The 72,089-nt window shown below is 37.1% G+C and overlaps 2 protein-coding genes and 1 long non-coding RNA gene across 3 annotated transcripts; 2 read left to right on the top strand and 1 right to left on the bottom strand.

Annotated features, from left to right (window-relative positions):
• The first annotated feature begins 35,901 nt into the window (after positions 1 to 35,901).
• Positions 35,902 to 42,805, top strand: LOC149231745 (uncharacterized). Its single transcript, XM_089376366.1, has 4 exons — positions 35,902 to 36,081; positions 38,529 to 38,675; positions 38,800 to 38,925; positions 42,458 to 42,805. Exons 1-4 carry the CDS (start codon positions 36,070 to 36,072, stop codon positions 42,653 to 42,655), a joined length of 483 nt encoding a protein of 160 aa, XP_089232492.1. The 5' UTR covers positions 35,902 to 36,069; the 3' UTR covers positions 42,656 to 42,805.
• Positions 42,806 to 55,545: 12,740 nt separating this feature from the next.
• LOC149231746 (uncharacterized) lies at positions 55,546 to 59,688 on the top strand. Its single transcript, XM_089381733.1, has 3 exons — positions 55,546 to 57,150; positions 57,721 to 57,946; positions 58,184 to 59,688. Exons 1-3 carry the CDS (start codon positions 55,546 to 55,548, stop codon positions 59,686 to 59,688), a joined length of 3,336 nt encoding a protein of 1,111 aa, XP_089237859.1.
• A 1,399-nt stretch (positions 59,689 to 61,087) lies between these two features.
• Positions 61,088 to 61,689, bottom strand: LOC149231747 (uncharacterized). Its single transcript, XR_016247476.1, has 2 exons — positions 61,392 to 61,689; positions 61,088 to 61,272 (listed from the first exon to the last, which is right to left on the bottom strand). It is a non-coding gene; the product is annotated as an uncharacterized LOC149231747 (long non-coding RNA).
• Positions 61,690 to 72,089: the final 10,400 nt, after the last annotated feature.

Here is a 72,089-nt window from a genome sequence, read left to right on the forward strand (position 1 = left end):
TGTTAAACAAAAAAAGATCGAGGTATGCTACTAGTGGGCATAAGCTCAGGTATGAGTATAAAAATCTACATATTGATATATGCAGTAGACTACATTTTACATGAGATGCGTGATTCATGTTTATAACCACATTGAAGAGTAGTAAGTAATAAAGGATAAAATATAATAAAACCTTTGTTGCACCTATGAACAATCCTCAACACTCACTAGTGGAAGTGAGAATTGACTACCAACCTTTGCATATATGAAAATATTACGGATACATTTAATGAACATGACTAAAGTTACAATGCACTACTTATAATGAATGAATGCATGCCCAAGATAGGGAATGCCCTTGAAGAGGACAATAGAGTGTTTTAAAAAAAGACATTGGAAGAACCCCTTTAGATGTTAAAAATAAATAGTGATTCGAGTAGTGAAACTTGACTATAATAGCTAGTTCTTGATTGAGTTGTGTCATGGATGCATTAAGGTGGTTGATAACATTGACTAGTTAGTATTACATGACTAACTCTTAAAACTTATATGGATGATTTAGATTTGATTTAAACTTTTTGCAGGTTGTAAATAAGTGATTATGGTAGTTACTTCATGTACCAGTCTGTTAGTAATAATACACTGTGGGAATTGGAAATGGTCGGATTTTTACCCTAATTGTTATTTACATTTACATATTAACGAATATTTGTATATAATTTTATGCATGAAACTGAAATAATTGCGAAAGTGAATACTTGTTTAAACAATGCATATTTATGACTAATGTTGTTGATGGGATTAAGAAGGGGTAGCTTAATGGAAACATGATAACCTGTGAAGGTAAAATGTTGCAATGTGAATTGCAACCGTAAATGAGAAAGTATAATGTTATGATATGCATGATGGTGTTATTTTGAAAATCAGAATGTATACGACCTGTATATCAGTTATGTTTCCTGTCAATCTATATTATGGACCCATGCTGAGGGTAACGTATAAATCCATGGTGTACATAAATGTTTCTTTTGTTTTAATGATAATGTGCATGGTCCATTATGTAAATTATTGTGGAAAAAGGTGCTAAAATATAATTTTACACGCCATAAAATTGTGAATAGTTGTGAAAGCCCAGAAGGCTTTGGGTTGATGGCGGTTACCTACCTAGAGAGGTTGATGGAACATTTTTGCCCAAATTTCCTCTCCTTAGAGATAGATGATCTCAATAAGGGAAAAGAGTTGGCCAAGATGGTGAAGAGGGGAAAAATCCTGAGGTAACTCTATTGATTTTCAAGCACGTTGGAGGTAATGGCAGAAGTGTCCTCAGACACATAATTTTATTAATCAGAAAAAAATAATTACATAATTGATTTTGCAAGAGTTTACACCCGAACAACTCAAACACTCTTGCAATGAGCTATTTATAAGCTCCATGTCCTAACTACCTCTAATTATGGATCACTTATTAAATAACAAGTGTCCATTTACAATAAATGCTATAAAAACCAACTAGCTAACAAATCTCCTAAAATAGAGCCTAAGATACGACACATTTGGAGAGTCATATCTAGTTACAACAATATGCTAATTCTAAAAGTCTCCATTAAATAATTAAACATTCTAGAATAATAATTATTAATTTAATATCTTAAATTAATAATTATTTTACTCTAATTTTATAACCTATGATAAAATTGTATTTTTGGATCATCTAACATTCCCCCTATGATCCAAAGATACATTACAACAGATACCAAGTTCATCCCTGAACTTAGTAAATTTTATTCTGCCAAGCGGTTTCGTGAAAATGTCAGAGATCTGATCTTCGGAAGGACAATAAACTGGCTTGAGGACATCTTTGGCAATGAGAGATCTGATATGATGATACTTGGTGTCCACATGCTTTGTCTTTGAATGAAAAACTGGGTTCTTGGCAAGTTTGATGGCTGACTGGCTGTCAATGAATAATGATGTAGCTTCTGCCTGAGAAATGCCCAAGTCCTGCAAAATTCTGTGCAACCAAACAATTTCACATGCTGCTTCCCATGCTGAAATGTATTCTGCTTCTGCTGAAGAAGTGGCCACTGTAGCTTGTTTCTTACAACTCCAAGATACTGCTGCTGACCCCATATTCATTAAATAACCTGATGTTGATGCTCGATCATCAATACTCCCAGCAAAGTCGGCATCGGAATATCCACCAAGTACAAAATTTTTAGTCTTTGTGTAAAGAAGACCAAAATCTTTTGTGCCTTCGATATATCGAAGAACTCTTTTAGCTGCATTCCAGTGGCTGTCTCGTGGTTCCTGCATAAAACGTGAAAGAATACTGACTACATAAGATAAATCAGGACGACTATTTGTCAAATAAATCAAGCTGCCAATCAACTATCTGTAAGTTGTACCGTCCACCTTTTCCCCCCCTTCAAATTTTGAAAGTTTCAAGTTTTGCTCCATGGGGGTGAGAACAGGCTTGCAATCTTGCATGCCAAATCGCTGAAGAACCTCTGCTGCATACTTCTGAGAAAGGAAAATATGATGTGGATGTTGGAAGACTTCAACTCCAAGATAGTAGTGAAGTAATCCCAAATCTGTCATCTTAAAACCTGCATGTAAATCCTTTTTCACCTGTGCAATATGATCATCATGGTTGCTAGTAATGATCAAATCATCTACATACATAACAAGAATGACCAGATATTTTCCCTGTTGTCGCACATACAAAGTATCATCAGATTCACTTCATTGAAAACCAACTTTCTTAAGGTAGTCATCCATCTTTGCGTACCAAGTGCGGGGAGCTTGTTTTAATCCATATAAAGCCTTGATCAATTTGAAAACTTTATGTTCTTGTCCTTCAACTTCAAAACCTGGTGGTTGGGTCATATACACTTCCTCCTGTAAATCCCCGTTGAGAAAAGCACTTTTCACATCCATTTGATGAACTTTCCATCCTTTTGAGTGGCCAATGCAAGTGTTAATCGGATGGTGTTCCATTTAGCTGTAGGAGCAAAAGTTTCCTCATAATCAATGCCTTCCTGCTACACAAAACCTTTTGCGACAAGTCATGCTTTATACTTTTCAAGTTCTCCCTTTTGATTATACTTAATTCTGTAAACCCATTTGCATCCTATGGGTTTAACATTTGCTGGAAAATCAACAAGTTTCCAAGTGTTGTTATCAATTACTGCTTGATATTCTTCAACCATAGCCTGTTTCCATTCTTTATGTTTTACTGCTTCTTTGTATGTGGAAGGTTCAGTAAAATCATTTGCTATCAAGGCAAAATTGCCTTCACTTCTATGTGCCCTTCTGGTGCCTGTTTTATTCTGTTCATCAGGCTTTACATCTTTCAAAAGTTGAACTGCCCATTTCGGAAGTTGGTGCTCACTTGTTTGCGCTTCTGTAAAGTCCCCATCATTGTAAAGAGGATTAATATAAACTGATGTTCGTCGTTCAGGTGAAGAATGTGGAGAATCACTGTCAGAAGAACTGCTGCTGCTTGGAGATGCGGATGAACTGCTAGAAGACCCAGATGATGTTGTTGATGTAGATGGACTGGATGACTCATCTTCAGAGGAAGGAAAATCAAGTTCATACCAATTTGGTGAAGTTGGTTGACTTTGCATTTTTCCATTTCTTTTACTTCCCTTAGTTTCTAACTTGTGAAGAAGATTTTCAATTTCTTCAGCACTCTTACTTTCAGTTTCATCAAAAATGACATCCCTGCTTACAATAAATTTCCCATTGGTCAAAAGACGATACCCTTTCTTCTCATCAGAATAGCCAATCATTGTGCATTTTAAACTTCTTGAGTCAAGCTTAGTTCGTTTTTCTTTCGGAACTAAGGCATAACACACTGACCCAAAAACTCTAAGATGTTTAACTCGAGGTTTGAAACCAAACCAAGCTTCATAAGGTGTGATTCCGTCTAAAGAAGCAGTTGGAGATCTGTTTCTTAAGTAGACAGCTGTATGTATTGCTTCTGCCCAATATGTTGGACTTAACCTCTTGAAAGTTAACATGGATCTCGCCATTCCTAACAAGGTGCGATTCATTCTTTCGACTACTCCATTTTGCTGTGGAGTGTAAACATTTGTAAGATGTCGTCTTATGCCATTTTCACTGCAATAAGTTTTGAATTCATTTGAAGTGAATTCTCCCCCATTATCTGTCCTGAGAGAACCTGTCTTTTCTTTGACTTCATTTTCAACAAGTTGGCGAAAAATTTTAAATTTATCAAATGCTTCTAACTTGTTCTTCAAAAAGTAAACCCAAGTCATTCTGCTGAAATCATCAATGAATAGTAAGAAATATTTGCATCCACCAAAGGAAGTTTGTAGTGGTCCACAAACATCACTGTGAACTAGTTGTAGCCGCCTGTTTGCACGCCATGAACTTGTTGGAAAACTTTCTCGACTTTGTTTGCCATAAATGCAAGCTTCACATTTTGCATTTTCCTTTTGAATGTGGGAAGTCCTTTAACCATTCCTTGTTTCTGCAATTGAGAAAGACTCTCAAAATTCAAATGTCCATATCTTACATGCCATAGTCTTATAGGTCAAATACCTGTAGTCACTGCCCCTGCAAAATCAGAATGCCTTGGAATAACTGTCCCTTTCATCCGTAACAGTTTTCCATCTTCATAACCTGTCATGACTGTTTTCAAGTTCTGTTTGACTGAATTAATCTTGACTAAACCATCTTCCATAATCACCTGATGTCCTGCTTGTCGAATCGTGACTAAAGAGAGCAATTTTTTCTTAAAACTGGGTACATACCATACATTGGAAATCATTTTTTCTCCAATTCCAGGGAGAAAAACTTTTACTACTACTTTTCCATAAGGAGTATGTTTTGTATCATCAGCAAGAAAAATGGAATTAAGTTGGCAATCTTGAAAATTCCAGAAAAAATCACGTCGACAAGTCATGTGCTGAGTTGCCCCGAAATCCAAGATCCAGGCATCTTCATAGTCACTTCTAAGATGGGATGAAAGTTGTCATGCTGGTGAGGAAGTAAAAACATATTCTGAGTTATCATCATCTTGATCATTGCAAATTGCGTTGAATGCTGCTGAAACTTAGGAATTTTATTAAGTGAAGTTCGACAATCTTCAGCATAATGGCCAACTTTGTTACATCTTCGACACACAATTTGACTTAAGTCTCTTCCTCTTCCTAAAGATTGTCCTCTGCCTCTGCTTTGACTTCTACTTTGAGATTGTCCTCTACCTTGATTATTATATCCTTGTCCTTGAAAATTGCCTCTTCCTTGGTTGTTTCCTCTACCTTGAAAATTATTCCTTCCTCCTCTGTTAAAATTGTTTCCTCTGCTTTGACTTCGACCTCGATTATGTGCTGCTTGATTTTGATTCCCTCTGCCTCTGCCTCGAGAACTGTCTGCTGATGATTTACTAGTGCTGGCCTCTGTGAGAAAAACATCTTCACCAACTTTCTTCTTCTTCCCAAAAGTTTTATCATGTTGAGTTAACATTTCACAGAGTTCATCAAACTTTAGTTTCTCTAATTTCCCAGTTACTTGTAGAGTCTCCAAAAAATGCGTGTAGGAAGAAGGAAGTCCAGCAATTACAATTGTGACCATAAAGCTATCATCAATTGCGGGAAAACCAGCATTAATAATTTCTTGCCTAATATTCTTAAGTCTTGAGATATATTCAAGAACATCACCGCCTTCAGTTAATTTTTGTTGCAACAATTTTAATTGTAGATCGACTTTCTTTGATTCAGGCTGAGTATCAAAGAGGTCTTTAAAAGTTTTCAAAGCAGACCATGCATCTGTAGCATTTTCTATATGGACATACATTTCATCATTCACAGAAGATTTAATAAGAGCTAAGGCTTTAGCATTCTTGATTTCCCATTTTGCTAGTGCAGCTGCATCTGTGGGTTTATTTGGCTTAACATCTCCATCACATATTCCCTGCCATAATTCATTGTAAATGAGTGTGCTTTCGATGAGACGATGCCATGTTTTATAAGATTTGGTGCCTTCAAGTTTGTCGGAATCAGAAAACAAATTAATCAACTTAGACATTGTAGTGTTAAGACTTCACACCACGAATCAAGCTCCAAAAAACTCAAGATGCGCAACACAACAGCAACACACGACGCAAAAAATGAACTATCGGGGCTTGGCCTTGACCCTCGAATAGTCATCAAAACAGGAGAAAATTGACTGAGCTTTGCACTTGGCTCTAGTCAATTTCTCAAATTTTTACAAGGCAACTTTCAAAATTTGATTTTTACAATGGTGCTTTTGCACAATCTGGTAAAAAATTACCCCCCCTCAAAGTAAAATTACTTTGAGTTACAATGTGATGATCCCAATTAAAAAATAACTTCTTGAAAACAAATTACCCAACACACCTTATCTCTCCAATTTACAAATTACAAATAAAACTCCTTATTACTCCAAAAATTTCAAAACATCACCCTTATTACTCCATGACAAGGCTTTAAAAAATACTTTTAAAAAGCTCACTTATCACTCTATTACAAAGCTTTAAAAAAATACTTTTATAAAGCTCACCTTATTTCTCCCCAAAAAAAATCACTTATTACCCCCACTCACTTATCACTCCCAAAAATATACATATTACATACACTATCCTTTATTAACCTTATGATCACATTATAAACACCTTTACAAAACAATTTGATAAAACTTTCAAATCACTTTCCAAAAGTGATTTATAAAAAATGACGTGAAGATTTAATTTAAGTAATTTGGGAAAAGTAAGTAATATGAAATAATTATTTGATGACCTGTGAGTGGAACGACGGTTTTGTTGGCTCCTTCACGGCTTTACAAAGTGGACTCTTCCTCTTTGGCCAGTTCCTCGAGGATGTGGGCTCCCTTGGAAGGCAGCGTAGATTGCGCCCTCCCCATCGAAGATTAAGCAGTTTTCTGTTGGCTATTTAAAGGTCAAAAACCATCACGATTTTGAAGAGGCCGTGACTGTTACTAATTGCCAGAGTTTCGCTGCCTTTTTTTTATGCGCAAATTTCCACCGGTTCACTTGTGTTTCCAACATACGTTCGATTTAATTCTCTGCGTCTGGCATTCGACAGCTTCCAACATCAATCATTACACAGTTTTTAAACAGATTGACCACTATTTAACGCTGACACAAGCTTTTACCAGAAACACACATATATAATAGTTAAATGATATTTAGAACAGATTTATTCTCTTGAACCCGCAGCGAAAGGAAATCTCATCGAAAGCCTCAGATCAAATTTCAGTGTTCTCCTCCCGAACATCACATCGCTGTCGAGATCTACACCGATGACACCTTCTGTGACAAAGAGATCGGCCACGTCAACATCCTATTGAGTGAATTTCTCAAGTCGAGCGCAGGCAGCAAGGACACGCGCGGCTAGTCAATTACCAGGTCCGAAAAGCTTCTGGAAAAGCCAAAGGGGTTCTGAACCTGTCGGTGAAATTGGCCAAAAATCCCGAACAACGTTCAAAAATCACATCGATACTGGCTACTGCTGTCAAGACTGACTTAAAACAACTTTATGGCCAGTCTGATCCAGAAGAAAACTTTCTTGCTTTTGTTGCGAAAGGTGCATTTGCTATGCTTGAAAATCCAGCTCCGATACAAATTCAGGGTACAGTAATTTGATAATAATTAAAAAAAAAATGATTTTCAGATTTGAAAAAATCTAAAACCAGTAAAACAATAAAATTTCTTCCCTTTTGAACAAAATTTTGACAATTTCATACCAACCATTTGCTGAGCAATTCAATGGAGTTTTGTACAAACTTGTAGGACTGGAATCTCCTCTTCACATCCACTGCAGCATTACTGGAGCTCTGATACCACAATAATGGCAGAAGTGTCCTCAGACACATAATTTTATTAATAAAAAAAAAATAATTACATAATTGATTTTGCAAGAGTTTACACCCGAACAACTCAAACACTCTTGCAATGAGCTATTTATAAGCTCCATGTCCTAACTACCTCTAATTATGGATCACTTATTAAATAACAAGTGTCCATTTACAATAAATGCTATAAAAACCAACCAGCTAACAAATCTCCTAAAATAGAGCCTAAGATACGACACATTTGGAGAGTCATATCTAGTTACAACAATATGCTAATTCTAAAATTCTCCATTAAATAATTAAACATTCTAGAATAATACTTATTAATTTGATATCTTAAATTAATAATTATTTTATTCTAATTTTATAACCTATGATAAAATTGTATTTTTAGATCATCTAACAGGAGGAGGCCCAAAATTACTCATAGACGGGACGCTATCAGAGGAATAGGCATGACATTTCCAAGAGGAATCCTATATTGTATTCTATGTGGTCATTGGAATTCTTGCGCTGGTTGGCCAGTGGAATTCCAAACTGGATCTAGTATGCTCTTTGTCAGAGAACTGTCTGGATATGAAAATGACTCAATCTGGTTGTGTAAACCAGTTCTCATTGGTTGGGAGGAGTAATATTTTTCCACTGTGGTTCTCATAGCAGAACAAATCAACTAATAATTTATGTGTTGTGTTGAAAATGTTTTTTCTATATAATTGTGTAAAATATTTTATGAACATCTTGACAGGAAAGGAATGTAGTGCTCAGAAAGGAATGACTAAAAATGTAAGTTCCTTATTGTATTACGAATATTGTGAATGTCTTTAGTAGGGGCTAAGACATAACGCACTTGATGCAATTATTGCTTATTTCAATTATTAGAGAGCTAGGTGCTCTCTGAGTACCTTTAGAAGTATTGTGTGGATGTCTTTAGTGGGAGATAAGACAAGTATGCACATGGTGTAGTGATTTATCATTTTGATGATTAGAGGGTTGGTTATATTTGGGTACTTGTGGAAGTAATGTGGTTTAAATATCAATTGATATTGCATAATTGAATGAAATTTAAACATATTTTATTTGATTGAAAATTTTGTGACTAATGTGATTATGTTGAATTTGTTAGTCGTACATTACATGGTGCTTGCAATGGAGTGCTGATGGGTTGGAAAACCATTGGAGCGCTTGCATAAAAGTGATTATGAATTCCAAGAATAACTGGTAAGTAACGATAATTTGGTATAGATATTATGTTTTGCTTCTATGAATTTGAATAATGACCAAGTGATGGAAAGTAGAATTTGCATATTTTCACACCTATAAATGTTTATGACTATTGACTTTGCTTATGCAATAACATTATTAGTTTTTCTTATTAGTGTGAAATATTTCATTTTAAAAGGGGAAGGGTCCCCTTTTGGGTGGTTTAGATTGTTATATCACGAGTAAAAGTTAAAGTCCCAGTGAGAGATGAATATTGAGAATGATGTTCAATTTAAGGGGAGGAGTATGTAATATCCCTACAATAAAAACTCTCATAAATTCATATATTTATAAAATAAATATATTATTAATGTAATATGTGACTAACATTTTAATTAATATTTAGTTATGGACTTGGTTGTAACTACCCAAAGGAATTTCCTTGTCAGTTCCCTAACATTCTTGGTTTATAAAGTGGGATGATTTAAAAGACTCAATTCTGCTTGGGCAATATCAAGAATTAGTTACAATCTACTTTTAATGCTCGTAAAACCGAATGTAAGGGAGGTATGAGAAAAGGGGAATGAAAGTGGAGTTTGACGGAGGAAAACACCTTATATGGAGGAGAAGACTTGCAAATGAATTTGCAGATACGTTGCCAGCAAAGAATTGGATATGGAGGCGGAAGCTATGAAAACAAAGGAAATATTATTCAAACAAAAGATAAGTGTTATGTGCATTGAATTCTTAAAAGGTTGCATGGATAAATTAATCATGTGAAATTGCATGATTTATTTGTCTAAAAGTTAAGTCAACCTCGTTGTTGTCTTAAAAAAAATTCCAGTCTTTACTTGCATATAGGAATATAGAGAAATATGTGTTAGTCCATGAAAAGAAATCAAATGAGAATCATGTGCATAAAAGGTCAAGTAGCCACGCTTCTTCAAAAGAATGTGTGTTCTTTCTTTTAATAATTTTATTGAAAAATGAATGCATGCTTAATGCACAAAGTTAATAATTATTTTGCCAAGTTTTCTTGAGAAAAAAACACTTATCTACATGAAAAGAAAAGTTACTCTGTTAGATTTTCTCATAAAATAAATATGCACTTGCATGTAAAAAGGAACAACTTTGGCATTAGATTTCTTGGAAAGAAAACACATGTGAAACCTGCACACAAAAAAATAAAGAAATCATGATATTTTTCATGGAAAGAATGTATGTAATTTTTTTTATGAAAACAAAAAGAAAATAAGTTATTTCATTAAAGAAAAGATTGTCACGAAATTATGAGAGAAAATTAGATTATTAATTTCTTTGGAGATATTAACATGATTCTTATAACCTCTTTATAAGAATATGTGCACAATAATAATATCCATTATATTGGAATTCTTGAAATAAATTTCTATGTTAATTCCTTATATATATATATATATATATATATATATATATAGTGAAATGTCTTTGCATACATTATCAGATTCTTGGAAAAGAGAAAAGTTAATTAGATTAATTTTCTTGGAAGGGTTTTCATGAATTTTTATGCATATATTACCCATTTTGTTTATTTAAAGAATGCAAGGATTTGAGTGTAGAAAGACTTGCATAGGAATTTTGTGCATTAATTGATGAAAAATAAAGTCTATTGTTTTCTTAAAAGATGCAAATGAATAATGTTCATACAAGAACAAGAACGCATGCTTGTTTCTTGAAAAGATTATGTGCATTAATGTAAGGGTCATTGTGTTTAAAAAAACACGTGTTGCATGCACAAAAGGGTAGTCGTTGTGATATATAAAATATGTTTTTGTGTGTAGATAAATAAAGTTATTATGTTAATTTCTTGGAAATATTGTCTGGCTAGATGAATTGTGTTAATTTCTTGATTTAGGTGCATAAAAGTTTAAGTTAACCTTGTTAAATTATTGCTTGGTTTTTATATATAAAATATGTTTATCTATGGTAATTTCTTGAAAGGGAATCATGAGAAACTTGGATGTAGAAGGATAGAGAAACAAAGTTATATTAACTTCCTTTTGAGAAAGAAGTACGTATTTGTTTACATGAAAATAATAGCTAATGATGGTAGAATTATAGAGAAGGAAATATGTGTTGCACATATTAAAAAAGGGATATTATGATAAGCTATTGCATGCACGTGTTATAGATGTTCTTCGCATGGATAGAGGAACTATTGAGCTATATTTCTCTGAAAAAAATTATATGTGATTACTTTTATCATAACTATTATGTTGCTTTCTTTTGGAATAAGATCATGTACATGCATGCAATATTTGTATCAGCTTTCATTTGGAAAGAATAAACATTTGTATGTGGGAAACGATAACATGTTGTGTTAGCCTATATTGGAAAACATTCTTTGGGAAAGAAGATCATTTTACATGCACAAAAACCATAGTAATGTGTTGGTTTCCTTGGAATATATATATGGATAAGGTTGGTATGTTTTATTGCATTAGTTTTATGGAAAAACAAAGATGTTTTTGCATGCCATATTGTGCTAGATTTCCTCGAAAAAGAAACATGTGTTTGCATGCTCTATTGTATTAGGAATTATTTTGGGAAGATTATTTTGGAAAGTATATGCATTTGCATGCCTAGGAACAACATTCATTGTGTTAGCTTTCTTTACATATTTTCATGCACCAAAAGTAATAGTTGAAGGGCTAGTTCTTTTGATAAATTTTATGCAATTCACATTCACTAAGATCATAACTGATGTGTTAGTTTCCTTTGAAGGAATGTCTGGACAGTTGTAGTGATTTGTATTGCAAGAATGTGTGCTTATGTGAGGGGAATATTAGTTAATGTGGTATTTGTTTATAGAAATGCATTGATGGTTATACGCTTATAGCCAATGCATATGCAGTGTTGTTAAAGGAAGAATGTCACGATATTTTGTTTTCCTTTCGTGAATGTAGATGAATAGATGGTGAAACACCACTAGTATATATTTATGAATTGGTTTGATTAATACTTGATTTAATCATGATATCAAAGATTGCATACAATAGAAGTTGCAGGAAAAAGTTGCAACATATAAATATGGATTAAGTTACCATTATGGCAGATAATAAGTTAGTTGTATATGCAGATTGAAGGAATATTGACTGTAGGATAACTCCACTGATGGAAAGAACCAGGCCCTAAATACACAATGCTCAATGCTCTGTGGGCAAATGGTGTCACGATCATTGTAATAGCTTATATCAAGTTATGTTGTATTTAAATGATATTTCCTTGTAAGGTTTTATGAAAACTGTTAAAGGATGGACTCCCTTATAAGCCATTGAGTGAGGGGTGAACACCCTCATAGATTTTTAATAATAAAATTAAAAATTTATTTGTTTTCACCTTACAGGGTTTCTAGGGTATATTGTTGTCTAATGATGTGATTGCATGTTGTGCCATTTTTATGACGTTGATTCCTTACATGATGTGACATTTATATTTTCAAGAATATGATTAACTAATATAGTTAAAATAATAATGGAATTTATGCAAGGTAACATCAGAAAGTTTATGATAATATGCTACAACAGTGGTTGTTAATGGTTATGTAATTTATTATTCCCTTACTAATGTTACTCTATGTAATGATAAAGATTCTATCTAATGGTTAATGAGGAATCTGGAATAGTAAATTGATAGGTACCATGGGTAAATTGTGTAATTTTTTTCTAACTCCATACATTTTCATGCTAGGTTACCAAGGAATGCTACATAAACTATTAAAATTAAAAAAAAAAAAAACAAATAAATTATAAAATGTAAAAAGAGGTAATATATTAAATAAAAAATCATATATCTTTTAAAAAAATAAGAAAAAGTAATTAGAAATTTGAAATAGGAAAGAAAATTTTAAAAAATAAAAGAAAAAGCAAACTTTTGCTCATCAGATTCTCTGAATAAAGATTTTTATAAAAAAGTAGAAAAGAAAATTAAATATATTATATTAAGAAATGATTGAACAATTAAAATGGCGAGGGAAAGCAGAGTGGACATTCGTTGGAAGAAAGCATTCGGTTTGAGTTGCAAGATGTTGTGTTGCGTGGGGAGTGGTTGTTGCAAGAAAAGTGTTTGGTCGAAGTTGCTAAATGTGTTAGCGAATGGAGGGGAAGTGGAAACGAAAAACATGGAGGTGGAGACAAGGTCATTAAGGGAGGACGTGGATTCCGGATAACATCTTTCTGCATATTTGTATGGTGCAATTTGACAATTTGAGTGAGTAGCTGTAGTGCAATGGGTTTTTCGGGTTTGATAGTGAATTATGCCTAGATTTGATTTGCTCGGTGTAACGGGTTCGAAAAGAATTTAGTTTTCCTGTATTTCAAGGAATTGGTTTGTCCAATTACGTCTTTGTGTGCTGTGAAAGAAAATGTTAGGCAATATCCTTCTGGAAATCATTTTGATTTACAGTCTGGACTGACCAGTTTTATTTTTTATTTATTTTTCGATCTTAGTATTTAAGTGTTGAAATAAGCTATTTAAATTAACTACATAAATAGACTTTAAAAAAAGTATCTATAAAAATTATTCTACTGTTAAACAAGATATTTAAATAATTTATTGAACTATTTAAATAACAGTCATATAAGATGAAAATAACAATTGGTTTGAAAAGTAGTATGTGACCACTTTTGCATGCCAGTAAATGAAAAGAACGACTAGAAAGAAAAAAAGAAAATTAAGAGGTTGTAAATTTGAAAGAAACTAAAATAAAATAAAGAAATTGTGTATTTAAATGAAATAAATAAACATAGAGACTGTAAATTGAGAGGGAAAAAAAAAAGAATTATTGAGATAAATAGAAGAGGACTGAAAAAAGAAAAAGAAAAATAATTAAATAATTAAATAAATAAAATTAATTGTTTTCTTTGTAAATATTGGAAGAGAAGAAAAAATTAGTCAATGAGAGAAAAACTTTGTTACTATTTTTCGTAAATATTGAAATCAAGATAAAAATTAGCTGAGAAGAGAAAATTTGAAGTTATTATTAGATAAAAAAAATTAAAAAAGAGATTAAATTTAGCTTAAAAACTTAGTCGTATTAGTTTAAAAAATTAAATTAGTTAATAAATTAGTATACGAAATTCCTTAAAGTGAGAAAAGAGAAACAAAAAAAATTAATGGCAACAAAAAAAATATTTTAAAATGCAAAACATTTGTTTGGTAGAGAGAGAAAACCCCCTTTTTTTTGGAGAGAAAAAATTATGTCGTTCAAAAGACATTGAATTTATTTACAGGACAAACAAAAAGTTTCTTTGTAAAAATTCCTTAAAATAGACATGAAAACAAAAAACATAAATTGTATCAACCCAAACCAATCCAATCTGAGCTTGTTATGTAATCTTATGAAACAAAAGACTTTAATATACTCTACTCATCAGCGGAAACAATTAAACGATTGCGAAATCACAAAGCATCCAAGAGAAATAATTCAATCAACACATTACACAATGATTTCATGGGGAAATCCATAGCTAAAAACCCCCCGCTATCAATATATTGCATTAGTCAGAAAATACGAGAATATTATAATGCTTTTCTCAAGCCCGAGAAAGATTTGCACTATCTCTATCTATCTCGCTGCTTCCTAGACAAGCCTAGGCCAGTACTTAACCAATTTTCTACTTGCCCAAGTCCCTATTTCCTTGCGTTGTTCCCTTGGAAATTAGCCCCTATTAATTAGGGAAATTCCTTAATTGAAATTTCACAATCCATCATAGTCCTTCCTCTTACTGCATGCACCACTTGTACAATTTGGATGATTATACAACTGATAGTACACTGCCCTTGAACTCTAATATAAACTAGGTAACTCTCAGATCTGACATGCATGAGTTATTTACTACTGAATTATTAGTTAACTGGTTGAACACATGAAGCAACACCCCATTGTTAAACCTCCTACTAGTTCCTCAATCAGTTGGAACTAGTTTAATTGACTTTAATTTAGTTAAACAGAATTAATTAATTACAACTCAAAATAAACTCAACCAAGGCTCCTATACAATAGGAGACACTCTACATGACTCGAGTTAGACCCTCAAATTGAATTAGCCGACTCAAAAGTCAAATTAACTTAGTTAACTCTTACAAGTTTTCTTGTGATGTGGAATTACAATTTTATTCCTAATTTAATTCAAGGAAAAAATTAAATTAGGATTTTCTTGCTAAATTTCAACACTCCCTCTCAACAAAATAGGGATTATTAGATACCCCAATCCTACCTCTACGAAACTCGAATTTTCCTCTTGACAATTCCTTAGTCAATATCTCGGCATCATGTTCCTCTGTAGGAATGTACTCCAACAACATGATTCTCCTATGCACTCAATCTCGTATATGGTTATGCCGGATGTCGATATGCTTGGACTGATTATGAAAAACTGGATTCTTAGAGAGTTTGATACAACTCTGATTGTCACAGTAAATCATTGTAGGATCCATCTACTGACCAAATAACCCAACAAGAATCTTGCTTATCCAAATTACCTCACAATCTGCTTGACTACAATCCATGTACTCTGCTTCTATCGAACTGAGTGCAACTGACCTTTGCTTCCTGCTATACCAAGAAACTACTGCTAACCCAATACTCAAGATTCCCCTTGATGTCTTCTTCTTGTCGGAGGGACTCCCTACCCAATCTGCATCTGTGAAGCCTTGCAACTTCACTCACTCTATCCGTCTATACCAAAGACCAAACTGAGTGGTTTCTCTAAGGCATCTCAAAACATGTTGAGCTGCCTTCCAATAGAGTTTGGTTGGATTAACCATTTCTTGATTAAGCTTCTTAATTGAAAAACATATGTCCGGTCGCGTGTTCACCAAATACATAAGTGAACCCACAAGTTGCCTGTAAATAGTAGCCTCCACTACTTCGTGTGAAGTACCATCTTCCATCCTCCAATTCCTTGCTAGAGGAGTCTCCATGGGTTTACTTCTCTCCATGTGGAAATTCTTCAGTATCTCGTTGGCATACTTTCCCTAAGAGACAAACAATTCCTCATATTCTTTCCATACTTCCATACCAAGGAATGCATGAGCCCCAAGTCCTTCATCTCAAATTCTCTTGCAAGATTTTACCAACTTCTCATCACTTGTTAGAATTAAATCATCGACATATAATACTATAATCAATAATTTACCTTCAACCAAAATATGGTAAAGGTTGCATCTGCTTCAATTTTGGTGAAGCCCAACCTGGTGAAATAGCTTTCAATCATGGTGTGCTAAGCATGGAAAGCTTCTTTCAATCTATACAACACTCGCTTGAGTCTGCACACATGTGACTCTCTGTTAAAGGTCTCAAATCTTTCCGACTGCTCAATATACACCTCTTCCTCAATCACTCCATTGAGGAATGTTGTCTTCACATCCATCTGATGTATCTTCCATCCCATCTGTGCTGAAGTGTTAGAATAGATTTGATTGAAGAGTACATTTGCTACTGGAGAAAAGGTCACCTAGTAATCAATTCCCTCCACCCGAGAGAACCCTCTAGCCACAAATCTGGCCTTCTATTTCTCGACACTCCCATCTACTGCTTGCTTTACCTTGTAAAGAGATCTACAACTCACCACTAACTTCTTTTTTGGTCTTGGGACCACTTCCCAAACATTGTTTCTGATAATGGGGTCATACTCCTCTACCATGGAATCAACCCATACTGATTGCTACATTGCTTCCTCGAATGAGGATGACGCAATATCTACACTCTTGCTCATCAAAGTCATGTAACCAGTGTACCGATTTGGCGACCTCCTATGCCTGCGCTGTGATGTGTTTCTCCCACATTATCTCTAGCATCATGCATCAATTTGTGAGCTTCTTTGGTGTGCTTCCTTTCATCTCTGGAAGTATTTGCATGAGTGGGTGCTTCCACTCTCTACTCCTCTGCATGTGGTTGCTCCACATCATCCTGAGGTTCTTCCTTTGGAGCTAAAAGCTCCTCATCTACATGCAACTGAAGCTTCCTCTAAAGGGAAACTCTCATGGCCTTCTCTTCATCGAACTTCACATCTCTATGAGCCTCTGTCATCTTGTGAGATGACAGGTACACCCGATAATTGTAAGGTGTATCAGTGTACCCCACAAATATGTCCAATTCAACTATCGATTCTAGCTTTTTATTTTCATCCTTGGTAACATGACATTACTCTGATGAACCAAAGATCCTGAAATGTGCCACATCTGGCTTCTTACATGAAAAATCTTCTTCTGTTGTAATCATCTCGAGAATCGGATTAGAACTCATGTTCTGCACATATACAACTATGTTGCATGCTTCAGTCCACAAGTGTAATGGTATGCCTTGATCATGTAACATCATTTGTACAACTCCCATAATAATTCTTTTCTTCCTTTCAGTAACCCCATTCTGCTGTGGGTTATGGAGTGATATTAACTCCCGTCGAATGCCTTCTGATGCACAAAAGTTCTTGAACAAGTTCTTTAAATTCAAAAAATTTAGAGAACGTCTGATCTTTCTTTTGCATGAAGAAAATCCAACACTTACTTGAGAAATCATCTACAAATATTACATAATACCTGTGCTTGGACATGGAGATTGTTGAGAATGGTCCACACACATCTAAGTGAACTCTTTCAAGGATCGCTTGCGCTTTACTATCCTTATCATGAAAGGTAGCTTTGGTGTACTTCCCCAATGTACACCCTTTGCATGTATATCTTTGCTCTAGTGCACCCTTGGGAAGTATTGTAGAAATATGTTGCATGATCTTCAAAGCTTCATGTCGAAGATAGCCCAATATTCTATGCCATAATTCATCGATGTATCAGCTCTAAACCTTCTCTGCTTTTGTGCTCAATGCTACAAAATCTTCTAAATTCAATTTGTAGAGGTTCTTCACCTGAAGCCCAATCCACTTCACTTGCCCTGAGGCTATGTGACGAAGGAAATCCTTTCCTTTATTAAATATCACATCATAGCCATGGTCCTCCAACATAGCAATTGAAACTAAATTATTCTTCAAACTCGGAACATACATGACATCTTTTAATGTGAAAGGAGAACCAGACTCCCTTTGAAAAGTAACAATACCAATGCCAATCACGCTATACCTTCCATCATCTCCTATCTCGTTGTACATCTAGAGGTCCTTCTGTTGGCATTATGATGTATGTGTTGTACTTGATGGCAACCCACTTGTAGCAGAACAACTCACATGTATATGGTAACTAGATGAATCTACAGAAGAGATATCGGATGTGACAGAATGCATGACACTAGTGTTTACAAATGTGATGAAATGCAGGGCAGCTTCAAGGAATCAGTTTAGAAGCAACTCACTCAAATGAAAGATCACAATATAGTAGGTAAACATCAAAGAACTATAGATCAGTCTTCACGGAATGAAGAAAGAGAGGTATACGCAAGTTCACCATTGACCAAGCTGCACATACACGCAGGTTTACTGTATACAAGTCACATATACATACACACGCACTTTCACAGAAGGAAAAGTGCGTATACCTTGGTAAACTAAATTTTTGGTCCAAAGTATTTGGTCCATGGTATTTTGATCCATGGTATTGAGAAAGGCCTAAATTATAAAAGGAGGAGAAGATCATTAGGCCAAAGTGTGCAAATATTGAATATCTAATGAAGTGTGAGATCTAGCATGCAGGTTATTGGGTTATGGTGCATTGTTGGATCTGAACCAAGGATGAACCTTAGCTGATGATGAGAGATTAGATCTAATGATGTATCGATAACTTAAGGCATAAAATGAACTATAATTATGTGTTTTTGCTCATGTATATTCTAAATCTGAATACGATGCATATATTATTCTGTAAATGATATGATCTAGGTATAACTAAAATCTGGAATAACTGCAGAACTCTGAATTTATATTTGCAGATGTATATGCTGGTTGGCTTTGAGAAAAGTGAGTGTACATGCAGGTTCGACACATGGAAGTAGCGTATACCTTATAAAATATATTTCAGTTGTTTCTCTTGACTGTTGCAGAGTTTTGGGTTTTGGTTACTGTATTTTGGTGACAGTATCCTGAATGATCAGATTGATGGGTGGTCTAAGTGAATGATTGATTCAGCTATGGTTGGTTCAAAAGGCGATTGGTTGATGCAGATATATTTTATGATTGAATGATGTTGTTGATGGATCCAGTCTGAAAATTTATGAAATGTGGTCCCTGGAAGAAAAGAAGGTCGTAGCCTTCTGTAGGTCGGCACCTACGTACTAAGAAAACATATCATCTAGTACAAGAGCTAGGGGGTTGTAGCTCCCTTCTAGGAGAAGCTGGAGAACGAGAGAAGGTTGTAGCCTTCTGCAAGTAGAAGCCTACATACTAGTATAAGTCTGCACTAGTACAAAAATTGTAAAAAGATTTTCTTATTATTAAAAGAAGACAGAGATGACAACAGCAGGTGGTTTTCACCTGCATTGGGTTTCCACCTTATATCTTGGTGTTCATGTGTGTTTCTTATGTGTGATGCTTTATTCTGATTTTATTGCACTATCTAATGAATTCCTAATATACTGGTTAAAGTTCAATGCATGATAAATTGGGTAAATTAAAAGATCTCTCCATATATGTTGGTTGCCTTGAGTACAGTCACGTATACACGCTAGTTCACTTAACTGAAGTAGCGTATACAAATTTGTTTTGAAAATTAAATTATGATCTGATAATACTGATTCACCCCCCCTTTCAGTATTAGTTCCAACAATTGGTATCATAGCAAGTCCTTCAAAAGAAGCTTGATCGCTTGAGGGAAGATCCATCATCATGAATAATCAAGAAAGCGGGGGATCCATAAGACTGCCAATCTTTAATGGGAGTAACTTTATTTATTGGAAGATAAGAACCACAACCTATCCTCAATCACTTGGAACAGATGTCTGGGAAATCATGGAAAGCAGGATATACATTTCCATCAGCAATTCCTACAAATATGGCAGGTAAAAAGCAATATGAAACCAATGCCAAGACTGTCAATACGTTGTTGGGAAGTCTATCACAATCAGAGTTTGTCGAAGTTATGCAGCTCAAATCAGCCAAAGAAATATGGGACAAAATCGTTCTAAGCTACGAAGGAGACTCTCAGGGAAAACGTGCTAAACTGCAAACTCTCAGAATTCAATATGAAACTCTTAAGATGCACAATGATGAAAGTATAGATAGTTACATATTACGAAGAGATGAGGTTGTTAATTGTATGAAGAATCTGGGTGAAGAGATTAAGGAAGTTACCTTAGTTGAGAAAGTTTTGGGATCCTTATCTGCTAAATTTGAATCAAAAGTATCTGCCATGGAAGAAAAACAGGATCTACAAACTATTACTATGACACAACTTCACAGAATCTTAACTACCTTTTAGATGAGAAAATGAGGCCCATCAAATATGAGAGAAGCTGCATTTAAAGCTTCAACAAAAGGAAAAGAAGAACCCAATGAATCAGGACATATTTCAGAAGAAGAAGATGAAGTAAACTTTGTCAAGAAGCTTCAACGAGGTTCCGGAAGATTCAAAGGTAAACTACCTTTCAAATGCTTTGCCTGTGGTAGATTCGGTCATTATGCTGCCAAATGTCCTCATAAAGATAAATATGATAAAGGGAAGGAATCTGCAAAATGGAGTAGAAAGAAAAGTGTAAGTAAAAAGAGCTATTATACTCATGAAGATAGCGATGGTTTATCAAATAGTGAGGAAGATGAAAATAGTAATGACTATAGACTTCTAATGGCTTATGAAGATGACAATTTTTTGGATGCTTTAGATGAAGATGATCTATATGAAGAAATATCTAAACTCAAAGTCTATTTACAAGAAAAGAATATGATTATAGATACCTTGACATACCAACTTGCTAAAAGAGAAAAATACAATGAAAAACTAGAATGTGAAATTGTGGGTCTAAGAAAGGATCTTGAGAAAACAAAAGCTCTCAATATTAAATTTGCTAAAGGATCATAAACCTTAAATTAAATTATCAAAGTGCAGCGTTCTTCTCTAATAAAGACAGGTCTTGGATATACTGAAGAAGCATCTCAATCACAGAAGCCGTCAACCTCCACTAAAAGCTATCTTGATGCAGCAAAGAACAGTGAACAGTATGACAATCGTCAGCAAAGGCATAAAGCAGATCACCAGGTAAATCAGGCTCCATTTACTTCAAGGATGAACAGAAGCCACAACCAACCTTAGGTAAATCATACTCAATTTTCTTCAAAGTTGAATAGAAACTACAATCACCAGGTCAATAGATTCGATAATCGCAGGAACTTTTTTAATGGTCAATGTTTTTCATGTCATAACTTTGGACAGAAAGCTGCTCAATGTATTGCTTACAAGACCATCATGACTAGAGAAGCATGAAATCAAAGGAATGTGACAGGGATCAAGAAAAGTTTGTACAATAACTTTTCTCTTCTTGAAAATGAAATAGAATGTTCAATCTGTAATAACTTCGGTCATGAAAAATTTGAATGCAGGAGTAAATTTCAGCTAATATCTCAAAAGGAGCAAACTCCATTAAATCCCAAAATATGGAGAAAGAAAGAACCGCAAACAAAAAAAAGTGGTATAGCCTTGTATGCAGAAGGACAAGAAAATCAGTGGTACATCGATAGTGGATGCTCAAAACACATGACAGGTGACAAAGAAAAACTTCACTCTTATAATGCCTTAGAAAAGGAAAAGAATGTCTCATTTGGAAATGACACTCCTGCTGTCATAGAAGGTAAAGGCTATGTTTTCTTGAAAGAAAAGGTTAAAACTGGGAATGTTATGTATGTTGATGGTCTAAAACATAACCTGTTGAGTGTCAGTCAAATGTGTGATCAAAGAAATGAAGTGGTATTTCGATCAAATGGATGTGTTGTTCGTGATCTTGATACAGGAGAAACTATGATCAAAGGTACAATAACTCCAAACAACTTATACATACTCAAGGGAGGACAACAACAATGTTATCTAAGCAAAAATGATGAAAACTGGCTATGGCACAGAAGATTGGGGCATCTAAGCTTTTCTCAAATAAGAAAAGCATGCAGATTCCAGGTTGTTCGTGATCTTCCTGATATCAGCATTCCTGAAAATACAATATGCAAATCATGTCAATTCGGTAAGAAAACCAGATCTCACTTCATTGAAAAAGAAGGGTCAGCTAGTAAGCCTCTTGAACTTGTTCATACTGATTTATGTGGACCATCAAGGAAAAATTCACCTCATGGAGAAGAATACTTTATATTTTTCATTGATGATTTTTCCAGAATGTGTTGGATAGGTCTTCTAAAGAATAAAGATGAATCATTTGAAAAATTCAAAGCCTTCAAAGCTTTGGTTGAAAATGAATCATATCGCAAAATCAAATGCCTCAGATCCGATCGAGGAGGGGAATTTACCTCGGATGAGTTATTTGACTTTTGTGAACAACATGGAATAAAAAGGTAGTTCTCCACCGCAAGGACTCCTCAGCAAAATGGAGTGGTAGAAAGAATGAACAAAATTGTTCAACAAATGGCTCGAGCTATGCTAGATGAATCTGGAACTCCTGCAACCTTCTGGGGTGAAGTTGCATTCGCCGCCATCACTATTCTCAACCAAGCAAATGTTCGGGTAAACAACACTCAAACTCCACATGAACTTTGGTATGGTAAGACTCCTACTGTAAAATACTTCAAATTTTTTGGAAGCAAATGTTACATCAAAAGGACTGATGAAAAACTTGGTAAGTTTGAACCCAGAGCAGATGAAGGCTTTCTTCTTGGCTACTCTTCCCGAAGTAAAGGATATAAATGTTATAATAAAATACTTGGGAAAATTATTTAAAGTATTGATGTTGTGGTTTATGAAACATGCAAAAATCCAAAACAGATAAAAATTGAATATTGTGACAATGAAGAAGATAAGGATCAATTTCCCTCATCAAATCACACTGATTCTAAAGAATAAACCAATGAAGCACCAAAAGAAGAGATAACAGTAGAAAAAACATCCAGAGACTCAAATTTTAGGGGAAAAAGGGGCAGGTGTGCAGACAAGAAGAACTATTACAGAAGCCTCAAGCTATCTAGCATTACTATCTTCCACCGAACCTCAAAATGTAAATGAAACATGCAAAGATGAATGTTGGGTCAAGGCCATGAATGAAGAACTTGAGAAAATTGAAAAGAATAATATTTCGGAATTAGTTCCTAGACCTCATGATAAGAATATCATAGGAACTAAATGGATATTCAAAAACAATCTTAACAAAAATGGAGAAGTTATTAGAAACAAGGCCAAACTTGTTTGTAAAGGATATGCTCAACAAGAAGGTATAGATTTTGAAAAAACTTTTACGCTTGTTGCTAGAATTGAAGCCATAAGAATGTTTCTTTCTCTTTCTAGTTTTCAGAAATTCAAAGTATACCAAATAGATGTAAAATTTGTCTTTCTTAATGGAGACTTAGAAGAAGAAGTCTATATTGAACAACCAAAAGGATTCATTCTTGGAAATTATGTAAAACTTGTATGAAAACTCAGAAAATCTCTCTATGGTCTAAAACATGCTCCAAGGGCATAGTATTACCGTCTTGACAAATATCTCCACCAACAGGGTTTTTCAAAGGGGTCAGCAGATAGAAATCTATATACAAAGATGGACATTGATAAATTGTTAATAATTGTTGTGTATGTTGATGATATCATTTTTGGTAGCAATGAAGAATCCATGAGTCAGAATTTTTCTTCAGTAATGCAGCAAGAATTTGAAATTTCCTTGCTTGGTGAGCTTACCTATTTTCTTGGTCTACAAGTTCCACAAAATAAAGATGGTATTTTCCTCTCACAAACCAAATATCTCAAAAAGATTCTGAAAAAGCACGGCATGTAAGATTCTAAACTAGTATGTACCCCAATGGTAATAGGATACAGTCTTAGCTCAAATGATGAATCAGCAGCAGTACATCAACCATCTTACAAATCCATGATTGGAAATTTGCTTTATCTAACAGGTACCTGACCGGACATCATGCATGCAATGGGAATAGTTGGAATATTCCAAGAAAATCCAAAGGAATCACACCTTCAAGCAGTCAAAAGGATTTTCAAATATCTTCAAGAAACACAGAATTTTGATTTATGGTATCCTAGAGATACAGATCTTACACTTCATGCATATACATATGTAGATTGGGTAGGAAGTGTTGATGACAGAAAAAACACTAGTGGTGGTGCATTCTATATGGGTTCCAGGTTAGTGTCTTGGTTCGGCAAGAAACAAAGTTCAATTGCATTATCTACAACTGAAGCAGAATACGTGGTTGTTGCATCTTGCTGCACATAACTACTTTGGATGATGCAAACCTTGCAAGACATTCAGATCACATGTACTCCACCCATCTCCATTCTATGTGATAATACAAGTGCCATCAGTATTTCAAAGAATTCAGTCATGCACTCCAAGACCAAGCACATACCCATCAAATATCATTTTCTACGTGAACAAGTGCTTGAACAAAAGGTCAAATTGGAGTATGTTCCCTCCAAAGAACAGGTTGCTGATATATTCACTAAACCACTGCCCAGAGAGACATTTGAATATCTCAAGCAAAAGTTGGGAGTAGTTGTTGCATCATCCTGCTATTAAATCCTATTTTCTTCAGAGAAAGGTGGTTATACGCGAGTTTCATAAAGCGTAGTCGCATACATATGCGGGTTTCTGTGGGCACAGTCATGTATATGTTGGTTTGAAGAAAAGCAGTGGGCCAGACTCAGGAAAAAGGGGTCTGCTATGGTTCTTTCAATTATTTGCTTTGTTTGATGATGGTTTCAACCTGCTGATAACATGTGGAAATATATTGGTCCTCATAAAGTTTTTGATAACTTGATGTATATCTGATTGATGATGATGCCTTGATATCTCTTACTGACATATGCAATGATCAGATCTAACAGTGAACAGGTGGAACAGGTTCAGGGGGAGAACATGGTTGATGATATTTTGGGAACTAATGATGGACATATATAGGTTGCTGGTTTGGATGATGTTACTGATGGTGTAGATCATATGATAATTGTTGATGATTATCATGGTCTTGTTTAAGATATTTGGTCTCTGTTATATATGTCATGTATATATTTTAATGTAAAGGTCATGAAAAGACCTAATTTGTAATCCCCACTATGCATGAGATGGATGATGTAATGTTTCTTGTTTTTGACATGTATAAACAATTGGTATATCCCAACTTGGTTGGGTGGATGAGTCAAATTTGGTATATCCCCACTTGGTTGGGAGATGGATGTATGTATGAGTCATTGGTGATAGGAAGGTCATTTATGATGTATGTATAGAGTAATTTTCTTCTTTCAATACATCTTTTTTTGCAGACTTTGCTTATGCTCAAGGGGAGCATGGACTCGATCATGAGAGCTCAGTCAGCACACTTTAACATATTAGAGAATTTAGCATGCACTTAGGGGGAGCATGACCCTTTGCCCTTGATGTTAAAGGGGGACAGTGACTTGGTGTAGTTGTTGCCTTCAAGTCCAAAGGGGGAGATTGTTGGCATTATGATGTATGTGTTGTACTTGATGGAAACCCACTTGTAGTAGAACAACTCACTTGTATATGGTAACTAGATGAATCTACAGAAGAGATATCAGATGTGATAGAATGCATGACACTAGTGTTTACATATGTGATGAAATGCAGGGTAGCTTCAAGCACTACAACAAAACCAGCGATTAGCGTCCCTTTTTACTTCTTTTTTTGCATCTAGAGCCCATTTTTGGTGCTATTTGCATCCATTTATCAAATATGGTGCAAAACTTGACACAAAATTTGCATCAAGTTTTGCACCAAATCTTACACCAAGTTTAGCACCAGGTATTGCAATAGGTTTTGCACCACGTTTTGCACCAAATTTTATGCCAAGTTTTGTGTCATCCTTTACACCAGGTTTTGCATCAAGTTTGGCACCTAATTTTGTTTGACATACTTTTGCATCCTCATTTGCATCCACTTTTTGCACCTACACTTGCATCAACTTTTGAATCGACTTTTGCATCCTTTTTTGCATCCTTTTTTAAATCATTTTTTGCATCCATTTTTTCATCCATTTGTGCATCCCTTTTGTGCCAAGTTTTACATCGTGTTTTGTGTCTAGTTTTGCATAAAATTTTGCATATACTTTTGTTGCATCCACTTTTCCCTCTTGTTTGGCATCCATATTTACATCCTCTTTTGAATCTATTATTGTACCCACTAATGCATCTAATATTTTTGTGCCACAATTAGCGCCTAGTTTGGCACCTCCTTTTGCACCCACTTTTGATTATAATTTTGCATCCACGTTTGCATCCTCATTTGCGTCTAGGTTTTCATCAACTACTACATCTATTTTTGCATCCCTTTTTGTATCCAATTTTGGACCGGGATTTGCATCGGGTTTTGTGTCTCGTTTTGCATCTACTTTTGCATCGACTTCTATTGCATCCACTTTTGCACACAATTTTGCATCCACTGTTTCACCCATTTTAAATTTCACTTTTTGCATCCCTTTTTACATCTTCATTTGCATCATACTTTGATTCTTTTTTTGCATCTATCATTACATCCACTTTTGTTATTCCACAATTTGCACCATGTTTTGCACTCACTGTTGTATCCACGTTTGCTTCCAATTTTTCATCCATGTTCACATCCTCTTTTGCATCAAATATTGCATCTATTTTTGCATCCACTTTTATGTCAGGTTTATGCATTGGGTTTTGCATCTCGTTTTGTATCTACTTTTGCATCTACTTACATTATATCCATTTTTTGCATCCAATTTTGTTTTGCCTGTTGCATCAATGTTTGCTTCCACTTTTACATCCATTTTTGCATCTTATTTTGCATATTTTTTGTCTATTGTTACATCCACTTTTGTTGCACCATATCTTGCGCCTACCATTGCAACCACATTTGCTTCCACATTTGCATCCCCTATTGCATCCACTTTTGTTTCATCCATTTTTGCATATACTTTTGTTTCCGTTGTTGCATCCACATTTGTTTCACCACAATTTGTGCCAAGTTTTACACCTACCATTGGACCCATGTTTGCTTCCACTTTTGCCTTCATGTTTGCATCCAAGTTTGCATTGACAACTGCATCTACTTTTGCATCCACTTTTGTGTTAGGTTTTTCATGTTGTTGTGCATCTACTTATGTTGTATCCACTTTTCATCCAATTTTACTTCTATTGTTGCCCCCATTTCTATGTTCGCTTTTGCATCCCTTTTCCAACACTCATCATATTTTCTGCATTGATGATATTCCTTATGGCATTGACAATTATGAACAATTGATGACAATGTCAATAATATTGACAATGATGAAAATGAAGATGATGGCGATGACATGAATTGTGATTATGATGATAAAGACGATAGTGGTTACAATGACAATGATGATGATGGCAATGATTATGATGATGACGATGCTAATGACGTTGGCGAATCTTCCCAATTTTAGATGTTGTCATTGTCATAATCATAAGCATTATCTTTGGTGTCATGATCATCATTTTCATCTAGGTCATCATCAAAAACAATAATGGCATGAATGATGATGATGCATGATTACAACAATGTCGATAGAAATTACATTAATGATGATGATGGGGATGATAAAAATGACAATGACGATGATAATGGTGGTGATGATGATGATCATCGATCATCTGTCAAAAATAGAGTTGTTATTTCTCTTACGTATATCAATGTGTCCTAAACAACCCTTTTCTAGCACTGATCACATTTTTTGGGTTGATGATATTTCTTACAACATCTACAATTATGAACAATTGCAAACAATGTCCATAATGATGATGATGATGGCATGAATGGTGATTATGATGATAATGTAATGATGGCAATAAAAATGACAAGGATGATGGTGATGATGATGACAATTTTTATGATAATGAGAATGACCTTACAATCTTATGGATTCGTGAACAATTACTAGTTTCAATACCATCTTCTGGATAAGTATTACTATCATACTTTTTAAATTTTCTGTCTCTCTTGAGGTATCTTACTATGGTGTTGTCAACACTAGAAAGATATCTTGTTGTAATGGTGGTTCTAATGTTAGCACTAGCAAAGTTTAGTAGGGAGGATGCTACTACAAGAGGAATTCCTTCTAAGTGACTATGGCATTCAAAATGAGGCTTTATGGGCTGCTTGTTAACACATGTTCTCATGCTCATATAAAATTAATGTGAAAAGTTGCTTTAATTGGTTCCCATGCATAATTGATATTGATAATGGGGTGGTATAAAATTGTAATGGGCATATCCATTAGTTAGTTATGATGGGTCAACAACATTGAAACCATCCAAGTGACATTTCACCTTGGAACAATCGTCGCTCGTGCGAAAACACGAAGTTTATGTAAATGAAAGTTGTGATTGTAGTGGAATTAAAACCATCGAGAAATATCAAAGAAGACGCTGCCTACCAGTTTTGAAAGACACCCAAGGCATTGAACAACTATTTGCGTTAGGATGTAGTGAGGGAATCGAAGGAAATTTGGCAGCCCTAAGTTGCCATTACTATTGCCAATCACACATTCAATAGTAACCATAAAAGGTAGCCACATATAAATAGAACCTCGAGGTGTTGACAGTCAGAATCTATTGTAATAGCTTTGACGTATATATAGTTTTGTGTTTAGATGAGAATGAAGTGGGCTTCATCCAGGGTTTGGCTCAATCCTCGTCCATTCCATGCAGTGGTGTTTAATTCACCAAGCAAGAGAATATTACGTGAGTGTTCAGAGTTAAATCAACAGAAATCAAGGACGTGTGATTGTCAAATTATTGCTCCTCCCTTATGATTGAGCGCTTGATGCGATGGTCATTATCCTTGGGTGATACTTTTATTCCCCATTTTCTATTGAAAAAGTAGCGTTTTTCTGTTCGATTATGATAGGATTGGATGAACGCCGGTTTGGGTGGATGTAGACCCATGTTTTTTTGTGGTGATCTTCAAATGTCTTGAGGATAAGAAAAAAATCCTTGACCAAGGTCCATGGTTTTGGGGATGAGTTGGTCTTCTAGTGAAGCCATGGTTTCCCAACTTCAATCCTCTCACTATGTTGCCGATGACTACTCTAGTATGGGTAAGATTCCCAGTTTTCCCATTCACTTTACCCATCTAGATCTCTTAGAAAAAGTGGGCAATTTCTTAACACAGGGTTCAAAATTATTACAACAATATACTCATTAATCACTAAATATGTCATTTGTAGGAATTGCAGTTAGGTGGGGAGGATAACACTCCTATCCATTTTTAAAGCTACACCCAATTAATAAGTTCTCCATGTGCCACAATAAATGCAATTTTTATGACTATAGTGACACATCCCTCGAGATTTCCTTCCACACCAACACTTTTATCCATGAACTAAAGAGTGACTATTTCATTATTATATTATACATACATGTTAATATAAGCATTAAAATTTGTATTCCTTTGTAAAAAATGCTAGTCCAAGAGATACATTTGATCACCTTGTCTTGTATCCAATATCCAATGTTGACCCCTATATCCTTAGATCTAGAGTGAAGGTTTCATTTCTAATGTTGTGTTTGAGCTTAAATTCTAATTAAATATTTGGGTTAGCCAAGGTCATTACTTAACTTAATGGCTTTGCAATATACAATGTATCATATTTTTTTTAAGTTCAATTGGTGAGATATGTCTGGGGGATTGAACTTTCGATCACTTGGATACACAAGGGCTTGCCAACATGCTTTTTTCCAATTGTGCTACTACCCTAAGAAAATATACAATGTATCATATTAACATCCACTTAAACCAAATTGACTTTTGGGACACATGTCTCTTTGATGATGAAGGGAATCCAATTATGTGATGTCAAACACATTCCCTCACAAACACTCACAAAGAACCTACACTTTTTAGGGTTCGAACCTAGGTTGTCTGTTATGAAACCAACTCACAAAAAGATAGAAAAGATAGATCAACAACTTAGAAATCAGCCTCTTCGAGGGGGCAACCTCCTTTACATTACACAAAAGAACAATTATTGGATGATACAAATGACAAAGCCTCATTTCTATATATAGGAGTCTAAGGGGTCACAATATAATCAAAGTCAACATAACAATAATAATATAAGGGCACAAAAATAACAATAGTGGGCTTCTATGGGGCACAATAATAACAATATGGGGACAATAAGGGCACAACAATAACAGTAAGGGCCACAATGACACTAGTAATTAGGGAATCACTAGTGTTATAGGGACCTAACATTGTCTATATGGAAACACTGTATAGTTTTGAATTTATTTATTGTAGATTTGTACATAGATGGATATTCCTTTCTTTGCATTTATCTTTTAGACTTCTTGCTTTCACCAATTGATTTAGAGCTTATGGAGTCTCAAGTAGCACCAATCCACTTGCTTCTATTGGATTGAATAACATGATTTCTCTTTTGAAATCCATAATATCTCATTCACATGCTTCCTATTTCTCCCATAAGACTTTAGCACATACTCCATGATCATGTTTGTGTCCCTCTTAATAACGCACTCCTTGGAAGGGGCCATAAAATCTTTTATTAGGACTAAACTTGGATGTCTCTTCTTTCTTGCCCTTTGATTCTTCATTCAATCATACCACCCATCAACTTGTTATTTTTACATTTTTCTTATAATGACCTTTGTTGTTGGGAAGGTGCCTTTCAAGTATTTTGTCTTTGCATATAGATACACAGAAAGTATCATTATTTTAATATAATGGACGTGGTTGTTAAAATCACCAATAATTAATTAAATATGCATTGTTATACCTTTGCTCAAGTCAACTTCAATTCAAATTCTAACACATGTGTGTATACCCTTCCTTGCTTAGTTTGTATATTGTTGTAAGTCCCCAATATATTTATGTTGGCTTTTGAAAGATCATCTCATCCCAAAATAAGTAGGGGGGATTCAATATTCAAATCCGGCAGAGTGGGGTTGAAGAAATGGATATTGAAGATGGATTCAATTATAGAAACTATCTTTTGAAAAAAAGTTAGTTTTGCCCCAAAAAGAAAGTCCCTCCTTTGAGACCTTGCCACAACTTCCATAGTTGTGAAATTTTACAATAATAGAACCTCTAGAGTAGAGGTTTACCATATGGTCGTCGATGACATCAGTACAACAGGTCAAAATATGTTGTTAAGGAACAAGTTGTACATAATGAGGAAATCAAAGGATTAGGATGTGGCATCCTTCCTCATGACAATCTCTCAACTAAGAGGCCATCTGTAAGGACTTGGGGAACCAATCATTGATTCTGAAGTAGCCATCTGTATACTAAATGCATTGCCACCATAATGGAGCAACTTTGCAACAAGTCTAGATCTCCTCTATTTTTTAGAGGGGGTTATTCTCAAGATTAAAGGAGAATAGGGATGTTGTCTTTGGTTGAGAGGGAGTGATGTGGGACATCACTTGTACATTATCCTCTTCAAGTGATGAAGAGAGAATGGCAGAGAATTGGATAAGAATTTGCGGTTTCCTTGATGATATTACATTCAAGAAAGGAAAGGGACCAACACTGTTTGAGGATGTGATAAGTATCCAAGTGAAGAGTGGTCGAAGAGGACTGATATTCTTTGAGGACTCAAGATTCGAGATCCAAGATAAGAATAGTCCTAATAGGACATATCTTATAGACATCCAGATGGGGTATGTGCCTTGTAGAGGTAGTGCGGTATCACACATAAAGCCTCCCAACATAATGCTCTTGATTAAAGAAGAGATTGTCTAGTTAGGCCTAAGAGACAATGCTGGTCATGATGATGATGCTTACAATATGGCTTATCAATCCGACTCTTTTTGTGATAACTCTTCAATTTGAGATATGATGTTGTACTGAGTGTACAATTATGAATACCTCCCTAGTTAAGAGGGATTATTGAAAATGTAACTAGTTTCGGTCTTCATAATTGTTGTACTCATTTCAATATGTATCCTATGTAACAAACAAGAAAAGAAAAGAAAATATATTATTATTAAAGCATGGGTTTCATGCTCATTATTGATTGTGTTTTAGGTAAAGCATGTTCTTCATGCTTATAGGGTTTTTTAGGTCTTAGGATTTACTGTCTCGAGTCAAAGGAGTCAACATCATGTTTATAAGACCCTTATGGGCAAAAATATATTTGTAAAAATAATTATTTTTGAGTTTAGAAAATCCTGGAAGCTCCTAAAGTACAAGTCGACCCTGGGAAAATCAAGTCGGCCTAAAGGAGAGAATTCGACCCCTTGAGAAGGATATAAAAGGAAGCAATTCAACCTCATTTGGAAAAACTCACTCAACAAGTTCAATCTACAAGAAAGAGTTTGATCTATAGCTGGGAAGAGCAGGAAAAGAAGAGTGAAGGCCAAGAAAGCACAAGAAGGACATAAATATTTTGTTTTGGGCTCTATCTCTCTCACACGTGCGAAATTCTAGGGTTTCTGGGCTGCAGGAAGAAGTGAAGTTACAGGTCTGAGTTGTAGGAAGATGAAGTGCAACATCTTGTAACTAGAAGGAAGGATACTTGATCTAGAACTCATAAGGAGTTGTCTTGCTATTAGGAAGGTCCCAAGAGGAGGCTACTCTAGGGTTTCCTTGGAAGCTTTAAGGTCGAAATTGCAGGGTCGAAGTTGCAGGTTGGGTAGCAGTATTGAAGCTGGCAGGTCAAAGTTGCAGTGTCTAACATTTTGGTGTAGAATCAAGGAAGGATTGAAGGAAGGGATGACTTGGTACTAGGAGAAGGATTGGTCTAGGGTTTGGGTCTTTGTATATCATTTGAAGCATATTTTAAGAAGAAAGCCAATATATGTGTCTATTGTTGTTATTATTATTCTTGACATTGTTTGATGAATAGATCTAACTAAAGAACACAAAGAAGATAAATAAGATTCACAAGCAAATATCAAGTTAAAGGAAAATAAGTACAATAAGCTGACATTATCGATTTTCTAACAATTTCATCCTGGACTTCTCGTGGGAAGGCAGTGGGGGGGGGGTAGTTGCATTGAAGAGGTAAACAACAATTACGGCTTGCAACTGAGCACAGGGTTTGCCAAAAGGGCCTTAACCATCAGAGCCATGTCTCGACCACATCCATTGTTGAGGCACGGTGATAATGAGGCGAGTGAACCTAATTGGTGAAGTCTCGAAAGACAAAAGGATTTTAGGGGATTGAAAACCAAAGTGAGGCCAATGGACAATGTACAAAATGAAGGATTTTAGGGATAAAGGTGGAAGGTAAACCAAAGGCTAAAGGAGTTGCAAAGGAATGGTAAAACCAAGACACAATGTGAGGAAGATTGTTGTAGGCAGGAGGAGGACAAGGCTACCTCACCCCTAGATAACACGTTGAAGCTTCCCCAAAGAATCCTAAACCAAGCAAACCAAAGTAATATAAATGTAGCTGACCCAGTGGAAAAAATTAAGAGCAAAGACAATACTAGTATACTTTTTGGAGTTGAGCTCCCATAAACCTAGAAGAGTTTAAGTGCAGGTACTCCCACCAGTGGGTATGCGGGCCACATGCAACCTTGCCAATACTTGGAAAATGTAGATAGTCTAGCTCATGAAATGGAGTGAAGGATGGAAGGCCAAACCAACATGGAAGAACAACTTGGACCTTCCACGTTGCTTAAGGAACTACTATAGAAGCCGCAGAGGAAATATCCCATAGAGAACCCGACAACACGACATTGACACCAAATATCATCAATTTGACCCCAACAATTGTAGGAAATTGAGGAAGTTTCAAAGATTTCCAAATTAAAACAGTGCATTATCATTAAATGTGGGCGACACTATCCCTCTCTTTAATGTTTGGGGTGACAACAGAATAACAAATCCGCTCAGTAACCTAACACACATCTCAACACCCCATCAAATTTTTATTTATTTTTATATAATTTATTATTATATTTAAATTTTTAATCCCCTATCCTTATCACTAATGTAAGTAATTCATAAGAGAGTATCAATAATCATATTAATCCATAAGAGATAAGATATCCCTGCAAGAACTTAAGATTACCACCTCGCTTGCCCGGATGGTCACATAAAGAGTGGCCCTGTCCCCACAAACCAAAAAACTCCTCAAAAACAACATAATTTCCCCACCCCACACTAACGTCTTTCAAGGGAAATGGCAAAAGTTGAAAAGCTACTTAAGGCGGTGCAAATATTTTGAAATAAAGAGAAGAGTATCCCCACCTTCGAATGCCTATAATACTAGATCAGTGAGTGCTGCGATCCGATGTAGTGTAGGGTTTAGTGGTTCTGCATGAGGGTTCAGGAAGATTCAAGGGGTTTATCTCGGGATTTAAGCCTCCAACCGGATCAGTAGAGAGACTGTAAAATTGAGGTGCAATGGCTGTGTCTTCTTCACCTTCGACAGATTTCTCTTTCGAAGCCCAAGAATTAAGTTCACTGTTATTGAATGCTTCCTCATCATCGTCTGATATTTTGAATTCATGCCGGGTCGTGGAATCCTTCATCGATAGGCACAGCTGGGATCAGACCAGGCATTTTTACATAACATGCTTCCCCGTTCTGCTCCGCAAGATCTTCGGCTTCGAGGAGGTCTTACAGCCGTCCGACATTGGCGGATGGATCGCGCAGACCTCTGAGCATTCCGCGAATGCGGTCGTAAATCTTCTCTCGCCGTCTGGAGCTTTGTTTTCGTCAATCTTTGCCGCAGACGAGGAAAATGTGGTTCGCTATGTGTTTCCATCCAAGCGCCTTCTGGCGTGGATTCGTCACATGCTTCAGTCGGAGAGGGGTTTGTATATCTTATCTGAAGTCTGCCCTGCTTTATTTAAAGACCGATTGAAGGAGGACGGCCATGGAGGAGGATTCAGGTGCAGTTGAATGCATTTGAGTATTTTATGTTTTGGTTTGCTTATTACGCTGTATGCAAAGATAATGATATTATGCATCGTTCGGATTCGGATGAAATGAAATTGGGGTTTAAGAAGGCTTCCCGGTCTCGTTTCGAGAAATGGGCGTCTTCTCTGCATAGTTTGCACGGTAGCCATGACAATGGAAGGCCTGTGAAGTTCAATTCTAGCCCTTATTTGCATCTTCTGAATTTGTATCTACACAAATTTGTTCCTATATCTGATTTTTGTGCTCCCAGTGTGTCTGTACATCATTTTTTCGAGGAGAATCCATCGATATTTTCTCGCGCCGAGTTTGTTGTTCATACCTTTGTACAGTTTTGGTTAGTGAATGACGATTTTTCGCCCTTACCTTCACGGGTTTGCCAGTCTTTTGGTATTTTGTTACCTGTTAATAATCGATATCATAGGTATGGTCTCCCCAGTGTAGAAATCACAGAGGCTGTGAAAATACTGGTCAATTATGTAAGCAGTACTTTGTGTTGTCCTCAAGAAGAGTTGAATTCTGGATGGAGAGCTGCATCACAAATGGATACCTTGAGATTGAGGTCATTTTCCTTGCCACGGAGTAGTTTGGTTGTGCCTGCTACATGGTCCCTTCTGTTACAGAGGCCTTTGTACAGGTTTATATTACGAGCTTTCAGTTATTGGCCAGTAGGTGCTTGTCTGAAGAAGGCTACACACATTATTGATCTATGGTTGGATTATTTACAGCCTTGGAATATTGGTGAAGAAGGCGAAATGATGCCCGCTCTCGAAGAGGATCATTATTTGGAGGCAGAGAATAAGATGCTTAGGGATAGGGATCAACGATTGTCTCCACTTTCAGGTAGCTTGCTTCAAAAGCAAAAGACTCGTACTGATTCTGTGGGATCATTAGTAAAAAGAAGCACGAAAGAAAGTTGTTATGGATATAATGATCATTGGCAAAACTATGTTCTGGCTAATTATCCTTTTTATAGCTCTCTTGTTGTTCAGTTTCTTGTATTTGCCCACAAGTTCGTGCACATCAATACCAAGGCAGTTCTTCAGATGACTCACAAGGTGCATTGCTCTTTCCTTTATTCTATTATGTCTTATTGATAATAGCAAGGAATAGATGAATAAACTTTGACACTTCAAGCAAGATCCCATGTTTATTTAAAGCAAGATCCAATGGTGGATTAAAGGTACTTATTTCAAGGTAGGATCAACAATTAGGATTATTATACCTAGGTTTTGTATCTAGAAAATTCAGACATGAGGAATTTACTTTTGGAAGTGTGAAAATCAATTAGTTGGAACTTCCTCTTGCATGGGAATAATCACATAGCAGGAAAGGAGAAAAAGTGTTGTCCAGATCCGAATGTAGATTGCTGCCTTTTAAATATTGAATTTGCCTTGTTGTCAGTGCTATATTAACAGAAAAATTCAACATTAACAACAAATGATCCATTCCTGATAGATTAAGTTATGAGCAGTCTTCATGCATGTAAATGTAGGCTTGAATTTGATATAATTGTTTATTAGTTTAACAGACAAAAAATGTCCTTGGTTTATTTTATAGGTGTTTAAACTATCTTTCTTATTTTGCACTCAAATGCTTTGTATGTGAAAATTACGTCGTGTTATTGAAACTTAATTTGGTTGTTAATTCAACAAACAAATAATTGTCTGTGGTTTAAATTAGAGACATTTAGATTAGCGTCTATTTTTTGGATCTCAAATGCTTTGTGTCTGAAAAATACCTATCCAACTTATTATTTTATGTTGATAAATTCATTGTAGTTTAAATAGTTGTAGACAAGATTTCCAATCAAATAGCTAAGCACACCATCTATTTACAGTCTTTTGTGGAGGGTCATTTCCATAAATTATCATGTCTATTGCTCGAGAAACAATGTGTAAATTCAGCCTGATGTCATTGCACTGAAGTTACTTCTATTTGATAATTCAGCGAGCAATTTATATGCTTCATGTTTTGGACGAGTTCTGCAAAGAAGGATTGAGTTTTGCATTTTACATCTGATAGGTACTTCGCTAACTTTGTATAATGGGCATAGATATTGAATGGATATGGACAAACTTGTGATCCCAACCCAAACCTGGTTTGACTATGCAATTTTGAAGAAAATGTTTTTTGGTATATTCTTATGCACTGTCAAGGGTTCTCAACACAAATTGGGAGTGATCATGTTTGCTGTCTTTATAGTATAATTGGGCTAGGAGGCTCATTTTACAGCCCAGTGTGAACGTGATGTGTAAGTATGTCCGTGCTCAACTTGGACTCTAGAGTTGACATGTGTCCCTCTTAAAATAAAAATAAAATATTCTCTAAATAGAAAAGTAATGTTGGCTATAATAAAAAAGAAAAAAAGAATATGCTATACATGTTTAATTAGTTATCCATTTGACCTATAATATAATTTCATGTAAAGTAATTAGAAGTAAAAAAAATTATGCGAGTAAGATGTTTAAACCTTATACTTTTCAAAAAATAAGTTAACACTTTATATAAATAAATTACTTGAAGATCTATATTAATAACTTGTGTGAATATCAACTTATGTGAATCCGTGCTTAAGATGGATCCATGCTGGTAAATCATAATGCTTTTCTGACCAAAAAATGTCCTGAATGTGTGTAGTAAGACTTGAAGATCTATATCAATAACTTATGTGAATATCAACTTATGTGAATCCGTGCTTAAGATGGATCCATGCTGGTAAATCATAATGATTTTCTGACCAAAAAATGTCCTGAATGTGTGTAGTAAGTCTGTTGCTTTCAAAGAAAATTGAAGTCCTAAGTTTCTCAAATCTTTCCCTATAACTGTCTGGATAAGGTTGATATGCCAATAGTCGGCATTCGTAATCCATTCTCAAGTCACATAAGAAGTGAGTGCAACTCAATGTTACTTAGGTGGATCATGGTTGGGTGGGCAGTGGTCTTGCCTGAAACCTTGCGTTTCCTGCCAAGTTTGATGATTGTTTTTTAATGTCTTATTGAAAATGTTCCTGGATTTCAATATTTCACTGTTTTAGCTTGATCTTCTAACAAGTTCACTTCTTTGATAACGGTAGCAGTTGGTGGTTATTATTTCTAATTTGTTTCTTTTATCCAGATAGAAACAATACTTGAAATCCAATTTACATTCGTGCATTTTCGTTGTATATTCATGATCACTTTAATTTTCAACAGGTTTGGTATTTGGCTGAGATTTATGTCAGTTTATACTGGAGTTCATAGTACATGTATAATTTTGTTTGTTAATGTATTTTCTGACAAGTATATCAAATGGGATTCAAAAGGGTGGACTGTGGTTATTCACAGTTGAATTTCCATGCGTATTTCATTGTATCATTAGAACTGAGATATGTAATGGCAATAACATCTTTTTCTGAACGTGTCCTTTGCAGTGTTACCTCTATTCTTTGCTTTTCCAGAAAATCGGTTTTATAATTTGTTAAAGTCTGTTGTATTCTAATGTAATATTTTGTTTTCATCTGTAGGTATTAAGTGTTTTGGTATCTTCAAAAGAGCTACTGTGTCTTATTCGAAGCATAGATTCGACATACAATGATGTGAAGTCAGGAAGTGCGCCATGCTGTTTTGACAGTTTGCATAAGGTTGTGCCTGCCATCCGAGAGCAGCTACAGGTCTTCCCTCTATGACCTATACAGTGTTTTGACGTAGGCTACCTTATCCAATGCACCATTTTTAAAAAGGTTTTGTTTGGAAAATGCCTCATTATATTAAGATGTTTCTTTGTGACTACTACAGGACTGGGAGGGTGATTTATCAAATTTTGAGAAAGGCAGTGAAATTACTCACTCTCCTTCGCAAAAAGAAACACCGATGTTGCAACTTTTCAGCACCAGTGATAGTGGAGGCCATCAAATGCTAAAGGTAAGTTTTGTGAATAGTTTCTCTTTATCTCTTTCTTTTTGCAAGACTCATTTGGTTGATGGATATGTTTATAATTTATTCTGCCCGTACATCAAAATTGGAACCTTACAAAGATAATTCCTTACAAACATTAATTCAACAAAATTTTTATTTATGCCATTATAAGGAGGTAACTGCATCAGTAATTGTTTATATTAATTTTCCCAGAGAAAGATGTTCCCTTAACTTGCCCACATATTAACTGTTCCAAGTGAGGAAGTTGGTACATTGTCAGAGTGATGGAATCCCCCTTTCTCCCTCCTTTCCCTGTATTTTTTTTCTGGGTGAGGAATGGAATTGACTTATAGTTGAAATACCAGCTGGTAACTGGACAGAACTACTTGGGAATAGATCCTATAACCTCCCTGGGTATTATGCCTTCTGTAGAAAGGGTTGGGCAAACTGAGCTATACTATTGTGCTAAGTGTTCATTACATATGTACAAACATGAAATCAATCACTATCTTTATTGGGATTTTCTATAACTAAAATGGAAATGAATTCTATAAATCTTCCATACAAAAGGTTAGAATGACTTTAAAGCTCAGGTAGCTGGACATTATTTTATTCAAGAGGAGAGCTGTGTTGGAGTAGATTATTCCTCAATTTTTTGACCACACTACAGAGCTCATCTTCAGGGTATAATTGAAGTTTGATTAAATTTGGGCTTGATAAGAACATACTTTTGAAGTTTGATTAAATTTGGGCTTGATAAGAACATACTTTTAAAAAATTGATTTCTGATTAATCTTAGCTGGATAATAACCTAGTTGTGATTTAATTTTGCTAGTTGGAAAATAATCTGCCATGGTCTGGATCTTCAACTTGTCCTAACAATGAACCACACTTGTTGGTTTGGAACGCGTCGACAAATGATTTATGATGTGATTTATGCCGAAAAATCTTCTCATTAATTGAGTTTCTAAACTTTATAGATGATTTTTATTTTTTATTTTTGGAAGGGGGTGGGGAGGTAATTTAAAGGCCTTTTATTAACTGTTGATGATCACATATGATCCAACCTTCTGTATGCCTATGGTCTGCCACTAGGGAAACCGGACCATTGGCAATACAGGAGGTCTGCTGTCCAAAAATATACATTTTAAAAAAATATACTGAGTTCTAAAAAAGCCTACAGTGCCTTGGCTTAACAGCCGCAAAATATAACACATAATCCTACTATAATAGTAAAGATAGAAAACATAAATTTTCATGAGGAGACTAGGAGGTGGAAACCTCCACATCTATGGGTGCTTGATCACCTAGACTGTCTAGATGAGTTGGGCCTTTGCCATGCAGTAAGACTGCTTTTATCCTTGTCAAATGCTTGTCCATGGCTTTAAATTCCAACTGCATCATGTTCATCATCATCAAAATTTGGTTTTTAGTGTCATTTTTGGAAAGGAGTACCCTTCCCTGCAGCTGTCTAGTTGTAATGGGACTGGTACATCTACTCTTGATAGATGACCTTTCAGCAATGAAGCAGTGATACCTCTCAAATTTCCATTGCCATTTTCCCACCCTCAAATGCTAGTTCCAACTCACACGGCAATTGATGAGCTTTCGGGGTTATGTATGCCCTGAGGAGGCCCTGTTGCAGATAGAATCCACCTCAGAAGTGCGTGCCCCGGCCAACTGAGGAGTAAGGACTTGACGAGAGGAAGAAAATAAAGAGACCTGAGTAGGAGCTGATCCCAAGAGGAGGGTAGCCCAAGATGGTCTGGTCCCTCTCTCACACCACACCTCGACAAAGCCTCACACCACCATAAACAAAACCAGAAAAACCATAAAGCAGCAAGGAATAACAGAGGATGCCCTGGATTCAGCATAATCAGATAGAAATTGCCATTCATGAATAACATTTACCATCATGAAACAACACAATGTGCCTTTGCAAAGCTTCCCAAATCTGAACTGAGACCTTGCAAAGATTGCTTTTCTCATGCGAGGAGTTTGGTGGAGAGTAAAAGCATCATCTGAGATAATGAAGGGACGTACAACTGTGTACACATTCTCATGAAGTGGTGTGGTGGGCACATCTACCTTGCTGGGGTTAGATGAAGTTAATTTGATGTAAAGCATCAAAGAGGAAACATGACATCAATGACTAGTTAAATGTGTTGTTTAGAAATTAGACAAGGTTAGAGAAGGTTATATTGAAATTTCACATTGGGTTGGCCTATACTTCTACCCCTTTTTTGGTTTCTTCTCTTTTTTCAGCTTTTATTTGTTTACGCAGAGGAGAATTTGCATGTTTGCAAAATGATGCTTTCAGAAACATCTTCATCCATCTGACAAATCTATAATTTCTCCATAAGTATACAAAAATGGTGAGGAGTGCAGAGTTCCTAAACTACTGGTCTGTCTGATCTTCTGCTGTTAAAACTTAAAGTTAGCTCTAAGAGTCTAAACAAAACAATTTGATAGTTAATTTTGTATGAATTGAAACTTCTGTGTCTACCTTAGATAAAATTTTACTTTGAAGCACATCGTTGTAGATTATACAACCTTTAGGCATACATATTTTCTTGATTATCTCTTCTATTTTTTTGCCTCACACCAGATACTTCTAATTGATTTATTCCAAAGTGTGTTTCCATCAATAGTATCAATAGATTTTCGTATGGGGGACCTTGCTAAAAAGATCTTGCATTCTGTCCCTCGTACCTTATTTAAGAAATGCCACCCATTTCCAATGGAGTAGAGGCCACTTGTTTTCATTTTTATCTCTCCAAAGGATGTTTCTAATGATGCTCTCTAGATATTGTATAATTGTAGCAGGGGCCATTAGAATGTTGCTTTGATAGAGGGATATCTGATAGGATTGGCCAGTGTCCAGTCTCTTGCCGTATGTTTCAAACTTGACAGGTAAATAGGATAGGCCAATGGGATTGCTAACTTCATCAGTGTTGATGAGGTAGGGATGTAAAGATTGCCCTATCTCTTCTATTTAAGAAAAGCCCCATCTCTTGTCCGTCATGCCCATGGGGGAAGTTCAGTTTAGGTTTCAGCTTATTGTATAATACCAGTGTCCAGTCACTTGCCTTATGCTTCAAACTTGACAGATAAATAGGATGGGCCAATGGGATTGCTAACTTCGTCAGTGTTGATATAAGGTAGAGGCGTGAAGGTTGCCCCTGATAGAGGATATTACAAGTAGAGGAAGGTTCTCAACATGACATTACTAAGTGATTGCATCCATCTAGAATTTGAAGAATTATATATTTTTGCTTGTCTCTGCATTAGATATGTCTACTAAATGCTTCGAGTTAATGGGGCATTGATTTGAGCATTCAATATATTTTTGTTCTTTATCAAAGTATTCTTTTGTTGTATTTGTATTTTTCAATTTATGCCTTACGACGTTTCCTTTGCAACATCTGGTGCAAATGCTAGTATATCTTACCTCATTTTATGGTTAACATTGTATAACAAAAACATGCGTTGTGTTATGTAATTAATACTAACATGTAATATTGATTTTTTTTGTCAGAATGCTATAGGTAATGATTGCCAAGACGATGATCCAAATTATGTTCAACATATATCAGGAGATGATGAGGATGAGGATGAGGATGATGGTGGTGAAGGAGGAGATGATGATGATAGTTGTGGTGTTGGTGATGATGTGGATCAGAGTAATGAGGATGGTCAAGATGATCATGAGGATGATCTTGGTGGTGGTAGCTAGGCATGCACATGCATTGTTTTTTATGAAGAAATTATTGTGTAGAATGACATTGTTATGTTTAGATGGGTGTTGTGAATTTACCCTATATCAATGAGACATTTTGATTTTGTAATCATACGATGAGTTTGATTTATGTATGTTGTTAATTTATGGTAGAATAACGATATTCATGAAATATTTTGATTTGTTAATCATATTTGAATTTTACTTGTTTTGATTAAAAATAATACTGATTTTATTAGTATTATGTTGCTATTTTATACATGTTTTGAAAATTGTTAATGACACATTGTTATTTTTTTGGATGGATGTTGTCAATTTCTCTTAAACTTCTTTACAAATGATTTTGAATTGTGATATCTGCTTTAATGATATTTAGAAACTATCATATGAATCTATAAAGGGGGTCATATATGTAAAGAAAAATATACTCTAAGAAGTCAAATGCGGATGTAACCATGGATGCAAAATTGAAAGTAAAATTGGATGTTAAACTAGGAATTAATACAAAATGCAAACAATTGACATACAAAGTGTTTTAAATTAGAAGTGAAAAATTGTGCAATAGTTGACACAAGGAAGGGAACAAAACATGGCATACAAAAGGATATCAAATTGGGCAATAACAAGGACACATAAATGGGCACCAAATTAGATGCAAAAAAAGACAACAACTAGATGTAAAATAAGATGCAAAGTTGAGCGTTAAAAAGAAGCAAAAAACGTTACAAATTAATATGCCAAATGATGATGCAAATAATGGTGTAAATTTGGGATGCAAACTTGGGTGCAAAAAAGGAAAAAAAAAAGATGTAAGAAAGACATAAAACAAGATGCAAAATGGGGCTGAAAAAAGGTGAAACCAAGGATGCCATATTGGATGTAAAAAATGATTCCTAATCACATGCAAATTTAGGCTTGAAATCAGACACAAAATTATATGCAAATGTGGACACAAAATGAGGCAAAAAAAGATGCAAATTTGGATGGTGAAAACGATGTAAAACTAGACACCAAAAAAATGCAAAATTGGATGAAAAAGTCGGTGTAAATAATGGTGCAACATTGGACACAAGTAGACACAAAAAATGGTGCAAAAAGGGGCATAAAATAGCTTAAAATTGGATGCAAAACTTGGTGCAAAAACAAATACAAAAGTAGACATAAAAAATGGCTCTAAATTGAATGTACCACTAGACACAAAATAAGATGCAAAGGTGGACACAACACATGACTCAACATAAGATGCAAATATAAATGCAAATTTGGATGCTCAAAATGATGTAACATTAGATGCAAGAGATGGTGTTAAAAATGATGCAAAATTGGATGAAACAAATGACGCAAAATATGGTGCAAAATGAGATGGGAAAAATGGAGACAAATCAAACGTAAATGTGGATGTAAAAAATGGTCCAAAAAAAGATGCAAAAATGGGCACAAAAATGGATGCAAAATTTGGTGCTAAATCAAATTCAACACATGGTGCAAAGATAGGCACCAAAGCTGGTGCAAAAATAGAAGCAAAAACTAGTGTAAGACTAGATACAAAACCTGGCGTAAGACTAGATGCAAAAACTGACACAAAATGGATGCATAAAAAGACGTTAAATTGGATTCAAAATACAGTGTAAACTTGATGCAAATGATGGTGCAAAAATGGAAGCAAAGAATGACACAAAATAGGAAGCAAAAGAGAATGAAAAATAGATGCAAAAAATGACACAAAACTAGAAGCAAAACCTGTCATAAAATAAGATGCAAATCTTGGTTCAAAATTTGACGCAAAAAATGATGCATAGTTTGGTGTAAAAAATGATGCAAAATCTAGCGTGAAAAAGGATGCAAAATCAGGTGCAAAAAAGGACGCTTTAAAAATTGTACAATAGAGCCAGATTTAGCGCCAGGTTGCTCATCACAATTACAAAAAAAATGCACTAAAATCTGGCGCTAAATCTGGCGCAAATCGCTGGTTTTGTTGTAGTGAAGGAATCAGTTCAGAAGGCAACTCACTCAGATGAAAGATCACAATATAGCTGGTAAACAACAAAGAACTACATATCAGTCTTCACAGAATGAAGAAAGAGAGGTATACGCAGGTTCACCATTGACCAAGCTGCATATATATGTAGGTTCACTGTATACAAGTCGCGTATACGTACACATGCAATTTCACAGAAGGAAAAGCACGTATACCTTGGTAAACTAATTTTTTGGTCCGAAGTATTTGGTCCATGGTATTGGTCCAAGGTATCTGGACCGAGGTATTGACCCCACGTATTTGGTCCAAGGTATTGGTCCTAAGTGGTTTTGGTCCATGGTATTAAGAAAGGCCTAAAACTATAAAAGGAGGAGAAGAACATTAGGCCAAAGTGTGCAAGTACCAAATATCTAATGGAGTGTGAGATCTAGTATGCAGGTTATTGGGTTATGGTGCATTGTTGGATCTGAACCAAGGATGAACCTTAGCTGATGATGAGAGATCAAATCTAATGATGGATTGGGAACTTAAGGCATAAAATGAACTATCATTATGTGTTTTTTCTCATGTATATTCTAGATCTGAATACTGATGCATATATTATTCTATAAATGATATGATCTGGGTATAACTAAAATCTGGAATAGCTACAGAACTCTGAATTTATATTTGCAGATGTATACGTTGGTTGGCTTTGAGCAAAGCGCAAGTACACGCAAGTTCAACACATGGAAGTAGCGTATACCTTTTAAAATATATTCAGTTGTTTCTCTTGACTGTTGCAGAGTTCTAGGTTCTGGTTTGGGTTATGGTTACTGTATTTTGGTGACAATATACTGAATGATCAGATTGATGGGTGGTCTAAGTGAATGATTGATTCGGCTATGGTTGGTTCAAAAGGTGATTGGTTGATGCAGATATATTTGATGATTGAATGATTTTGTTGATGGATCCAGTTTGAAAATTTATGAAACATTGTCCCTAGAAGAAAAGAAGGTCGTAGCTTTTTGTAGGTCGGCACCTACGTACTAAGAGAACATATCGGCTAGTACAAGAGCTAGGGGTTGTAACTCCCTTCCAGGAGAAGCTGGAGAATGAGAGAAGGTTGTAACCTTCTACACGTAGAAGCTTGCATATTGATATAAGTCTGCACCAGTACAAAAATTGTAAACAGATTTTCTTATTATTAAAAGAAGACAAAGACGATAGCAGCAGGTGGTTTTCACCCACATTGGGTTTCCACCTTATATCTTGGTGTTCATGTGTGTTGCTCATGTGTGATGCTTTATTCTGAATTTACTGCACTGTTTAATGAATTCCTGATATACTGGTTAAAGTTCAATGCATGATAAATTGGGTAAATAAAAATATCTCTGCATATACGCTAGTTGCCTTAAGTACAGTCGCGTATACACGCCAGTTCACTTAACTAAAGTAGCGTATACAAATCTATTTTGAAAATTAAATTATTGATCTGATAATACCTAAGTCACCTGACACGAGGATTCAGGACACGTAGGATTCGAGATTCGTGGTGTCGGATTCGGACACGCTGACCCCCCGGAACAGGACACGTTATATATTATTTTATTATATATATCTAGATATATATATATATATTTATTTATTTATTTATTTATTAAAAATTAGATATTATCATATTTCTTACACAAATTTTAACTAATGATACAAATTTATTGATTTCAAACATAGATCTTCATCTATAGCTATTAGCATGCATAGTACATACAAAACTCAAATAAATGTTAGTGGTACTGGTCACATAAATGATAAATCTATTAAAAATTTAAATCGTGATTCATAATTCATAACTGAAAGACAACTTACAACTACAAGATAGTAAGATAAACACATTGACAACTGTAGTTTTCTCATTAAGTCATCAAATCAAAATGTGTTACATAGGTAGTGTTGGTGCAATGCCAATGGCAAATAGAAATAGAAAATATAAAACAAATGCAGGTATACAAGCCTCAAGGCATCAATCAGCATCAAAATCAGCATCCCTCTCCCCATCATCATGGTCCCCACTGCTCTCCTCTGCATCCTCCTCCTCCCCTGTATCCATAGTCGCCTCTACATCTGCTGGTATGGAGGTTGACCCCTCTAAGTCATCAAATCTAACAGGCTCTAGCACTGGATCATTGAGATCCATGGTGGCCAATGCCAACTCAACAGTGGTGTCCAGACCCATATCATCAGGGAAGACATCCCACATCTTTGTCTTTCCCCTCAACCACTCTTCCCTCTGCCTGTAAATAAGACGAAGGTTGGTGTGCACATACACCATTGTCTCTGCCCTGGACTGCTCAAGCCTGCTCTTCTTCACACTACACAAATTCCCATATGTGCTCCAATTCCTCTTGCAACAAGAGGATAAAGTCACCTGAGAGAGGAGCTTCATGGCTAACTGCTGAAGAGGAGGGCTTGTTGCCCCATGATTTTCCCACCAAGAATAGGGCTTCTTAGCCCCCTAGTCTCTAATCACATCATAACCTCCAAATCGACCACTGCCAGTGGAAAACTCTGCAAAGGCATCCTCCACCTCAACAAGCAATGCACTATCCTGATAAATCCGCCTGAATGCCTCTTTCCTCCCCTGTGAGATTTCACCATCCATGTGAGGAGGGAATATGCGGGAAGGTCCACCATTCAACCACTCATGGCTGTAGTATTTGGGGTTCAATGAGTGAGCCAAACAATGTAAAGGTGTAAAATTCTTGTCCCATCTGTTGACAAGAATATTCTGTATAGTATCACAAAAGGCCTCTGGTGATGTCTCATACTCGGGGCACTCACTCTGTAGAATAATGCTCCTCACAGACTCAATCATGGAATCCCATCCCTCATAAACCTCTCCTAGGATGGGTTTGTCTGTATCTGCAACTCGAAGCAAAGAAATGATAGGGTCCATGATCCGAATAATTAGATCTACCCTCTCCCACCAAGCATCATCTAGCACTGTGTCCTTCACTCTTTTAGAGGCTGCCTGATCTGTCTTTCTCCAAAAAGACCAAAACTCAGAAATAACCATGGACCCAAGAGCGGTCTTGACCCCCCTCAACCTCTTCAACATCATGAATGAAGATGCAAACCGTGTATCAGCAATCTTCAACAATGATAGATTGTTGTACTCCTTGTAGATAGTGAGGGCATTTGTATGATTTTGCACAAAGTTACGGATATGTCTTGCATCCTCAATAATGCTTCCAATCCAAAGCACATCAGAAGCAATGGATTTCAGTGCTAAGTTCAATGAATGGACAATCCAAGGTGTCCAAAACACTTGTGGATATTTAGATTCCACAATCATGCCAGCAGCCTTGCAAACAGGTGCATTATCTGTAATGATTTGCACACAAGAATCAACACCTACATCTTCAACAACTTTAATAAATAAATCACCCATAAATTGTGCATCCTTGTATTCGCCAAGTGTATCCACTGCTTTCATGAAAACTGGACCATTCAAGGAAGACACCATGAAGTTGATGATTGGGTGTCGTGCTGGATCTATCCATCCATCAGAAACAATGCTAACCACAGATGTTGGCCATGTTTCCACAATAGGCTCAAGCATTTTTTGCACCTCTTTTTTTGCCTTCGTAAACAATGTGGTTCTCAGCTTCTCTAACCCAGGAGGCACATACCCTGCTGGAGCCCCTTGAGTTAGAGCTTGGCACATCTCAACAAATAAAGGTGAATGTGCAACATTAAATGATATGAAGTTTTGATAGAAGAAGAAGGCAATGGTGAGATCAAGCTCTTCCCGTCTCTCTTTTTGGAAAATCTTGTCCATTGGACCAAGTGCTCTTCTTTTTGATGCTTTTCCCCCAGTAGAACTAGAACTCTCAAATGGAAATTTGGTGTTGGCTTTCCTAAAAAATGGAAGGGGGTCTTCATTCTTGGGTATTTTTGATTTTGAAGCCAGTGCCACCTGTTCCATACCAACATTGGCCTCCTTTTCCAATTCTTTTATCTTTTTTGAAGTAATAGCTCTACAAGATCCACCCGGATGCGGGTGCATTAATGTTATAATTAATGAAAGATTTATGCAGATCCGGCATCTGGTCCTGCAGGTGGCAGATCCGCATAACCTCCAAAATTCTCCTGTGGATGAAGCAAGATCATAAGGGGTACCTGCAGATCATCAAGCATTCAGAATTGAATGTGCCTCTCATTCGAGACTCTTCGCATGATTTTTTATTTATGGCTTTGTTGGCTCTATCCACTGTCATTCCTATCAGGTCTCCCTTCATCAGTTCGTCTCAGTCCCTGCATCCCTGCAATGCTCCGATAGCTTGGTTGCATGTCTGGTGTAAGACTCTTATTCGGCTCCCTTACCTTCGAACCTGCTCTATCTGGCCTTGCTCTTCATCTCCTTTAGGTTACTTTGTTCCCTTGACAATGGTGCGTCGCCGTGGTTGTTCTCGCCGAGGAGGCAGTCGTGGAAACCATGGGCACTCTCAGCCTACTCCCCAGAATGTTATTCCTCTGGCTTCGGCTTCCCCTTCCTCAGACAATGGCAAGCCTTTCCTGCACAATTCGTTCCAAACCACCCACTTCAAATTCCAAAGTCATCTCAATAGACCGGTTCTCTCTGCCAGCATCACTGTAATTTTGGTGGAGGAAGAAGCTCGACCTAGTGTCTCTGTGCATACCTCAACTTCGCAGTCTCAGGATGATAGCGAGCTCCAGGGAGAAGATGTTGGCATTGTGTTCAATGGTGGTGAGTTGTAGGTTGAGGGGAGTGTCCCTGATGTCTTCAAGCCACCAAAATAAAACATACAGGAAATCTCGGCCTCTGTTCATCCGGCGAGATCCTCCGGTGGCAATCAGCGCTTGGCAGCTCTTCCAGGTGGTAGCGGTACAGGTGTTGAGGACAATGATGATGACTTGTGGATGGGCAATCCATGCCTGGTGGAGAAGGAAGCTCAAGACCCCAATACAGATGCTTGATGCCTCCTGGGCCACATCTGATGTCGCAGTTTCTCTTTTGGCTCTTTCATCCAATGTGCTGTGTCATTACGGCTTTTGTTAATGTGTTTTGTATCAGGTCTTGGCTCGGCAAGTTTATCAGATATTTTGTTAATATGTTTTGTATCCGGTATTGGCTCGGCAAGTTTATCAGGTCCTTGGTTTTTCAGTTTTGCATGTGGTTATCTGGGTAGCTTAGAAAGTTTGGCTACAGCTCCCCTTTGACCTGTACTGTGGTTTACCATTATGGCCAGCTTCTTTGTATGTATGGCTTCTGGGCCTTTTGTATCTGGTTCTCCCAACCCTGGGATAGTTTGTTAGTTCTGTTGGACAGCTTCGGCTTCCTCTGAGGTCTTGACCTCCTTGTAACTATATTTTCATTTTATTAATAGAATTAGCCTTTACTTAGAAAAAAAAAAAATAGCTCTACAAGATCCAATCCCACAACCAAGTAAAGCCAACAAATGTGATTTCACACGGTAATATGTGCTTTTGAAAGAAATGTTACAAAAATTGCATTTCTATTGCACATTGCCTCCTCCCTTTCCCTTGTTGTCTGGCCCATCCTCTCTTGTGACATATTTCCACAATGGATATTTATCATTGTCTTTAAGTTCTCTTCCCTCAACATTACTTGCAGCAGACTCTAATGATATTGGGGGAGGAAGGGCATCTCTACCCATGACATTCTTGCCCTTCCTTTGCCCCCTAACTGCTGCCTTTGATTGAGCCATGAACACTGTTACCTGTAAAAAAAATGAGCAAACTTACAAAGCATGCACAAATTTGTAAATAAAAAATGAAAATCATATACAAACTGCTGTAAAAAATGCAAAAAAATGGAGGTGAAATACCAGTCTTAGAATAGAGACAGTTTTAGCATGTCTTTTGGAAATTCAAGGTTGCAACTTGCCAGAGTATTCTGAGAAATTCAAGGTTACAATACACATAAATTATAATTAATTTATTAAATAGATTCCACTGTCCAGATATAAAGTTATTTCATGACTCGTAGCAAAGAATGGTTTTGATCTTGCCAAGCTCGTATAGGATTTCAGTGTATTTGGGCAGCCAAGTTTTCTCCAAGATTGCAGTTTGATCCTATGGAAGGAGAGGCCGAGAATAGGCATTATATTCTCTGATCTATGAGAGAATGGCCACAATTCTGTGGAGGAGGGCCAAGCCTCTGTTCACCATGAAAAGGAGGCCGTAAAGCTTGGTTGCTGGCAGAATAGAAGCCCGAGTTACCTCAATACACAACCCAGGTGAGAAGGCCTTTTAAGACCGAGATATGGACTCCAACTTTACTATTTGATCAATATAATTCAATGAGTGTGACTGTGCATTAATCAATTTTAAGTGTCACAGCATTCAAGATTTGAAACATCGATTCTCTGTGATCAAAATGTTTACAATGCCAAGGTTTCCATCAATCCAACAGCAATCATACCACAGAGGATATACCAAATGGCAAACAACAATGCCTCAGTGTTAGAAAAGCAATTGTGATATGCGGCTATGCCAATAAATAAGATTCTCCCACTATCTTAAGATCATAAAACTCTGTTCTGAATACGCAGATGTCTTAAATTTATTGTACAAAGTTTCTATTTAGGAAAGGTTGTATTATTCCTTCTTGGCGATAGTCTCCAAGTTGATATCTAAAGGAAAGAATCCAAGGAAGTTTTGTTATAAGTTATAACCCTTCTTTGCTGCGATTGGAGTGGTTGAATAATAGTGTGATTGGAGTGGTTTCGTTATCTAAGTAATTTGATGCACTTGTAGATGGAGACCAAGGATTTTCAAAGGGCTTGACTGGTAATCCGAGGTCAAAAAAGTCTGTGGCATGGAGCTGCTCAACGTAAACTGTAAACACTGAACAGTGAGATTAGAACTTACCTGGTGGACAAGTGGTCGATTCTCCTTGTTGAATGCTCTACTCCTTGCTGCAACAACACAAATCACTTGCCAAATGAAAATATTAATGAGCAAACACACCCTTTTCATTCCTGCACTGAGCTTAGCGAGTCCTGGAAACAAGACACGTGTCCCAAAATCGCGACACGCTTTTGAAAATCGTGACATGACCTCGGATTCGATGTGTCAAAAACGGACACGACGTGTCATATGATTTGGACACAAATCCGGACCTAATCATGTTGGATTCGCTAGATTCGGGATTCGTAGGGGGTTTAGGATGAATCCAGTGACTTAGGATAATATTGATTCACCCCCCCTCTCAATATTATTTCCAACACCTTCTCCCCCAAGTCACTGAAAAATTATTTGTTGTCAGTCATATGGAATGAGGCTCCACTATCCAGATACCACACACTACTAATCACCGATGTCACCATGCAAGTAATGAGGGTGAAATCCAACTCAAATTCTGAAGTAAGAGCTTCACTTATCGCTCCTCCTTAGGGCTTCTTGCTAGCCTTCTTGTGCAGATATTCGTGCATAGTGTCCCAGCTCATGACAGTGAAAACATTTAATCTTCGACAAGTCCTTCTTCTTGCCGCTTTGACTAGAATATCCTTTGGATTGAAATTTTTTTCCTTTCCCTTTCTTTGCCTTTCCAACCAAGGCATAGTTATCCTCCTCATCATGCTTGGATGAGGTTCCATCTCTAGTGTTCCGCCTTATCTCTTCCTACAATAAGTCGGACCACAAACACTCCCACTTTGTTAGAGGTTCCCTCCCATTTACCGAATCCTGGTAGCTATGCCAATTCTTGGGAAGGGCTATAAGTACAAGGTTTACCGGATCATCTTCAACAACTATAATACCAACATTCCCAAGCTTATCCCGAAATTGGGTGAACTAGCTAAAGTATTGTGGTATTATGTCACCCTTCTCCATCTTGAGCATCTGAAGCTTGTCCTTCAGTGCCAGCTTCATGTGGTCACTGTTGTTCTGAAACAAGTTGATCAAGGCTTGGCACATTGCATATGGTGTATCCTTCCCATGGAGGTTCGAGAAAATATGATCTTGAACTCCTTACAGTATGATCCTCCTTTCCTTTGCCACATATTTCATCTGCTCTTCCAAATCTTGAGAATCAATTGTTGGAGGCTTAGGAATATCATTGTCTATGAATTCCTTTAGCCCTTCATCTTCCAACACTTCCTCCATCCCGTCCTTCCAAGAAATATAATTCGAACTACCCTCAAGGGCATATTTGAGTTTCAATCCATAGAACGACATCCTTTTGGCTTTGAAGAATGATGTTGCAAATTTGATTTCACCTGCAAAGACAAACTCATATTCTTCTATTCTATTGTAATTTTGGCTTAGATACCATGTAGAACTTCCTTGTTGATTCAAATTGCTTATGTAATTTTCTAAAACAAAATACTTGAACGTACTTTACTCATTAGCAAAAACAATTAAACGATCGTAAAATCACGAAGCATAACAATTAAATGATCGTAAAATCATGAAGCATGCAAGAGAAATAATTCAATCAACACGTTAAACAATTATTTCCTGGGGAAATCCATAGCTAAAAACCCCTGCTATTTGTATATTTCATTAGTTAGAAAATATGAGAATATTACAATGCTTTTCTCAAGCCTGAGCAACCTATGCACTATCTCTATCTGTCTCATTGCTTCCTTGACAAGCCTAGGCCAATACTTAACCAATTTCTACTTACTCAAGTCCTTATTTCCTTGTGTTATTTCCTTGGGAATTAGCCCCTATTAATTAGGGAAATTCCTCAATTGGATTGCGATCCATCATAGGCATTCCTCTCACTGCATGCACCACATGTACAATTTGGATGATTATACAACTGATTGTACACTGCCCTTGAACTCCAATCTTAACTAGGTAACTCTCAGAGATGACATGCATGAGTTATTTATGACTGAATTATCAGTTAACTGGTTGAACACATGAAGCAACACCCAACTGTTAGACCTCCTACTAGTTCATCCATCAGTTGAAACTAGTTTAACTCACTTTAACTCAGTTAAACTAAATTAATTAATTACAATTCAAAATAAACTCAACTAGGGCTCTTATAAAGTAGGAGACACTCTACATGACTCAAGTTAGACCCTCAGCTCGAATTAACTAAGACAACTAAGTCAAATTAACTTAGTTAACTCATACAAGTTGTATTGTGATGTGGAATTACCATTTTATTCCTGATTAAATCAAGGGAAAATTTAAATCAAGATTTTCTTATTGCATTTTCAACCATGTTGGGCTCTTTTTAAGCGAGACTTGTATACTATTTGAAATACCAAAAATTGGATATTTTAATAACTATGTAAAAGCTATTTAAATAAACTTTAAAAAAAAGTATTTAAATAAACTATTTAAATACACTTTAAGTGGGAAAAGAGAAAAAAAAATCTTTAAAGAAGAAAAAGAGAAAAATAAATAAATAAATAATGGCAATAACACAAATATAGGAAAAGATAACCTCAGAAAATAACGAGGATCGTGAAGGTATAAGACCGGCGGTGGAAAGTTTAAGGAATAAAGGAGGGACAAGGAAACAGAAAAGACCCATTGGAACACAGGTGATAGCAGACAATCTGATCCTGGGGATGGAGGTGTCCATGATAGAAGCCCTAGCGGTTGCGGACTGTACTTTGGTCGGCAGGGTTAGAGGTAAGCTATATACATCAGATTTTCTTCAAGGCTGGGGTGAAAAATGTTTCACGGCAGATAGACCTTTACAGTTCGAAGCCCTAGTATTAGCTAAAGGTTGGTTCAAGCTCAGATTTGCAGACAGAGAATCGGCGGATTGGGTCCTTCAGCGAATCTGGCACATTGATAACATACCAGTGCTGTTAAAGAAATGGTCTCCTTTATTTGATGCTATCAAGGAGCGCACGGATGTGTTTCCTGTTTGGGTGCGTGCTCCGGGTTTACCTTCATTCCTATGGACCGAGGAAGTTTTCAAAACCATCGGTAATAGGTTGGGGGTGTACATGGATGCGGATATGACTTTCTTGACTACGAAAAATAGGGCAATTGCGCGCATTCTGGTCATGCTCAAACCGAGTGGGGGCCTGGCACAAAAGATTAATCTACAATTCAATGAATATGTATATGAGCAGATACTAGACTACGAACATCTGCCATTTAGATGCCATTGGTGCCACGAGTATGGGCACATGGCAAAAGATTGTCCACATAAGAGAAGAAGGAGACATTTCCGAAGGACAACAGCTCACAGAGAAATTGCTCAAGAAGATGTTCAGATGACGATGGAGCAGGATTTGCCGGAGTCGCAAGAACCAATGAATCTGGTGGCTGAGGAGACAGAGAAGGGACCAGCGGATGAAAGCGAACAATCTAAGGAGACGGCGGTGGAAAATGCCAAAGAACCGGAAGATGTGGAAGGGTTCGTCGAGGAAGTAGCTAAAGAACCAGAAGCCGTGGAAGGGTTCGTAGAGGAAAAAAATGCAAATCAAGCCCAAATCGACGAATCGGAGAAGGGTAAGAGCTCAGGGACTCCTACTTCCTCTTTTATTTCTCATGAGCATCCTTATGTAAAACATAATATTGCTTCCTCATCATATAAAGAGCAAGAAAATAATAATGTTGAAAATTTGGATCACTTAATGTTAAATCCGGATGTGGAAACATTAGCTGAAACCTTACCGCTACTGGACATAAATTGTGAAGAAAAATGGCCTCCTCTCTCTCTCCCTGTGACCCGGCCTCCCTGCCCCTACAACCTGAGATCTTTGGGTGGGAATCAAGAGACTCAGGGGTCTTTAGGCGGTCTGGGAATGATACATTCACAGAACAAATCCAAAAACAAACGAGGACGGAAATCTAATCTGTCCAAGGCGAAACTAAAAGCAAAGATAGATGTTGCAGACGGTAAACAATATTCCATCACGGGGGTTCTTAGAGCAGCTCATCCCCCTGAGGGTGTTATCAAATGATTCTGACATCCTGGAATTGCAGAGGTTTGGCCAGCAAACCTAAAAAACTGGCCTTGAAAGAATGGATATCCAACTCTAAAGCAGATGTTATTTTTCTGCAAGAAACTCTGGGGAAGGCTTATGAGATTGAATCTATGCTAAAGTCCCTTCTGCCTGGGTGGGCATTCAGTGCTATGGATTTCTTTGGACATTCGAGGGGCATTGCAATTGGGTACAAAGAAGGGAGGGTAAAAGTCCTCAATAACTGGGGGATGAAGAATGTTATGGGAATGGAGTTAATATCCCCAGACTTTACTTTTCCCATCACCATAGTAAATATCTATGGGCCATGCCAAGGCAGGGAATCCTTCTGGGATGAATTGATGTCAAAATCTGTTATGAAAGCACCAATGATGATAATGGGAGGTGATTTAAATTTTACTATGGGCAGAGCGGAAGCTTGGGGACCATCGGCGAGAGAAGATCCTCTTACAGATTTTTTCCATAATCTCATCACAGAGAATAATTTTATAGACCCTTCCCCGATCAAGATAAAGCCTACTTGGAGGAATCGAAGGATAGGAGAAGACAGGATTGCCAAAAGATTAGATCGGTTCTTGCTATCGGACTCTTTATCCACCAATGCTCCTTTGATCAGACAGTGGGTTGAGGAAATAGGGAATTCGGATCATTTCCCGATTTTCTTAGATATATCTATTCCTCCTCACAAACCCCCAGCCCCTTACAAATTTAATCCTGCTTGGCTCCATGATCCAACTTTCAGCAACCTGTTTAAAGAAACTTGGATTCACCCTGATCACAATGCAGGCGAGGAGAAAAGCTTTTTGTTCATGGAAAATTTAAAAAGATTGAAATCAACTACAATTTCCTGGGCAAAGGACAGAAAACTGAAACAAAATGAGGAGTTGATCAGTATAAGGGAGGAGCTGAAACAGATGGAGGACTTGGATTCAGATGGATACTCATCACAAGACTCTAAGGATAGAATTCTTCTCTTGGAGAAGCAGCAAAACAAAATTCTTTTGGAAAGGGAAGAAGAATGGAGAATTAAGAGCAGGGCAATTTGGCTAAAATCTGGGGATGAGAACACTAGATTCTTCCATAATTTTGCAAAAGGAAGGAAATCAATAAATACTATATGGCACCTTAAAGATGAAGAAGGGAGAGATGTCAGGTCCTTTCCAGAGCTTTCTGGTTTAGGGAAAAGACATTTTCAAAACATTTTTGCAGATCAGGGAGAGGCTACTATTGCAGAAGTCTTTAAAACAGTGCAATGTTTTCCTAGATTCATTGAGGAAGACGAAGGTGAAGATCTTACAATTCCGGTCACTAAGGAGGAGATTGAAGCAGCTATGAAGCTTATGGGCAAAGACAAAAGTCCAGGCCCTGATGGTTGGACAATAGAATTGTTTCTCCATTTTTTTGAACAAATTGGAGCCGAGATAACTGAAGTAGTTGAAGAGTCTAGGCTGAAAGGAGAAGTCTATAGACCATTTAACTCAACATTTATTGCTCTCATTCCAAAGAAGGATGAGCCAGAAAGTTTTGAAGACTTCAGACCAATTTCATTGTGTAACTGCATTTACAAGATTATTTCAAAGGTTATTGCTCTCAGATTAGCACCAATCTTGTCAAGAAACATCTCAATGGAACAATTTGGGTTCTTGGATGGCAGACAAATCCATGAAGCCATAGGTGTCGCACAGGAGGTAATCCATAGTGTCAAGCTGAAGAAAAAGAAGGGAGCTGTTATCAAAATTGACCTCTCCAAAGCATATGATAGGATCAGCTGGCTCTATCTACGAATGCTTCTAACTCATGTGGGCTTCAGCTATCCTTTTGTCAGCTGGATCATGGGGTGCATTTCAAATGTCAGCTTTGCAGTTTTGGTCAATGGAGCTGCCTCTTCTTTCTTTAATAGCCAGAGAGGCCTCAGACAAGGGTGTCCTTTGTCCCCTCTCCTGTTCCTCCTTGTGGCTGAAGGGCTTAGTAGACTGATACATAAAGCCAGAAGGGAGGATAAGGTAAAAGGTATTGAGGTAGCAATCAATCTCTACATCACCCACCTTCTTTTCGTTGATGATATATTGATTTTCACTAATGGTAATTACAGCGAATTAAAGGAGATAAAATGTATTTTTGATCTTTTTCTAAAAGCTACTGGAATGCAGATAAATTCTGGGAAATCACAAGTTTGTTTGGCAGATATTGACAGAAGGGAAAGAAATCAAATGTCTGATCTTTTTCCTTTCCCTAGCCAACCTCTGGATGTTCCATTCAAATATCTGGGTTTTTGGTTAAAGCCAGATGCTTACAGAAAAGAAGACTGGAACTGGCTCATAGCAAAAATTGAAGCCAAAATATCTCATTGGAGTTATAGATGGTTGTCCAGAGCTGGTAGGTTGACACTTATTAAATCAGTCTTGTTAGCCATCCCAGTTTACTGGGCTGCCCTAACTTGGATTCCTAAAGGTGTAATGGAGAAAATCAGAAGAATCTGTTGCAGATTTTTATGGGCTGGCTCAAAGGAATCCTCGGGTTTACCATGGGTGGCATGGGACAAAGTGGCCAGACCAAAAGAGTGGGGAGGTTGGGGGATTAAAAGACTCCCTGAGTTCAGCACCTCGTTAGCAGCAAAGTCAGGTTGGCGACTTATAACTATAGAAAACCTGTGGACGAGGGTGGTAAAAAGGAAGTATATAGATCCAATGCCTTTGGAAGATTGGATTCGGAGTCAGAATAAGAAGGCAAAAAACTCTTCAGTTATTTGGAAGGCCACGGTGGATGCTTTCTCAGTGATCGAGCAAGGGTTAGCATGGAAAGTGGGAGATGGCAGACAGATCAGGATTGGAAGAGACCCTTGGGTTGGGTGTAATGAAGCTTTTGCTTTATCACCAGGGCTTCTTCGACATCTTGATTCTAAAGGTATTACATCAATAAATCAGGTGGAAAGAGTTGGACAGTCCACTATCTGGGGACAGGCTTGGAAGGACGATGAAGAGTTAGGGTTAAATGCTAGATGGAAGAATGAATGGGCAGGCTTCATCAAAGAACTAAAACGATCCAATGTCAGGATAAATCAGGAACCTGACCGTTTAATGTGGGCTCACAGCAAAACTGGGGGGTATTCACCAAAAGAGGGATACTCTTTTCTATTAGGAAAGATAGGATGGGGAGCCCCGGATTGGTGGGCCAAAGATATATGGAAACTCAAAAGCCCTGCCAAATCCAAGCTCTTTCTATGGTGTATTCTAAGAAGGAAGGCTCCAACTTGGGAAACACTACAATCTAGGTTTTTAGCTGGTCCAGGGCGATGTCCCTTGTGCAAATCTGATGAGGAAACCACAGATCACCTTTTCACCACCTGCTCTTACTCAAGGAAGATATGGGAGGAGGTCACTGGTTTTCTCAAGGTAAATGCACAGTGGGGACATGATCCGCTGGGAGATGCTTGGAGGAAATGGTGGCAAACTTATTCGGAAGGGAATATGAGGAACCTGCCTATTATCTTCTGTTGGGGCGTGTGGCTTGCTAGAAATAAGAGTTTGTTCCAAGATCAAAACACACCGACTTCTGTTATTGCTACTAATATCACAGCCATTTATTCTGCTCTGCCTCCTCCTGAGGGAAAAAAAAAATCCAGAACCAAACAAAATAATATCATTATACAGGAGGATATCCCTTGTGGTTTCTTTGATGGGGCCTCACAAAACAATAGGGCTGGTGCAGGCTTGTGCATACATTTCAATTTCGAACATTCTCTAAGAGCTTCGGTTGGGTTGGGTGCTGGAACAAATAATTATGCAGAACTTTCTTCCTTACGATTCCTATTATGCTGGCTACATCACAAAAACATCAACTCTATTCAGATATTTGGGGATTCTCTTAATGTTATAAATTGGATCAATGGTTTAGCTGCTTGTCAAAATCAAATTTTGATGACAATTGTTGAAGAAATTTTATTCCTGAAGACATTCTTTTACAGGTTCTCACTTTGCCATATCTACAGGGAAAGGAATGAAGAAGCAGATCAGCTATCTAAGGCTGGTCTACAACAGGATCCGGGCAGCTGGGAGATAGAAGAGATTCGTCAGGGGCAGTCTTACAGATCAGATCAGCCCCCATATGATCAGCCATAGTGATCTCAGTATATAGCTTCATTTTTGTCGGCACCATTCACAGCTTATCTTTCCACTGTTACATTTTTTGTATATATTTTTCCTTAGTAGTATACTCTTTCGGCAAGTAGATCACAGTTTACAGTCTTCTTATTATAATTTTTGTTACATTACAAAACATTGGAGGTCATACCTTTTTTGACTGTAAGGGGTTGTTTTTCCTTCTCTGAAGGAGACCCCGGGTTTCACATGATACTTTGCTTTTTGGATATTAATCATCCTCCCGGGAGGAAGACTACTACAGGTTTACAATACAGCAGAAAAGCTCCCTTATGGTTGAGCAGTGAATGAACACATGAGCCCAGCATGGCTTTAGAACAAATGTATGAAAACTTTTTATAAGATCATAATAAAAAGTTTTGCTTTTTTCCCCGGAAAAAAAAAAACACAAATATAGGAAAGAGGAAAAAGAAAATTGTCCCTTTTTGTGAGAGAAAAAAATAATGCTATTGAAAAGACATAGAATTTATTTACAGGACAAACAAATAAATTTGGTTGTTTATTTTTTTAACAGAGGTTTCTTTTGCAAGGTTTTCTTTTAACCTAAAGAACGTTCAAAATAGTTTTCCAAAACTGGAGAAATCAAATTTAGATGGATTTATTTTGCAGAAAATTTGTTAACCAAAGAAAAATATTAGTTAACCTTAGAAAATAAAACAAATTTATTTAAAGGCAAAACATTTGTTTGGGGGAGTTATATATATATATATATATATATATATATATATATATATATGCACAAAACAAATATGCATTGATAAATACATAAAATTTATGTACATAAAGTTAATGGTTAATTTAAACATGAATATAGGAAAATAATTTTAATTCAAGACAAACAAGAAACTTTGTTCCTTTTTTTTTACAGAGAATTTTTTTTGCAGGATTTTCTTCTGATAGGAAAAAAAATATTCGAAGTGATTTTTCAAAACTTTAAAAAAAAATTTTATGAATATTTTATTTTTCAAAAGAAAATTGGGGTGCATCACAGAAATAAAACACAAATTTTTACTTTCAAGGAAAATGAAAACATTAACAAAATAATTTTTTGGCACAAGAAAATAGACATGGAAAATAATATTTATAACCAATTTTTTTCTCCTTCGTGGATAGATGGGATGAATTTTCATCTTAAAAAAATTAAAATAAGTCTCGACAAGACACAAAAATGATAATTTTCTTGTATATGGGTTTGTTTAAAAGTATAGAGCTATAGAACTTAAAAATGGCCTGCGATCTTCAACATGAGACTGGAAACAAAACCAAAAAAAAATTGTGTTTTTCTGGAACCCCATACAGGGGACCAACAAACCCTGAGCAGGATGTGCTCAGGCGGGGAAATCTTGAGCATAAAAACATATCCAGCAAAATCGTGGCAAGAAACTATGAGCAACAAATTGAAAGAGCGAGGCCATAACCTAGAAACTTGAATGGCTTGAGCCCTTGAAAGTAGTCGTTGTCAGTGGAAAAAAACTTGGTAAGCAGCGGGCAGGTAGCCAACGGTGGATGCCTCTGCAGAGTTGCGCCACCCTTGCCATAACTCCTCTGCAAAAAAAAAAAAAAAAAGTGAAAAAATGTTAGGGGTTGACATATTTGGCCCCCGGAAAGGATTCAGGTGGGAAAAAAACTTAAAAAAATAGTTGGGTGTCGTGGTTGGAAATCACCTTTTACTTGGTTCCATAGAGTCATACAATCTGTGTTGCGACCATTGGATTTCCATTGTGATGGATGGAAAAGAGGATCCCACAGTTTGTGCTCGGCTAGAGTGGCAGTGGAACAGTGGCCACAGGAAGTAAAAAAATGATGGAAAACCTCTACCCCCGCCCCCATATTCGTAGGCATGCGATGAAAACCCCCTGCTCTCATTCAAATGTTTTTCCTCGGGTGGATGCAACACAAATGTATCACTCGACTGGATGCAAGGGAACTCCGCCCATCGGCTGGATGAGCTGCTCTCATCAGTGGGGCAGTGAGGAGGCCAAGGGTGATAGGTAGGTCAACTAACGAAGGGCAGTGGAAATTGTCCGATGAGGGGCAGGACAGGTGGATGGTGGGTTCGTTGGGAGGGACAGGTGGAAGGATGGATGATGACCACGTCTGGTTGGAGTTCCCTTTTATATTTCTATGGTTATGGCTTGCCATGGGTGAGACATTCCTTTGATCCAAGGGAGTGAAAATGTCGATGAAGTGCTAGACTACACGAAAACCTTTGTTGGCACCCTAGGCCGAACCCTGGGTCAAACATAATTTGAAATTTTCCATCAACATTATATGTGGAAACCTCATCCCAGACTAGGGATCTGAATTAAAATATAGGGGAAATATAGATGTAAAGTACTGAGGGGTACAAAAATGTACAAGTTTCTCATAACTATTATTGGGGAATGAACCTGACCTCTGTACACCAAAGATATTAAGATTTCAAACACTGAAAAATATATATATATATGATAGATATAGAAGTAAGAAAACTAAACAAATGTGCCTCCATTCTATAGTATTGACTTTGAAGTAAGATATATATATATACATACTCTTGTACTCCTTTTCCTCCTTGCTATCCTTATTCCAAAATGGGGATCTGACAACAACATGATAATTACGTCAAAATTTTATCTACATAAATAAAAATCAAATATAGATATATATTCTCCATCAAATTATTTGCAGTAAAGAAGATGTAGTATTTTTTGGATGTTATCTTATCATTTTTAAGAAAAAAATTCTTTGGTGTTTTGTATAGAGAGACATGACAAGTGGTATTAGAGCCAAGTTCAAAATTGGGGGCCTTGGCTAACCATGAGTTCTGTAGAAAATAACAAATGATTTGGATGCTACACAAACAAGGAAAGGAGGCACAAAACCACATTCTATTTCAAGGAAGGACAAAGAACTATGGCTATAATTTCGGAAGGTAATCTCATTGGAGATGAAGAAATATATGTACACCTGGGGTGACATGCCCAAGTTCCCACTAAATAATTGATAAATATGACGAAGGAGCTTCACAAAGATATAGTCAACATGCACACAGAACGAGAGAGACTGCAGAAAGAAAATTCCAAACAAGAACAAGTGATACGAAATATGTCAAATAGGCTTAATCTCAATACAGTAGAGGGAATAGAGGAAAGAAGAAGCAAAGAAGAGATGGATGGATGAGAGAACAAGGAAGAAGATGAAATTAGTAGAAAAAGATGGATAGAGAGCAAAGAACATATTCATTTCCAGGTAGATAATAATATAGAAAATAAACCAAAATTAGAATTACATGGAGAATTAAAGAAAATTAGACCCCCAACTTATGATGGGGAAACTTAAGAGGTGGAATAGGCATGGTTATTAAATATTGACCGCTATTTCCAAGTTTTTTATTACAATCCATAATTCAAGGCTAAGTTAGCCACGTATTAGTTATAAGGAAATGCATTGTTATGGTGGGAGGAGGTGTGAATGGTGCATAATATGGAAGGGAAAGATGTTAGTTGGAAAGAGTTTCATCAGATATTTAAAGAAAAAAATCTAACCGAACGCTACTTTGATGACCAAGCTAAAGAAGTCCGTGACCTGAAATTGGTGTAATGGATGAGCTAATAACAAAATTTACCCACCTTTTGCTATATGTACCCTACATCAGGGAAGAAAAATACAGGGTACAACAATTTATAAGTTGTCTTCCAACCTCTTTCAAGGAGCCAATAGAATATGATAACCCAAATATGATGGATGAAGTAATTCGTAAGGCTAGAATGTGCTACCAGCAGGAAAAGAAGAAAAATGATAATCCCAGGAAGTGGAACAATAAGAGGAAGGAGCGAGCCTTAAAAAATAATAAGGGAGCAAGGAACAACCAAGGAAAGCATAATGGTAAAGGAGGGTAGAGGCAAAATTTTAATAAAAATAATGGGAAGTTTCAAAAGTCACAAACTCAAACCTAGACCGGGTCTAAACAACTGGAAACTGGCAAGGAATCTATTGGGAAAGACAAGGAACCGTTGAAGTGTTGGGGATGTGGGGAGCCCCATATTCTACGGAATTTCCTTACAACCCCAGATCGTACAAAATATTTAGAAAATCTAAGAATATTCCACGGTGAATGACGTGGCTCAAAATATTCCCCACATCAGTGCAACACTAGGAACGCCAAGCAGAACATCATTCCACGATGGTGGAAGTTGAAGGTAAAATTCAAGATCATTCTATTTCCATATTAATTGACCCAGACGCTAGCCTGAGCTATGTTAGCCCAAAAATTGTGTAAATTTGTAGCCTAATAATCGAAAGGTATAAAATCCCCTGATGAGTACAATTATCTACGGGAGAAAAAAGAAAGGTTACCAATCTAATAAAAAATTGTCCTTTTGAATTAGATGGAAAACAAAACTTTGCTAACTTGAATATATTTCCCTTGGGTTCTTATGATGCATTAATTGGTGTGGATTGGTTAGAAAGGAATAAAGCTATTATAAATTGCTTTGAGAAGACAATGACCTGTGTATCAGATGATGACAAGACTCAGGTTATAAAAGGAATTCCTAGACTTGTGTTGTTATGGAAAATATCAATGTTGTAGTAAAAAATGGCAACTAAAAAAGTTTGTTAGCGTTTTTCCATTAAGATAGAAAACAATACAGAGAACAAAGTAGTAGGATTGGAAGCAATATAAGTGGTTAAATTTTTTCCTAATGTGTTCCCAGAGGAAATCCCTAGGTTAACACCCAAATATATATAGATTTATCCACAGAGTTGGTTCCTAGAGCTGCACCTGTCTTCATTGCCTCATACCGAATGACAATACCTGAGTTGATGGAGCTGAAGATCCAACTACAAGAACTACTAGTAAATGGTTATATCAGACCCAACGTATTCTGTGGGGGCACCAGTTTTGTTTGTCAAAAAGAAAGATGGAACATTTAGGTTGTGTATTGCCTACAGGAAATTAAATTAACAGTAAAAACAAGTATCCTCTGCTGAGGATAGATGTGATTAAATTAACAGTAAAAACAAGTATCCTCTGCTGAGGATAGATGTGATTTTTGACCAAGTAAAGGCGATAAATGTATTCTCGAAGATAGATATCCGATTGGGATACCACCAGTTGAGAATCTGAGAAGAAGACATTGGTGAGCTCCAATCTTGCAGCAATGATGCTACAAGTCCTGGGACTCCCTACTTTACTTTTATCAGCCTGGTAGTTCGTAGCAAACTTGGAAGCAACGGTGCTATATGCACAAGTACTAGCTCTTACTGCAAGCTATTACTTGATCAGCTGGCACAAGTTCGCTAGGAGCTTAAGCCAACTTCTATGAGTTCTCAGAAGAAGCTTTTAACTGTGATGGAAGGAAGCTAACTCAAAAGAGGCTAGTCTACGTGCAGAAAGAAGATGAAAGCTGAAAGGAAATGCAAACCCTAGCAAACCCTAGTTTCACCTACTAACCCTACTTGTGCAAGAAAAGAGATGGAAACTACTAAAATGGATGCCATTGAATATTGAAAAGGTAAAATGCATGTGTTTAAGCTACTTCTGAAGGAAACAATGGAAAAATCATCTTTTTGTACTTTTGAGAAATTTTATGCAGAATTATTGTGCTTGTGTTTTAACTATTTGTGACTATGCATAAGTTTATTGGAAAAAGGAAATGGAGTGGACGTTTGCAGGAGGTTGGGAAGGTGCGAAGAGGACCTAAGGAGTCCCTAGCATCCTTCTGGAGATTTCCAGTGCACTCAGAGTTCAAAAAATCGCTCGCATGAACTTCTACAGGAGGCTACAGGGGATCTACAGGAAGAGGATGAAAGTGGTTTTTAGAGGGTTGAAGGTGGAAAAACGGTGGGAAAGTGGAAATGAAGGATGGATAGAGATGTTAAGGGGTCTAGGACCTTGTAAATGAAGCTCAAGAGTGAGGAAGATGGTTGGATTTGTTCAAAGGTGAAGGAAGCAATTTTGCACAAGAATGTAGAAATTAGGGTTGTTTGGGAAAGTATGGAAAATGAGTGAAGGAAATCTTGAGAGAGAGACTGGAGCAGGTTGTATGATGAAGGAAGGATAGGCCAGAGTGTCTTACAGGTGTTCTACACACTTCTTTTCAAAATGGTCCCAAGCAAAAACTATGAAAACAAAGTTTTACCTATTTTGACCTAATTATGACCTAAAAACCAGAAAAGTGATGAACATAACTTTATGGACAGGAATTTATGCAAGAAAGCTATGGAAACTGAACAAGAATAGATCTAAGCATGAAAGCACAACTGATATCAACTTTTCCAACTCGAAATCTAACACTAGAAATTGCATTGGAAGGCAAAAACAGTGTTTTTGTGGCAGCAAGAGTGCCTTGATCTCAATTCATGGTCCCAAGGAGGGAGAAAGGAGATCAAGGCCTGCTTGGTAGCATTTTTATGGATCTTTTATGTTTTCAAACTATCTAATCAACCTGAAGCAAGAACAACTATCTTAATCATCAAAAACAACCTAAGTAACAAAGCAAGATTTAACCTAAATAACAAAAATTATCCTATGAATGCAAGAAAAACAAATAGAAGTACACAAAGGAGGTACTTGGAACTTGGGTTGGGCCCAACCCCAAGAGCTACAGGCCCCTAGGAAAGATCAGTGCTGGTTCAAAGCTGGATTCATCTTCATTGATAAAAAAATAATAGTTACATCACAAAACTGTCTGCAAAAGGAGCTCGAAAATGAGTTGAGTACAAGGCTGCACTAAAGTGCGAAAATAGACTATCAAATGGCTAACCTACTAAGGCTTGAAGCCTTCTTATTTATGCAAGTGAGGACTCCCAACAGTCCTCCTAAACTTTAGGAACTCGGCTGCCCAAAACTGCAGATAACAACCACTTCACTAGACCTGCTCGGCTGCCCCTTGAAATCATCTTTGGTGGGCTGTTGAACTCCGAGCTGTGGATGGAGAACTCAAGGAAGGGATCATTTAGTGTAGGAGACACCCCTCCTATAAATCCTCAGCCTTGTTTCTTTGAGTTTGGCTGCCAATCTGCTCATAAATGCCTGGTCTTGGTCCAAAAATATCCAAAAATCTGCAATAAACACGTATTAGACTTTGTGGTAAAGTGACTATTCCCATTCACTCAATTAACATAAATATATTCAAAAGCATGCACAAAACTATGGAGAATGGTGGATTAAATGAGAATAATAGGCAGAATGAGCCCATATAATTACCCATTTCCAGGGCTCATCATCACCCCCTTGCTGAATGTGTTTCTCATCCTCTGAGCAACTAATCCAATTCTTCATCTTTGATAGCTTTGACTGCCTCCCTGACATCACAAGCCTCTAAGGTGATGTCCTCTTCTCTGTCATGAAAACCTGCCTTTCTGTCCACTTCTTCCCATTGTTTTTGTTCCTATTCTTCCTTAACCCCTTCTAATAGACCTAGTAGTAGTGGAGGGCTGAACTTAAGGCCAATTCAATTGGCTTTCAAGTTTTTCATTGATCGTTTGTATAGGGGTACTCTTCTCATAGCTTCCCTCATTTTGGTTGGGGAGTGATACTCCCTTATTTTTAGACTATGGGACAATGTATTCCATCTTCTTGTGCAAGCATGAAGGTAGTTATCACCAAACAGTGTTTCCATATCTTCAAAGTGAGCTATGGCCTGTGCTTGCCTTTCAACATAGTCAGGTGCAATGTGAGGGTTGTCTGCAAGGTGTTGATGGGCATATATGAGAGTTGAGGGATCTTCTGGTTCTGCCCTTATCATGAGTGGCTCACTTAGCTCCCTAGTCATAATCTTCTGAATCTCTACTACCCTCTTTTCCTCATGGCTCAACCAAGAAGCCATAGCCATGAGTTGTGGGTCTCCTAATGCAATGTTTGGGTCCCACAGATTCATGTTAGGAAGTGCCAGATTGTGTAAATAGAATTCTACTAACTTGGCCTTATCTTCAGCTGAGCTACTGTCACACAAATGCATAAACTAATTGTAATTCTGGAATGGGATGGTGCCCCTTTGGGCCAATGTTTTAATTTGAAATTGCAGCCATTGGTCTTTAAGATATAATGCATAGGATCTAGCAGGTTGCCTACATTGCAAGGCTTCTATTGCCCAGCTGGCCATGCAGGCCATTTGGGCTTCTTTTTCCTGTAACTGTTGTTTTAAAATCTGCACTTCTTCTGCTGCCTGAGACTCCTTTTCTTGTAGCAGTTTCATTAGCATTTCAACATCAGCTTGTGGCTCTCCCTCTTGCTGTTGTTTCTCTGTTGTTTTGTTGTCTGTTAGGGGACCTTCTTGCTGCTGCTGCCCTCCCAAAATGGACAGCCTATCTCCCTTATGAACTTCCTGTTGTTGCAACTGCTTTTTTAGCAGTTCATTCTCTTCCTGTAGCTAGGCTCTTTTATTGCTTTCTATGTGCCTTACCATGGCCAACTCCCCTCTTAATTATTTTAGCTTGTCCTCCATGTGCCCTATGTCCTCAACTCCTTTAGATTTAGCGATTTTCATCCATGTGTGGGTTCTGACCCTCTCTTTTTCTAATTCGAAGAATAGAGGCACAACAAATTTCTATGGGATGATCTTCCCACCCTCTAGCAGATTGTAATAGGAGCCTAAATTAGGCTGAGGGATTGGTTCAGGTATTTCTTTGGTCTTGCTCTCCCTCTGTGACTGTTTTTTTGCCTTCTCCTCTAATTTTTCAGTTTCTTTCAACTTGGCTAGAGTTTCCTGTAGAGATGTTTCAGCTTCCTGTAGAACTGCCTTTGAGTCCATCAACTTGATTCTCTCCTTCCAGGTGGAGGTTTTGGGGCTTCCTCTTTCATAGGTGATAGATATCTTGGAAGGAGATTCTTCCTTCTTTTCAGTGGGTGTATCCTCAATGACAATTGGTTCCTTTGATGGTGGCTGGGGTTTGCCCACTTTGATCCTTGTGCTTCTTCTGGCTTTAAAATACATGGAGGTTTGCCTTTTTCTTTTTCCTTTTTGTTTTGCAGGTGTGCTTAATGCAACAAGCACAACTGCTGCTTCCCTTGCCAATGTTTCAGGGGATGTTTCTTTCTGCTGTTCTTTTCCTTCATTTCCTGCAGCCTTGCCTATGTCCACTGTTTCTGCTTGTGTCACTGATATCTCAGGGTGTGTCTTTTCTTTTTCTTGCTGGGGTACTGCTTTGGTTGTGGCAGTATTCTTTTGGGCTTTCTTAGCCTTTTTCTTCCCAACCTTTGTCCTTTTTCTCTTCTCTGTTTTTGAGTTTGTCTCCTTTTCTGCCTTAGGCTCAGTAGTAGTCTTGTCAAATTCCTCCTCTTCTTCTTGTTTTTCCTTCTACTTGAATGTCTTGTGCTTCCTCATTATTGTTCTTCTCAATTCCTTCGGTTTGCTCCTCCTCATCGCTACTGGATGGGCTAATGTCCTCGGTCAAAGTTTTGATGTCATCATCCCTGGACATATTTCTAAAAATTTCCAAGCTATGGGGATAGTATATGTGTGTAAGGCATCTTCTACCAATAGTTTGATGAGCCCATGGTGGGCCAACTGATCTGGGACCCTTGCATTTAGCTTGGTGCCACATTCGATCAAAGACTGGAGGAGGAAATATGGGAGGCTCAGTTTTCTAGCTGGAGGTAAGTCCATCCCATATCTCAATTCATGCAACAACCTGAAGTGATAACCATAAATTATGTTGAACCTCCCTTCACATGTGATATACTTCATTATTTGGTAGCTGACTTCACTCCAGAGAGGAGGCAAGCTTGTCCTTCTGACCCCATTTTTATCTTCTACAGGATGCTCCTCAAGCTGAAAAAATATCTTCTTAGCAACCTGTCCCAATGATTTCTCCTCCTTGCTCCAAGGGAGCCCCAGTGGAAGACTGGTGATTCTACTGATGAAATCAGGTGTAAGCTCTAGGGTCAGACCCCTAAAACTAACTGTGGCATGTGTCTTCGAATGTGGTCTTAGGGACATAAAAAATTCTTCAGTCACCTCCTCATCATATCCCTGAATTCTTTCAAAGAAGGGTATCTAGTTTGCCCTGGTGACGAGGGCCACCACCTCAAGGTGCTCATGCAATTTTCTAGAGTTTAAAGGTTCTTTTCTCATGAATCCTCCTAGCATGGTGTTGAGTGTGTTTTTTTTTGTGTTCTAACCAGAAAAAAATGCTCAGGTGTTATAGACATTTTTTGGCACTACAACCCCAATCATATATGTCCATAAACCAAGGGCTTCTAAGTCCCTAAAAGTGTTGTTTCATGCCCTAAAGGAACGTGGTCAATTGATTACATCATCTCCCATAAGTTCTCCACAAAAAACTGCTCAGAACTGGTCAAAACTGGACCATACAGGTTGCTCAGTGCTAAGGGTGCGATGCATCTCACCTGCCCAGTGTAAAAGGTGCGATGCATACTGGAAAGCCCTTCTGTAGGGTGCGATGGGTGAGAATGGACAAATGGCAGAGACAGTTTGCGAGGTGGATGATCATGGAATCTTCCAGAAACTTCTCCTGTGACACTTGCCTCTCTGAATTTGCCCAGGGATGAGTAAGAGATCATCAATCTCCAAGTGGAATCAAGAACTATCAGAGAGAAGACACTAATCAAAATCCCAGAAGCTGACTCACCTCCCTGCAATCATCTATATATGGATCCCTCATCCCAGAGATCCAAAGGCTGGAATTTTGTATCTTGTAAGGAAGTGCTGTTGGTTTCTTGGTGGAATATCATAGTGTTGGGTGATCTAAGCTTTTCATGAGGTGAAGAAGGGCTTTCATGCTGGGAGGATGATGCTGGGTCAGATCAATGGGTTGTAATCCTCTCTTCTAATCTTTATATCAATAAAGCTATTCAAGTTTTCCTCCACATTCTTGTATGTTTGATAATATATGCATTTTTGTGGTCAATATATATTTGGTCCTATATTGCTTATGATTGTAGATATCTGCACTTTGAAGGTGTTATGCTACTTTAACTTTATAGGTACTCTTTGAAGCGAAGTGGTCAAGGGAGAAGCGGCAAAGACCTCTCGGTGAGGAGAAGGAACAAGCAAAGAACCGAGCGAAAGATTGAGGTTGGTATTCTTTGATCCTCTCCTATCTACTTCTCATAAAGGAAAATGAAAGTAACTTTAATCTATTTATTTCTAAGATAGCTACCATCTTAGTGGGACTAGCAGCTCTGCATAAACACTAGATTTCTCGATAACAAAATGGCAACTCCACTGATTAGAAGAGAGGATTATAACCATTGATCTGACCCAGCGTCATCCTCCCAGCATCAAAGCCCTTCTTCACCTCATGAAAATCTTAGATCACCCAACACTATGATATTCCACCAAGAAACCAACAACACTTCCTTACAAGATACAAAATTCCAGCCTCCGGATCTCTAGGATGAGGGGTCCATATATAGATGATTACAGGGAGGTGAGTCAGCTTTTGGGATTTACATTTGATGTCTTTATTTTCCTGAAAGAGTCTTCGCCACATCAAGGTCGCGAAGGATAGCCCTCCCCATAGCCTCTCCTGCTGGAACGATAGCTGGTGCTCTCAGACGTACTGTTGGCCAAACTGGTCCAATATATGCATGAGCACATGAGTTTTGATTAGTCTTGATAGAAGAAAGCACGAGAGAATTATAAAAAACAAATAATAAACAGAGATATGGTCGGAGATTTTACCTATAGCACCCCACTGCTCACCAGCCGGCAGCACCAAATCCAGGTCACCTCAGAAATCCATACTAGCATATGGACACTTGGCAAAAACCATCTCCTGACGGTTGAACCACTCGAAGAAGGTACCAGAGAAAGAAACCTGGGACTGACCATCATGTCGGGCCATGAGGTCAACCCATCTCTGCATCCGTGGCTCAGTCGGTGGAGGTAAACCGAGTAAAATGTACTGCGGCTGCATCAGTGGGATCTTTTCCAAGGTGAAAGCGGTAAAAATAGAACCATAGTCGAAATTCTTGGATCTTCCGCTTTTTACCTTGGTCAGTTGTTATTTCATCACAGGGAGTATTGCGTCACACCAGTTGAACACCTTTGGTTTGAGGCATTCCAAGGCGTACTGCATATAGGACCTGTTAGCCACGTGAAGAGCCGCACTACCAGCCAGTCTAGCAAAAGTGAACAGAATGGTCCTCAAGGACCGGTCAGTGACATCTCGAATGTTGATCTTGCCGTCCCTACTCAGCTGAGATCCCTCTCTGCAGTACCGGCGAATATAATCTCTCACAGATTTGCCCCCACGGGTGGAACCTGATAATGAGAGAGGGGCACCACGCCTTGATAAACCGGTCAAAAAATAGATGTCCACGACAGTCAAGGGGATGGATTTTCCTCTGATCTGGAACACCTGGTTGGTAGGATCCCATGCATCAAGGAAATATTGCAACAAGTTGATTT

Source organism: Pinus tabuliformis, chromosome J (genome assembly GCF_031772625.1).
Source record: "Pinus tabuliformis cultivar Carrire ecotype Pingquan chromosome J, CPIR1, whole genome shotgun sequence".
Taxonomy (NCBI): domain Eukaryota; kingdom Viridiplantae; phylum Streptophyta; class Pinopsida; order Pinales; family Pinaceae; genus Pinus; species Pinus tabuliformis.

Excerpts from the sequence above, each read along its gene's own strand:
- LOC149231745 (XM_089376366.1), top strand. Across the intron at positions 38,676-38,799 it reads CCATCCGAGAGCAGCTACAG|GACTGGGAGGGTGATTTATC; the intron begins GTCTTCCCTCTA and ends TGACTACTACAG. Across the intron at positions 38,926-42,457 it reads GAGGCCATCAAATGCTAAAG|AATGCTATAGGTAATGATTG; the intron begins GTAAGTTTTGTG and ends TTTTTTTGTCAG.
- LOC149231746 (XM_089381733.1), top strand. The coding sequence starts at position 55,546 with ATGATTCTGACATCCTGGAATTGCAGAGGTTTGGCCAGCAAACCTAAA. Across the intron at positions 57,151-57,720 it reads TTTACAAGATTATTTCAAAG|ATAAATTCTGGGAAATCACA; the intron begins GTTATTGCTCTC and ends ACTGGAATGCAG. Across the intron at positions 57,947-58,183 it reads TAGATGGTTGTCCAGAGCTG|CAAAGTCAGGTTGGCGACTT; the intron begins GTAGGTTGACAC and ends CCTCGTTAGCAG.